The sequence below is a fragment of the Rana temporaria genome, chromosome 10, assembly GCF_905171775.1.
Source record: "Rana temporaria chromosome 10, aRanTem1.1, whole genome shotgun sequence".
NCBI classification, from domain to species: domain Eukaryota; kingdom Metazoa; phylum Chordata; class Amphibia; order Anura; family Ranidae; genus Rana; species Rana temporaria.
The window spans coordinates 153,024,990-153,097,078 of record NC_053498.1 but is presented as its reverse complement, the minus strand read 5'-3'; the positions used below and the strand labels follow the sequence as shown (position 1 = coordinate 153,097,078).

The window sequence follows — 72,089 nt, the reverse complement described above, 5'->3', positions numbered from 1 at the left end:
TCTTCTGGAACAGTACAGCCCTCAACATTCTCAGAAACAAAAAGTACGTCTGTAATTTCACAAACATCTCCTCATTCTAAAACACCAGACATTTCCCCAATGACAGAATCCTCGTCACCATCTGAGATTTCATTGTCAACTTCAGAAGTTTCTGCATCAACAAAATCTGTAACTTCTTCCACTACATTACTTCCAGTTCCAATTAGCTCCTTCCCTACAACAGAGTCTTCCACTGTGATGGAGACTTCACAACCAGTTCACTCATCAATGGCTCCAACAAGTTCTTTGACTACAGCAGAAGTTGAGGTTCCAACTCCGTCTTACACAACCGAGGCACCAACCTCACATGAGTCTTCTACTTCTCCTGGAACAGAACAACCATCAAGATTCTCAGAAATATCAAGGACTTCTTTCATCTCACAAACCTCCCCTCATTCTGTAACATTGCATACTTCCTCCGCAACAGAAACCTCACCTTCATCTGAAACTTCCCAGTCACCTGTATCACCAGAGACTGCTACATCACCTGAATCAGTATCCTTCCCTAGCACATCACACCCAATTTCTTCTACAACACTGTCCACTACTTATCTACCAACAGAAGCCTCCAGTACATTGGAAACATCACAATCATCTCTACCAACAGAGATTTCAACTATGAAAGAAACCGCTTCTTCTTCTACCACAGAGAGAACAGCCTCCAATCCTCATACAATGGAGGCATCAACCTCATTGGGATTATCTGCTTCTACTACATCAGTGCCGCCATCAACCTTCTTGGAAACAACAAGTGTAAGTCTTACTTCTGAAACATCTGCCCATGTCCAAACACTGCACACTTCCCCGGCAACAGAAACCTCATCACCATCTGAGATATCATCGTCCACTTCAACATCAGAAGCTTCTACATCGAGAGTAACATCTTCACAAACTTTTTCTCCAATTTCTGTGACCTCTTTTTCTACATCAGAGTCTTCCTCTGTGATGGAGACTTCACAACCAGTTCACTCGCCAATGTCCACATCAATGTTTCAGACAAGTTCTTTAGGCCCATCAGAAAGTGAAGTGTCAACCTTGTCTCACACAACTGGGGCACAAACTTCATTTCAATCATCAACTTCTACTACAACAATAGAACCATCAACATTCTCCAAGATACCAAGTGTACCGACATCTTATAGAACATCACCTCACACCCAAACACTTCACACTTCTCAGGAAATGGAAACTCCATCTGAGACATTTCCACCAACTTTCCAATCAGAAGCTCCAACATCTGCAGAGTCATCAGCCTCTCCTATCACATCCTCTCCAATCTCTGTGAGTTTATCATCCACTGCTTCCCAGACAGAGACGTCTTCCACTGTGTTGGACACGTCACAACCAGTTCCATCCAGAGAGACCACACCAATGGAAGTCACAGGTTCTTCCAGTACAACAAACAGCGAGGCACCAACTTTACCCCGCACAAGCGAGGGATTGACATCAGAATCTTCTGCTTCTTCTGGAACAGTACAGCCCTCAACATTCTCAGAAACAAAAAGTACATCTGTAATTTCACAAACATCTCCTCATTCTAAAACACCAGACATTTCCCCAATGACAGAATCCTCATCACCATCTGAGATTTCATTGTCAACTTCAGAAGTTTCTGCATCAACAAAATCTGTAATTTCTTCCAGTACATTACTTCCAGTTCCAATTAGCTCCTTCCCTACAACAGAGTCTTCCACTGTGATGGAGACTTCACAACCAGTTCACTCATCAATGGCTCAAACAAGTTCTTTGACTACAGCAGAAGTTGAGGTTCCAACTCCGTCTTACACAACCGAGGCACCAACCTCACATGAGTCTTCTACTTCTCCTGGAACAGAACAACCATCAAGATTCTCAGAAATATCAAGGACTTCTTTCATCTCACAAACCTCCCCTCATTCTGTAACATTGCATACTTCCTCCGCAACAGAAACCTCACCTTCATCTGAAACTTCCCAGTCACCTGTATCACCAGAGACTGCTACATCACCTGAATCAGTATCCTTCCCTAGCACATCACACCCAATTTCTTCTACAACACTGTCCACTACTTATCTACCAACAGAAGCCTCCAGTACATTGGAAACATCACAATCATCTCTACCAACAGAGATTTCAACTATGAAAGAAACCGCTTCTTCTTCTACCACAGAGAGAACAGCCTCCAATCCTCATACAATGGAGGCATCAACCTCATTGGGATTATCTGCTTCTACTACATCAGTGCCGCCATCAACCTTCTTGGAAACAACAAGTGTAAGTCTTACTTCTGAAACATCTGCCCATGTCCAAACACTGCACACTTCCCCGGCAACAGAAACCTCATCACCATCTGAGATATCATCGTCCACTTCAACATCAGAAGCTTCTACATCGAGAGTAACATCTTCACAAACTTTTTCTCCAATTTCTGTGACCTCTTTTTCTACATCAGAGTCTTCCTCTGTGATGGAGACTTCACAACCAGTTCACTCGCCAATGTCCACATCAATGTTTCAGACAAGTTCTTTAGGCCCATCAGAAAGTGAAGTGTCAACCTTGTCTCACACAACTGGGGCACAAACTTCATTTCAATCATCAACTTCTACTACAACAATAGAACCATCAACATTCTCCAAGATACCAAGTGTACCGACATCTTATAGAACATCACCTCACACCCAAACACTTCACACTTCTCAGGAAATGGAAACTCCATCTGAGACATTTCCACCAACTGGCCAATCAGAAGCTCCAACATCTGCAGAGTCATCAGCCTCTCCTATCACATCCTCTCCAATCTCTGTGAGTTTATCATCCACTGCTTCCCAGACAGAGACGTCTTCCACTGTGTTGGACACGTCACAACCAGTTCCATCCAGAGAGACCACACCAATGGAAGTCACAGGTTCTTCCAGTACAACAAACAGCGAGGCACCAACTTTACCCCGCACAAGCGAGGGATTGACATCAGAATCTTCTGCTTCTTCTGGAACAGTACAGCCCTCAACATTCTCAGAAACAAAAAGTACGTCTGTAATTTCACAAACATCTCCTCATTCTAAAACACCAGACATTTCCCCAATGACAGAATCCTCGTCACCATCTGAGATTTCATTGTCAACTTCAGAAGTTTCTGCATCAACAAAATCTGTAACTTCTTCCACTACATTACTTCCAGTTCCAATTAGCTCCTTCCCTACAACAGAGTCTTCCACTGTGATGGAGACTTCACAACCAGTTCACTCATCAATGGCTCCAACAAGTTCTTTGACTACAGCAGAAGTTGAGGTTCCAACTCCGTCTTACACAACCGAGGCACCAACCTCACATGAGTCTTCTACTTCTCCTGGAACAGAACAACCATCAAGATTCTCAGAAATATCAAGGACTTCTTTCATCTCACAAACCTCCCCTCATTCTGTAACATTGCATACTTCCTCCGCAACAGAAACCTCACCTTCATCTGAAACTTCCCAGTCACCTGTATCACCAGAGACTGCTACATCACCTGAATCAGTATCCTTCCCTAGCACATCACACCCAATTTCTTCTACAACACTGTCCACTACTTATCTACCAACAGAAGCCTCCAGTACATTGGAAACATCACAATCATCTCTACCAACAGAGATTTCAACTATGAAAGAAACCGCTTCTTCTTCTACCACAGAGAGAACAGCCTCCAATCCTCATACAATGGAGGCATCAACCTCATTGGGATTATCTGCTTCTACTACATCAGTGCCGCCATCAACCTTCTTGGAAACAACAAGTGTAAGTCTTACTTCTGAAACATCTGCCCATGTCCAAACACTGCACACTTCCCCGGCAACAGAAACCTCATCACCATCTGAGATATCATCGTCCACTTCAACATCAGAAGCTTCTACATCGAGAGTAACTTCTTCACAAACTTTTTCTCCAATTTCTGTGACCTCTTTTTCTACATCAGAGTCTTCCTCTGTGATGGAGACTTCACAACCAGTTCACTCGCCAATGTCCACATCAATGTTTCAGACAAGTTCTTTAGGCCCATCAGAAAGTGAAGTGTCAACCTTGTCTCACACAACTGGGGCACAAACTTCATTTCAATCATCAACTTCTACTACAACAATAGAACCATCAACATTCTCCAAAATACCAAGTGTACCGACATCTTATAGAACATCACCTCACACCCAAACACTTCACACTTCTCAGGAAATGGAAACTCCATCTGAGACATTTCCACCAACTGGCCAATCAGAAGCTCCAACATCTGCAGAGTCATCAGCCTCTCCTATCACATCCTCTCCAATCTCTGTGAGTTTATCATCCACTGCTTCCCAGACAGAGACGTCTTCCACTGTGTTGGACACGTCACAACCAGTTCCATCCAGAGAGACCACACCAATGGAAGTCACAGGTTCTTCCAGTACAACAAACAGCGAGGCACCAACTTTACCCCGCACAAGCGAGGGATTGACATCAGAATCTTCTGCTTCTTCTGGAACAGTACAGCCCTCAACATTCTCAGAAACAAAAAGTACGTCTGTAATTTCACAAACATCTCCTCATTCTAAAACACCAGACATTTCCCCAATGACAGAATCCTCATCACCATCTGAGATTTCATTGTCAACTTCAGAAGTTTCTGCATCAACAAAATCTGTAATTTCTTCCAGTACATTACTTCCAGTTCCAATTAGCTCCTTCCCTACAACAGAGTCTTCCACTGTGATGGAGACTTCACAACCAGTTCACTCATCAATGGCTCAAACAAGTTCTTTGACTACAGCAGAAGTTGAGGTTCCAACTCCGTCTTACACAACCGAGGCACCAACCTCACATGAGTCTTCTACTTCTCCTGGAACAGAACAACCATCAAGATTCTCAGAAATATCAAGGACTTCTTTCATCTCACAAACCTCCCCTCATTCTGTAACATTGCATACTTCCTCCGCAACAGAAACCTCACCTTCATCTGAAACTTCCCAGTCACCTGTATCACCAGAGACTGCTACATCACCTGAATCAGTATCCTTCCCTAGCACATCACACCCAATTTCTTCTACAACACTGTCCACTACTTATCTACCAACAGAAGCCTCCAGTACATTGGAAACATCACAATCATCTCTACCAACAGAGATTTCAACTATGAAAGAAACCGCTTCTTCTTCTACCACAGAGAGAACAGCCTCCAATCCTCATACAATGGAGGCATCAACCTCATTGGGATTATCTGCTTCTACTACATCAGTGCCGCCATCAACCTTCTTGGAAACAACAAGTGTAAGTCTTACTTCTGAAACATCTGCCCATGTCCAAACACTGCACACTTCCCCGGCAACAGAAACCTCATCACCATCTGAGATATCATCGTCCACTTCAACATCAGAAGCTTCTACATCGAGAGTAACATCTTCACAAACTTTTTCTCCAATTTCTGTGACCTCTTTTTCTACATCAGAGTCTTCCTCTGTGATGGAGACTTCACAACCAGTTCACTCGCCAATGTCCACATCAATGTTTCAGACAAGTTCTTTAGGCCCATCAGAAAGTGAAGTGTCAACCTTGTCTCACACAACTGGGGCACAAACTTCATTTCAATCATCAACTTCTACTACAACAATAGAACCATCAACATTCTCCAAGATACCAAGTGTACCGACATCTTATAGAACATCACCTCACACCCAAACACTTCACACTTCTCAGGAAATGGAAACTCCATCTGAGACATTTCCACCAACTGGCCAATCAGAAGCTCCAACATCTGCAGAGTCATCAGCCTCTCCTATCACATCCTCTCCAATCTCTGTGAGTTTATCATCCACTGCTTCCCAGACAGAGACGTCTTCCACTGTGTTGGACACGTCACAACCAGTTCCATCCAGAGAGACCACACCAATGGAAGTCACAGGTTCTTCCAGTACAACAAACAGCGAGGCACCAACTTTACCCCGCACAAGCGAGGGATTGACATCAGAATCTTCTGCTTCTTCTGGAACAGTACAGCCCTCAACATTCTCAGAAACAAAAAGTACGTCTGTAATTTCACAAACATCTCCTCATTCTAAAACACCAGACATTTCCCCAATGACAGAATCCTCATCACCATCTGAGATTTCATTGTCAACTTCAGAAGTTTCTGCATCAACAAAATCTGTAATTTCTTCCAGTACATTACTTCCAGTTCCAATTAGCTCCTTCCCTACAACAGAGTCTTCCACTGTGATGGAGACTTCACAACCAGTTCACTCATCAATGGCTCAAACAAGTTCTTTGACTACAGCAGAAGTTGAGGTTCCAACTCCGTCTTACACAACCGAGGCACCAACCTCACATGAGTCTTCTACTTCTCCTGGAACAGAACAACCATCAACATTCTCAGAAATATCAAGGACTTCTTTCATCTCACAAACCTCCCCTCATTCTGTAACATTGCCTACTTCCTCCGCAACAGAAACCTCACCTTCATCTGAAACTTCCCAGTCACCTGTATCACCAGAGACTGCTACATCACCTGAATCAGTATCCTTCCCTAGCACATCACACCCAATTTCTTCTACACTACCGTCCACTACTTATCTACCAACAGAAGCCTCCAGTACATTGGAAACATCACAAACATCTCTACCAACAGAGATTTCAACTATGAAAGAAACCGCTTCTTCTTCTACCACAGAGAGAACAGCCTCCAATCCTCATACAACGGAGGCATCAACCTCATTGGGATTATCTGCTTCTACTCCATCAGTGCCGCCATCAACCTTCTTGGAAACAACAAGTGTAAGTCTTACTTCTGAAACATCTGCCCATGTCCAAACACTGCACACTTCCCTGGCAACAGAAACCTCATCACCATCTGAGATATCATCGTCCACTTCAACATCAGAAGCTTCTACATCGAGAGTAACTTCTTCACAAACTTTTCCTCCAATTTCTGTGACCTCTTTATCTACAACAGAGTCTTCCACTGTGATGGAGACTTCACAATCAGTTCACTCACCAATGTCCACAACAATGTTTCAGACAAGTTCTTTAGGCCCATCAGAAAGTGAAGTGTCAACCTTGTCTCACACAACTGGGGCACAAACTTCATTTCAATCATCAACTTCTACTACAACAATAGAACCATCAACATTCTCCGAGATACCAAGTATACCGACTTCTTATAGAACATCACCTCACACCCAAACACTTCACACTTCTCAGGAAACTTCAACTCCATCTGAGACATTTCCACCAACTGGCCAATCAGAAGCCCCAACATCTGCAGAGTCATCAGCCTCTCCTATCACATCCTCTCCAATCTCTGTGGGTTTATCATCTACTGCTTCCCAGACAGAGACGTCTTCCACTGTGTTGGACACGTCACAATCAGTTCCCTCCAGAGAGACCACACCAATGGAAGTCACAGGTTCTTCCAGTACAACAAACAGCGAGGCACCAACTTTACCCCGCACAAGCGAGGGATTGACATCAGAATCTTCTGCTTCTTCGGGAACAGTACAGCCCTTAACATTCTCAGAAACATTAGGCACATCTGTAATTTCACAAACTTCACCTCATGCTGTAACACTTCAGACTTCTTTTGCAACAGAGCGATCGCCTGTATATGAAACATCCCAATCACCTTTATCATCAGAGACTACTGCAGAACCATCATCCTTCCCTAGCACTTTACACCCAGTCTCTCTGACTACACCGTCCACTACTTATCTACCCACAGAAGCCTCCAGTACATTGGAAACATCACAAACATCTCTACCAGCAGAGATTTCAACTATGAAAGAAACCACTTCTTCTTCTACCACAGAGAGAACAGCCTCCAATCCTCATACAACGGAGGCATCAACCTCAATGGGATTATCTGCTTCTACTACATCAGTGCCGCCATCAACCTTTTTGGAAACAACAAGTATAAGTCTTACTTCTGAAACATCTGCCGATGTCCAAACACTGCACACTTCCCCGGCAACAGAAACCTCATCACCATCTGAGATATCATCGTCCACTTCAACATCCGAAGCTTCTACATCGAGTGTAACTTCTTCACAAACTTTTCCACCAATTTCTGTGACCTCTTTATCTACAACAGAGTCTTCCACTGTGATGGAGACTTCACAATCAGTTCACTCCCCAATGTCCACATCAATGTTTCAGACAAGTTCTTTAGGCCCATCAGAAAGTGAAGTGTCAACCTTGTCTCACACAACTGGGGCACAAACTTCATTTCATTCATCAACTTCTACTACAAAAATAGAATCATCAACATTCTCCAAGATACCAAGTGTACCGACATCTTATAGAACATCACCTCACACCCAAACACTTCACACTTCTCAGGAAACGGAAACTCCATCTGAGACATTTCCACCAACTGGCCAATCAGAAGCTCCAACATCTGCAGAGTCATCAGCCTCTCCTATCACATCCTCTCCAATCTCTGTGAGTTTATCATCTACTGCTTCCCAGACAGAGACGTCTTCCACTGTGTTGGACACGTCACAATCAGTTCCCTCCAGAGAGACCACACCAATGGAAGTCACAGGTTCTTCCAGTACAACAAACAGCGAGGCACCAACTTTACCCCGCACAAGCGAAGGATTGACATCACAATCTTCTGCTTCTTCTGGAACAGAACAGCCCTCAACATTCTCAGAAACAACAAGTACATCTGTAATTTCACAAACATCTCCTCATTCTAAAACACCAGACATTTCCCCAATGACAGAATCCTCATCACCATCTGAGATTTCATTGTCAACTTCAGAAGTTTCTGCATCAACAAAATCTGTAATTTCTTCCAGTACATTACTTCCAGTTCCAATTAGCTCCTTCCCTACAACAGAGTCTTCCACTGTGATGGAGACTTCACAACCAGTTCACTCATCAATGGCTCAAACAAGTTCTTTGACTACAGCAGAAGTTGAGGTTCCAACTCCATCTTACACAACCGAGGCACCAACCTCACATGAGTCTTCTACTTCTCCTGGAACAGAACAACCATCAACATTCTCAGAAATATCAAGGACTTCTTTCATCTCACAAACCTCACCTCATTCTGTAACATTGCATACTTCCTCTGCAACAGAAACCTCACCTTCATCTGAAACTTCCCAGTCACCTGTATCACCAGAGACTGCTACATCACCTGAATCAGTATCCTTCCCTAGCACATCGCACCCAATTTCTTCTACAACACCGTCCACTATTTATCTACCCACAGAAGCCTCCAGTACATTGGAAACATCACAAACATCTCTACCAACAGAGATTTCAACTATGAAAGAAACAGCTTCTTCTTCTACCACAGCGAGAACAGCCTCAAATCCTCATACAACGGAGGCATCAACCTCATTGGGATTATCTGATTCTACTACATCAGTGCCGCCATCAACCTTCTTGGAAACAACAAGTATAAGTCTTACTTCTGAAACATCTGCCCATGTCCAAACACTGCACACTTCCCCAGCAACAGAAACCTCATCACCATCTGAGATATCATCGTCCACTTCAACATCAGAAGCTTTTACATCGAGAGTAACTTCTTCACAAACTTTTCCTCCAATTTCTGTGACCTCTTTATCTACAACAGAGTCTTCCACTGTGATGGAGACTTCACAATCAGTTCACTCGCCAATGTCCACATCAATGTTTCAGACAAGTTCTTTAGGCCCATCAGAAAGTGAAGTGTCAACCTTGTCTCACACAACTGGGGCACAAGCTTCATTTCAATCATCAACTTCTACTGCAACAATAGAACCATCAACATTCTCCGAGATACCAAGTACACCAACTTCTTATAGAACATCACCTCACACCCAAACACTTCACACTTCTCAGGAAACTTCAACTCCATCTGAGACATTTCTACCAACTGGCCAATCAGAAGCTCCAACATCTGCAGAGTCATCAGCCTCTCCTATCACATCCTCTCCGATCTCTGTGACAGCTTCAAATCCTCATACAATGGAGGCCTCAACCTCATTGGAGTCACTGACTTCTACTACATCAGGACAGCCATCAACATCCTCTCCAGTCTCTGTGAGTTTATCATCTACTGCTTCCCAGACAGAGACTTCTTCCACTGTGTTGGACACGTCACAATCAGTTCCCTCCAGAGAGACCACACCAATGGAAGTCATAGGTTCTTCTAATGAGCCATCAACTCTTTCAGAAGCTTCACCATCAAGAACATTCTCATCATCATCAACAACAAAATCCTCAGCTGTGTTTGAAACATCTCCATCTGTTCTTTTAACAACGAAGGAAACTCATGTTTCTGGTTCAGTTACAAGTATAACTTCTCTTCCATCCAAACCATTATCTACATCCATGTCATCAACTTTTACTGCAACCGTACAACCATCAACATTCTCAGAAAAATCACCGACCTCTTTGAATTTGCAAACGTCTCCACTTTACACTTCCACAGTAAAAGAAACAACATTATCTCAAACATCAATCACAGTTCCAGCATCAGAAACTTCCAGAGCAACAGAATCTGGAACATCTTCCCAAGTTGTAGATACGTCTCCTCTTCAGATTACAACACATGGGAAGACGAGTACATTCCGATCATCGTCAAAAACTACGCCTTCGACTTCTTCAATAACCAAGACCACCGTAATGCAGTGTTCTGAGTTTGTGTTCGGAGATAACTGTGAAGATGGAATGAACCACGTCGATGTCACAATAGGTACAACGTTGTTTCATTTTTACATATACAGTAGATAGATAGATAGATAGATAGATAGATAGATAGATAGATAGATAGATAGAGATAGATAGATAGATAGATAGATAGATAGATAGATAGATAGATAGATAGATAGATAGATAGATAGATAGTGTAACGGTCACCACCATTTACGATATCCCATTCCACCGCCCAACGACAGATTATCCGACACTCCAACCATCCAACAGACACAATCCATTCCCCCAGAATTAAGATGAGACACACAGCTCTGTTCTTTCTGGTTCCAAAATGTATGAATACTTTTAATGGTAAAACTCGGTCTTTTTATGCAGTTACAAGCATGTGACAGTTAATCACAGGGACAAAGACACACTCCATCCACACATCACACAATGGGGGGCTAATGAGTCTACAATACACATCCCTCAGACTTTTATATAATGACATTCAGGTGAGTTAATTACTACTCATTACCCAGACGGTCTGGCTTCGCATTTAGAGGGGTTAAATACTAGAGCTTGACAAGTCACATTCCACATCTTAACAGTGTCATTAGCATACACAATGAACAGGTCTTAGGAGCAGACCTAATTAGCACAATGGACACAAAACAGTATTAGCATCACACAATGGAATGTCTAGGAACAGACTCAATTAACACCTCAAAAGCATGTGTCCCCACATTGAATGAAAACACTCCATTGACCTGTGGGAGTCAGACTTTAACAACTTGTAATATTCCAAGATATCTTGCAAAACATGAATTATCAGTTATCAGTCACCCTATGCCCAAAAAGGGACCCTAGACCCAAGAGTCATTAGTGACGCTGGCACAGGAGTACCCCCATCCTTCAAAAGTCTCTGGGTGTCACGGGTCATTCCGTTACAGATAGATAGATAGATAGATAGATAGATAGATAGATAGATAGATAGATAGATAGATAGATATTAAAGTGATTATAGTATATATTTACTGTATATGATTATTTAAATGTTATTTTAAATGATAATTTTATATGACTGGAGAAGAAATATAAGAAATAATTAGGATGGCTTTTAGAATAACAAGCAAGAGAAGCTGGTGGTCAGCAAGTGAATAATATAGGAAAAAGAAATAGCGCTCTAATATACAATTAAATTAAAATAAAATAAAATAAAAATAAATAATAATAATAAGCTGCAGCTTAAAAATGTGAGATATGCACATAAATAAATTTGGAAAAATGAAAAACGCTGCACTAAAACAATGACCAACAAATCAATTGTGACTGATATATAAATCAATTGTGACTGATATTGATTAAATAAGTCCCAATAATGCAAACAAAGGCGTGAGAATTCTTGACGAAAAAACACCAACAAAGGATGTGCACCTCCACCACATGAATTGTGCGCTTACCAGAGGCGAGCTTAAAAATGCCTGCAATTAATGCATCCAACGGGGTCTTTATCCAGAGGCAGTGAGAACGATGGCTCTCCAAGTTGGAATGAATGAGCAGGCAACCAGCAGACCTCGATCGTCAGGCAACCAGAATGTAGAACCAGCGTTTACCCAAAATGAGAAAAGCTCACCGTAGTGTAAATCGTAGAAAGGTTTATAAAGAAAGCATAAAAAGTTACACTTACGAGAAAGCAGGAGTTAAAAGCATCACCCGTCCACTAGGGAAACAAATGCGATGACATCAGCAAGTCAACCTCCCGACGTACGTTTCGTCTATCTGACGTCGTCTTGGGGAACGGGCGACGCGTGTCATAGCCTTAAAAGGGGTTATAAAGGTCCATTTTTTATTTTCTAAATAAGTTCCTTTAAGCTTATGCATTGTTGGTTCACTTACTTTTTCCTTCCATTTCCCTTCTAAATGTTTTTTTTTCCTTTGTTTTCTTTGTCTGAATTTCTCACTTCCTGTTCCTCCTCAGTAAGCTGTTCTGGCTGACTAACCCCCCAGCCAGAATGGCTCGGATGATGGTGGAAAGCTTACTGAGGAGAAACAGGAAGTGAGAAATTCAGACAAAGAAAAAAAACATTTAGAAGGGAAATGGAAGGAAAAGGTAAGTGAACCCACAATGCACGAGATTAAAGGAACCGATTTATAAAATAAAAAACTAACCTTTACTACCCCTTTGAATATTGTGAACACGGAACCACGCCTCGGTATGAATCCTAGGCGGAACCAGGACATGGAACCACGTCTCGGTATGAATCCTAGGCGGAACCAGGACATGGAACCACGCCTTGGTATGAATCCTAGGCGGAACCAGGACATGGATTTGATAATACTAAAGTAAAAAAATGTTTCATATAATTAGAATAAAAAAAAACATTTAAAGTGGAGTTCCACCCATAAATATAACATTACATCAGTAGTTTTAAAAATATGTAAAAAATAACTACAGCGCTAAATTAAATACTCAAAAATTATAACATTAATAAATCACCAAATAATAAAAAGCTGCAAAAATATTTGGTAGTGGGTCAAACAAAGTAAAGATGTGTATAATATAAAATATTGCGCTAATTATTAACTTAATTAATGATGCCAACCGTGCTAAAACAGTGATTCAAAAAAACAATATAGAAACAAATCCACAAAATGTGTCCAATTGTGTATAGGATGTGCACCAGTGTTTCAATTAAAACAACAACACCCAGTTCAGTGCAGTGATAGGATTAATCGATGTAATCACAAACACACTCCTGCTTCACAGATGGGGGGATCTCCTCCACACAGACACCGCTCATGAAAAGGAAAGGAGACAGCTCATTGCACAGATGGTATGGCACCAAAAAGAAACAAAAGATATTCCTCTAGAATGGCACACTCACGCTACCGCCGTTAAAACAAAGCATAGATATCCAATGCACCAATCCTCCATAGGGCCGCTCAGCTGATGTTGCATCTACTCATTCGGATCCACTGTCCGTCCCGCTCGTAGCTCCTCCCCCACGCGTTACGTCAATGGTCACTTGACTTACTCATGGGTCACATGAGTAAGTCAAGTGACCATTGACGTAACGCGTGGGGGAGGAGCTACGAGCGGGACGGACAGTGGATCCGAATGAGTAGATGCAACATCAGCTGAGCGGCCCTATGGAGGATTGGTGCATTGGATATCTATGCTTTGTTTTAACGGCGGTAGCGTGAGTGTGCCATTCTAGAGGAATATCTTTTGTTTCTTTTTGGTGCCATACCATCTGTGCAATGAGCTGTCTCCTTTCCTTTTCATGAGCGGTGTCTGTGTGGAGGAGATCCCCCCATCTGTGAAGCAGGAGTGTGTTTGTGATTACATCGATTAATCCTATCACTGCACTGAACTGGGTGTTGTTGTTTTAATTGAAACACTGGTGCACATCCTATACACAATTGGACACATTTTGTGGATTTGTTTCTATATTGTTTTTTTGAATCACTGTTTTAGCACGGTTGGCATCATTAATTAAGTTAATAATTAGCGCAATATTTTATATTATACACAGTAGTTTTAAAAAAATGTCATTCGTCCTTTACGAATTTTTTTTTTTTTTTTTTTAGATGCCTTTAAAGTGTTGTTGCTAGGCAGAATAGTTAATCTTCCCACTTCCTGCACCTAGGTGCTTAATGCTTCCTAACCTACACCGCACAGACTCCTGGGAATGTAGTGGGTGTAACTTTCCAGGAGTCTGTGCACTCCCCAGTCTCAAAGAATCATGTGACTTGGACAGCACAGGTGCTGAAACCTGATCTGACACTGCTTGTGCAGCACTGAGCATGTGCGAGATGTGAAAGGCTGAAATCCAGGAATTCATACAGTCTGACTTCATGATGCCCACACTTAAGATGGCCCCAGTCAATTTCTATTTTATAAAGTGTCTAAATGCTGTAACAACCTAACAAAACGGACCTTAGTTTACAGACTAACTTTACTAGAATACATTAAGCTTGTGTATTACAGGGGTATTTATATTTAAAAAGTGAAATTGTGGGTGGAACTCCGCTTTAATGTAATCAAAAAGGACAGCTAACATGTAGGAGGATAGCAATAATAAGAAATATTAATATACAGATGGGAGAAAACCCATAGCTATCAGAATGGTTAAAGCAAGTGGGTCTGTAGCACTGCCCCCGAAGGAGCTGTTGGTTTGTTTGGGTGGCACGTTACCTCGGTATCTCCACCGTCTAGGGTGCCTGATGAGAGTTGTAGTAAAGGGAATGTCTTTTCTGTGCTTTTTTTACCCAGCCGGGGGAAAACGATTAAACAGTGGAAAGGTGAAGGGATAGCAAATAGAAGACGTCAGACCAGGTGTGACTGCATACGGGGAAACAATCCTGCTTCCAACAATACTTTACTTCACCACTCCAGCCGGAATGACTCCTCTCACCGCTCCAAAGAGATTTTTTTCTCTCCCGCCAGGGCATCGCCTCAGTGTGAAAGCCCTCCGGCCCTCTGGCCCTCCGGCTTTCACATTGAGGTTGCTGGACAGGAGTATTTTAGGCGGTATAGCAGCGCTATTTTTAGCGCTGTACAGCCTGAAAAACTCCTCAGTGTGAAAGGGGTCTTAGTATTTTTTTTGTCTTCCTCTGGATCACCTCTGGGTCCAGGACGGTGTATATGGAGGTTTTCTATTGGTTGAACTAGATGGACTTGTTTCATGTTCCAACCTGACTGTAACTCAGACATGGTTCTCCTGGTGGATGTCGGCTCTGATGGCCGCTCACAATGGCCGGGTGCCGGCAAATATAAGTACGAGGAATATGAAGGGTTCACCACACAACTGCACCAGGGAAATGTTTAATTAAAGGCACAGGACGCGGGTATTTGGTGGTACTTGTATTCCAGATAAAAGGTTGCCGTGCCCTTTACCTGCATTCTATGATCGGAGGAGGAATGGGAGGTCTTCTCTTTGACTTATCTGTATATTTTATCCCTCCAGACAAAAACAGGGCGCCATCAAAGAGTATAAATGTGCTGGTATCATTGGATAGAACGTTTACTCCGCAACTGGAAGATAAGACGTCCCCGGAGTACTCCAGTCTGTCCGCGGCAGTTACTCAGGTAAGACTCCACCCACATTTCTAGTAGTGCAGTACGGATGTGAGGAGAGCGGGTTGAGGGCGTCCAATTGGGACCAATGACGTTCATACAATTGTCCATACATTACATGGTCAGCGGGGGGGACACAGGGATTGTACGGGTTTTCATTTACAATGTACAGACCGATAGACCAATAAAAAAAAGATGTTCGACTTTCTACCGCTTGGTGTGGAGGGGCCCCGGGTTCCTAAATACTGGAATCAAATTGCAGTCAGACTGTCCGAGGTAATAACAAAATATCCTATTGTACCAAGGCTTGGCTGTTTATCACAATCTCCCCATTCAAAGACATGCAAAATGACAGATTTTTTATGCCGGAGTTGTGTCGAGAAATGACCCCCGTCGGATAATGCCCGCCCTGTACTGCGCAGGGGCAGCACTATGGAGGCCCCGAAAGTCTCGGAACATGATTAGCTGTACAGGGCACCTGCGCCGAACATGAACAGCTGTACAGGGCACCTGCGCCGAACATGATCAGCTGGACACAGCGCCTACGCACAGCAGACAACTTTGTGCCGCGCACTCCCGCTGCTCGTGCAACTCTGCAAGCGGCGGATATTTTATTGGACAAGGGTTGTAGCCGCGCTGGCCTAACCTGTGGAAAAATAATGACATGAACCACATGTAAAAACATACTAAAGTGATCCTAAATTTGGGGCCCCTTACACAGCTTTAGGCAGGGCCCCCCTGGAGCAGAGAACCAGGGGGCCCCCCTCTCTCCTGCCACAAGATGATAAGCGGGACATGGTTGGTGCTGACGAACAAAACAAAGTCAAGTCAAGTCTTCTTTTTGTTTCTCCTGCCGCTAGTTGCTAAAGTCAGACTTTGCCGCGAGTTTCTAAAGGTGGGGGGGTAAACAAAATAATTAAATAAAAAAACGGGGGAGGGTGTGGGCGAACGGGCCCCTGGGGACTTTTATGCCCCTTACAGATGTAATGCCTGTAACCCCTGATGGCGGCCCTGGTGGTTACCGAGAAAGAAAAAGGCTCACCATAGCGTAAATCCAATTAGAAAGGTAGTTTAATAAAGGTTAAAAACACTTACATCACTGTAGTGAATAAAACAGAGAATTAGCAGCAAATAGCCGGCCGGCTGGCGAACGCCTGTCCGCTCGGACTGGAAAACGCGATGACGTCAGCACGTCAACTCCTCCCGACGTGCGTTTCGTCATAAAGTGACGTCATATATATTATTGATTGAAGCGTGTGAGGGGCGGATGCCTACAGAAGAGGCCGTATTTTATAATGATGGGCAGAGCTGATAAGATGGGGGTGGATTTCTCAAACTACACGTGTTTGCGGGGTCGTGTTTACACAAATGAAGGGGGCGGGTTTCTCAATGTTGATGGGCGGGTTTGCACGACCTATATACCTACCTAACACAGGCAATTTCAATACGGCCTCTTCTGTAGGCATCCGGCTCTCACACGCTTCAATCAACAATATATCAATAATATATCCGCCCCTTGCAGATTTGCACGGGCATCGGGAGCGTGTGGCAGAATGACGTCTTCTTTGCGCAGGCGCAATGTACAGCTGATCATGTTCGGAGGCTTTCGGCGATTCCGTAGCGCGCAAGCGCTGCGCCTTGTACATTATTCGACGGGGTCATTTCTCGGCAGAACACCGGAAGAGAAATTCTTCCAAATGGAAAGTCCTCACCACCATCCTATAATTACTGCCCCCCCCACCCCTCCCCCTCTTTCCCCCCCTCTTCTATTTCTCCAGGGTTTAACATTTTTTAGATAGTTGATGAGGCTCGATTGTTTTGGGCCTACAAGATGTCTAGAACTGGGAGGTCTGTACAGATTTAGGACTTCTCTCCGTACTATTTTCTATACGTTGGCTATAATTTGTGCTTCTGTTTGTCTCTGTTTTTTTGTTTCATTGTAACTTTAAAACTGTTAATAGCTCTAAATAAAAGGTGCTTTTGCTTTATAACTGTAAAAAAAGAAACGTTGATGGTTGGGGTTCACATACTTTAACTCTTCATCTCTGGTTTGTTTTAGGCTTTCAGTGGAAAATACAGGAAGGTGGCTCCAAAATACTACGCGAGGATGGTAGTCCATGGATTCAGGTACTTCCCAGATTTGTACCACACTTACATGCAGTCTCTGATTTCCGGGTCTGGAAGTCAGGAAAACGCTGAGAACAAAGTGTGACCCAGCATGAGACTCCAATATCAATACAGTGCAACCTCGGATTACGAGGATAACCTGTTCCAGGAGAACGCTTGTAATCCAAAGCACTCGCATATCAAAGCCAGTTTCCCCATTGCAGTCCATGGAAACGAAAATAATTTGTTCCGCATTGACTTCAATGGCATGCAATACCGCATGTGGGCAGAGGTGGGGGGGGTGCCGGAGAGCCTCGGAAACGGTCGGAAAGGTCTGAGGACAGCTTGGCTGACCTTGGCAAACCTCGGAAAGGCCTGGGAACGGAGTATTTCTGTGTCCTTCCGAGTCTTTCCGAACGGCGCCAATCGGTTGCGATTGGCTCCGGCGCCCCCCCACCTCAGGCCAAGTGCAGTACTGCACACCGCTTTGGCCTGAATCCTCCTCGTTTTGCGAGACTACGATCGCAAACCAGGTTAGGATTTTTTTTAAATACAGTGCGCTCGTATTGCGAAACACTCGTTAACCGCGTTACTCGCAATCCGAGGGTCCACTGTAGATCAATGGGCCCTATGGAAAAATTGTATGGGATGCGAATCATCTGGGGTGTCATTACTTTTATTTTGCTCCAGAAACCTAATAAATCCCTCTTTATTCCGTAATTACTTATCACTCAGCGCTGCCATCTCTTCCCTCCTAGGGTTACATTGTAATAAGCGGACACCAGGATGTGTTCGATGTCTTTTAGCCCAACTCCAGGGGGTGGTCCAGCAGGGGTGGTTTTCTTTTTTTTATTGCTATCTGTGTCCATGTTGGGGTGATTTATCCATCTCTTCCTGTAAAGAAAGGAAGTGATTGGACATTTTTCCAGTGGGGGGGATCCATGACTCCACATGAGTAAAGTAGGGAAGAGTACAAAACCGCACTCCATGAAAGTCATCCTGTAGGCAGGTGCAGTCTACTTTCTCCACTGAAGATGGCGCTCAACCACAGCAGCCTAGCAGGGGGAGAGGAATTCAAGAGGAACACAGTTCTTCTAAGGTTCTCAGCGTCATTGCCACCCCATGCCGGGTCAGTTCCCGGCTCCTTGGTCTGGCGCGCATTTTGCGTTTGTGTAGCGTAGGGACAGGTCACCCGTCTGAAAGGGACAGTGATTAGCAGCAGGGAGAGGTTCCAGACGAGTCGGGAAAGGATAGGGATGCCCCATCCTTCTGGAGATCTCCCCATTTGAGCTTGGACCAGTCATCCTGCATTCCGCCCCATAAGACAGAGTCTGTCGGCACATCTGAGACCTGCTCTGCTACACGTTGCCGATTTTGCCATGAGTGGTCCCAGTTGGGTGCCTTCCGGCCGGTTTGTTTAGAAATACCGGATTCCGTTCCGTTCTCTGTGATTACTGCCGCTGCACCACGCTGCACCTCCCTACAATCCCATTAGATTTAATTAAAGTATCCAACTTCAACACAGTTCCTGCCGTAAGCCATGTCCCTTTTACGCGTTTCACCCCAATCGGGCTTATTCATAAAGGCCCAGTGGGGGTAAAATGCATCAACAGGGCGTGGCTTAGGGCAGGGACTAAGTTGGTTACATTAATTGAATCTCATGGGGTGACTTTCATGGAGAACGGGTTTGTATTTTATCCTTGCTGAGCTGGGTGAGCTCCTTCTTAAAGCGGGGGTTCACCCTAAAAAAAAATTCTAACATTACATCCAGCATACTAACGACATTTACAGTATGCAGGTCTTTTTTTTTTTTCACCGTACATACCGTTATATTGTGATTTTCTCCCCGGCTTCCGGGTTCTGATTCCCGCGGGACTGGGCGTTCCTATCCCTGGGTTAGATGATTGACGTGTTGTGAAAAAGTTCCCATGTCGCACAAGGCGCGTCACCAGTTTTCCGTAAATAGCCGAGCTGCGAGTCGGCGCTATACGGCGCCTGCGCAGTCAGCTCTACACGGCGGGCGCAGGCGCCGTATAGCGCCGACTCGCTGCTCGGCTATTTACAGAAAACTGGTGACGCGCCTTGTGGGACATGGGAACTTTTTCACAACACGTCAATTATCTAACCCAGGGATAGGAACGCCCAGTCCCACGGGAATCAGGACCCGGAAGCCGGGGAGAAAATCACAATATAAAGGTATGTACGGCGAAAAAAGAAAAAAAACCCTGCATACTGTAAATGTCGTTAGTATGCTGGATGTAATGTTAGAATTTTTTTTTTAGGGTGAACCCCCGCTTTAACCGGAACCCAGCGCCGTAGAGGAACCGAGTAGCGGGTTTAGTACTTGGAGCGATGGGCAGGAAGTGAGAAAAATCTCCCCAATGGGATCATTGAAAAAAATAAAATAAAAACCGCTACAGAAATTTGAATCCAAAAAATAAAACAACTGTCCATTGTCGCGTATTACTATAACAATAAATCTATTATCAGACGTTCTTCTTTTCTTTCCCGTAACATTTCCGAATTCTTATCACTCTTCAGTAAAGGGAGCACCGTAGTGAACACCTCCGGGATCTACAGTTACCCCAATAATCAGACGGGGATCAATTATATCAACTACAATCTGACCGATGATGTTTTAAAAGAATTTTCTAATATCGACCAGACAGACCTGAACGCCACGGCGACCGTCCTGAATGCGACTTCCGAGTCTTCTCCTGTATTGGGTGAGCTTTATTATTCCTCATTGCTCAATGGAAAGTGTATATAATGTATTTGGATATGGATATGTGTATATAATGTATTTTATTCATGTTATTTCCTGTAAAATCCCCCCTCTATTCCCCTTTACTCCTCCCCTGGCAGCTACATAAAAGGTTTTGTAGGGAGGTACGGAGGGGCTGGACCAGCACAGACAGTAATTAGACCAGTGGCGACTGGTGCTAAACGTTTTGGGGGGGGCCGGCAAACAAACCCCCCCCCAGGTCCACACTCACCCCTCCACAGTCCCTAAACTCACCGTCCTTGCACTCACCACTCCCCGGTCCCCGTGCTCACCCCTCCACGACCCAAGCGCTTGATGTTGCTAAACACGGTAGACACTTTTACCAACATCAAGCGTTTTTCTGCTGCCAGGAGTAAGACATCTAGGGAGTGTGCAGAGTGGATGAACCCTTAATGTCCCCATCGTAATACTCTGTCCCATCTCCTCCATGCCACGGTGGCAGCCAAGCAGCTACTTCCTCTTGAACACATTGGCTGACAGAGCACCGTGGCGGGGGTCACATGGGTTCTTTCTCCAATTACTATACAAAAATTCCAATGACTGAAAAGTGTGGTGGAGAAGCTCCAGAGCATGGGACCTTCATTACCGTACTCATTCCCGAGGTATGTAGAAGAGACAATGATGGTGACTACCAATTTCATGCAACCACCTGGAAGCCACCTGAGATAACCTCACACACATCTTATGGGAATATCTTTGGCATCATACTGGAATACTGGAAAAACAGCTCGGTCTCTGATCTCTTGGTCTCTGGTCTCTTGGTCTCTGATCTCTTGGTCTCTTGGTCTTTTGGTCTCTTGGTCTCTGATCTCTTGGTCTCTTGGTCTCTGGTCTCTTGGTCTCTTGGTCTCTGGTCTCTTGGTCTCTGGTCTCTTGGTCTCTGATCTCTTGGTCTCTGATCTCTTGGTCTCTTGGTCTTTTGGTCTCTTGGTCTCTGATCTCTTGGTCTCTGGTCTCTTGGTCTCTTGGTCTCTGGTCTCTTGGTCTCTGGTCTCTTGGTCTCTTGGTCTCTGGGTCTCTTGGTATCTTGGTCTCTTGGTCTCTGGGTCTCTTGGTATCTTGGTCTCTTGGTCTCTTGGTCTCTGGTCTCTTGGTCTCTTGGTCTCTGGTCTCTTGGTCTCTTGGTCTCTGGTCTCTCGGTCTCTTGGTCTCTCGGTCTCTTGGTCTCTGGTCTCTTGGTCTCTTGGTATCTTGGTCTCTTGGTATCTTGGTCTCTTGGTCTCTTGGTCTCTGGTCTCTTGGTGTCTTGGTCTCTGGTCTCTTGGTCTCTGGGTCTCTTGGTCTCTGGACTCTTGGTGTCTTGGTCTCTGGTCTCTTGGTCTCTGGTCTCTTGGTCTCTGGTCCCTGGGCTCTGGTCTCTTGGTCTCTGGTCTCTTGGTCTCTTGGTCCCTGGTCTCTTGGTCCCTGGTCTCTTGGTCTCTTGGTCTCTGGGTCTCTGCTCTCTTGGTCTCTGCACTCTTGGTCTCTGGTATCTTGGTCTCTGGTCTCTTGGTCTCTTGGTCTCTTGGTGTCTCGGTCTCTCGGTCTCTCTGTCTCTTGGTCTCTGGTCTCTGGTCTCTTGGTTTCTTGATCTCTTGGTCTCTCGGTCTCTGGTCTCTTGGTCTCTTGGTGTCTGATCTCTGGTCTCTTGGTCTCTTGGTCTCTTGGTCTCTGGTCTCTTGGTCTCTTGGTCTCTTGGTCTCTGGTCTCTTGGTCTCTGGTCTCTTGGTCTTTTGGTCTCTGGTCCCTTCCCAATGCCATATATAGAGCCACTAGTAGAAGAACGTGATTGAGACCAAACTTGGTTAACATTTTCTATGCAGAAAGTACCAATATGCTGAATTATAAAATGTTATGGTTATTAATATGTCCATACATGTCATTCTCCCATTTCAGGTGTAGCACAGCTTAAAGAATACATGACCTGCAATCTGAATTTTTCGGATTACAATGTTAGCTGTGGAAATGAATCTTGCGAGTGTGTCGGACCATGTGCACAGAATCCTGAGTACTGCTATAATAACGGCACCTGCCATAACCGAGAGCAAGGAGCTGTGTGCATGTAAGTATTTGGACCTCTGTTTTCAATTGGGCAAATGTAATTAGTCAACATATATATTGTTTACTTCTAAGAGGAAATTGTAAAAAACACAAAGTGTTATTATTCCATCTGAGAACCCAGCGCAGAGATCTCATCAAGAGAGTCCCCTAGAGACATAAACAGTGTCTGCCAAATGTTAATTATCAGTTACGGGTGGAATGGCAATACTTTAGATTCGGTTGCCAGCAGGGTGGATATAAATCAATTCTTTTTTTAACCACTTCAGCCCTGGAAGATTTGGCTGTTGAATGGCCAGGCCATTTGTTGCAATTGAACACGGCTTCCCTTTAACTGACAATTGCGCAGTCGTGCGACGTTGTACCCAAACAAAATTGTCCCTTTTTTCCAACAAATAGAGCTTTCTTTTGGTGGTATTTGATCACCTCTGCGGTTTTTATTTCTTTGCGCTATAAACAAAAATAGAGCGACAATTTTGGAAAAACATAATATTTTGTACTTTTTGCATTAATAAATATCCCCCATATTTTGTTTTAAAAAGTTTTTTTTTTCCTTAGTTTAGACCGATACGTATTTTTCTACATATTTTTGGTTAAAAAAAATCTCAATAAGCGTTTATTGATTGGTTTGCGCAAAAGTTATAGCGTCTACAAAATACGGGATAGTTTAATGGTATTTTTATTATCTTTTTTTACTACTAATGGTGGAGATCAGCGATCGGACACTTTTGACACATTTTTGGAACCATTCACATTTATACAGCGATCAGAGCTATAAAAATGCTCTGATTACTGTCACCCATATCCTCCAGGCCCGAGGCCCACCTCCAGACATTCAGTCCTTTACCGGTTTTACTGTAGCAGAAGAAAAATTAACATGTTTTGAAAAACACAGCCTTCACCTCCACCTGTTCTGTCCCAACATCAATAATTCTATAAATTCAAGTCAAACATTACCATAGGATGTCCACTCCGTCTTCACTGTAGGTCTTCATTGGTGGGATCTCCAACAGAGCTTGTCCCAGGCCTATCCCAAAGGGTTAACTTCTTAAGGCCAAAAGCTTACATGGCAATATATTAGACATAGCCTTTCTCCATCACCCTCTGCCCCAAGCTCCACCGGCTCCAAAATGTATTCTAGCCCCACTCTCAATACCCTCTTAGTAGAAGGGTACTAACCCCTGCTTACATGGTTTTGCACACTTGTATAATGCTTTAATGGCCACTTAAATGTGATACACATGCTTTTGACTTTGATACACACAAAACTATCCATTAACATTTTATTTTACAGATGCAACCAATCATATACAGGAGAGAGATGTGAGTCTCCTGCAACAACCCCCTCAACTGTAACACAACATGAAACCAAAGGTACAACTGAGCCAACCACAACCACCGTACAGAGCCCATCTGAGCATGAGACCAGCACTGCTAGAGTGACAAACCTTTCTACATCAGCACAACATTCCGCTTCTACAGAACCAACATCTGAGAGAGCTTCCCCTCCTGTGGTTTCGTCACTAATGACGTCTCCTGAAATAACTGGAGAGACCAGCAGAGTATCCAGAATGACAACCTCAGAAACATCTGCAAAAGTTATAAAATCTACACCAAACCCATCTACAGAACTACACACATCCACCATGCAGAATATCTCAACCTCAACACAACCAACATCTGAAGGTGTCTCCACTCCAACGATGGCCACATCTTCACTGACTTCCTTTTTTCCTAGTCTGTCAAAAACCACCTTGGCAACTTCAGAACCCTCATCATCTACAAGAGAGACCACAAATACTATCCCTACTGCATTAGAGACAGAAAGTACCACTGAGCCAGCATCAGTCACAACACAAAGTGTATCTCTACATGAGAACAGCACTGCTGGGACGACAATCGTATCACCATCAACGGAGGGATCGGCTTCTACACAATCAGTGACTGAAAAGGTTTCCCCCTCTGTATTTTCCACACAGACATTTTCATCCTCCAAATCTGCAGAAACCAGCACTATTCCTTCAACACCATCTCCATTCACCTCCTTCTCTCCTAGTCCTCCAGAATCAACAGTGACCACTTCAGAAGTATTATCTACAAGAGTGACCACCACTAATACTGCAATAAGTACAAATGAAACCGAAGGTACAACTGAGCCAACCACAAGCACCGTACAGAGCCCATCTGAGCATGAGACCAGCACTGCTAGAGTGACAAACCTTTCTACATCAGCACAACAATCCACTTCTACAGAACCAACATCTGAGAGAACTTCCACTCCTGTGGTTTCGTCACTAATGACGTCTCCTAAAATGACTGGAGAGACCAGCAGAGTATCCAGAATGACAACCTCAGAAACATCTGCAAAAGATACAATAACTACACCAAACCCATCTGAACCACATAGTAGTACAGAACGACAAACATCCACCATGCAGAGTATCTCCACTTCCACACAGCCAACATCTGAAGGTGTCTCCATCCCAACGGTGGCCACATCTTCACTGACTTCCTTCTCTCCTAGTCTGTCAGAATCAACCTTGGCAACTTCAGAACCCTCATCATCTACAAGAGAGACCACAAATACTATACCTACTGTATTAGAGACAGAAAGTACCACTGAGCCAGCATCAATCACAACACAAAGTGTATCTCTACATGAGACCAGCACTGCTAGGACGACAATCGTATCACCATCAACGGAGGGATCGGCTTCTACACAATCCGTAACTGAAAGGGTTTCCCCCTCTGTATTTTCCACACAGACATTTTCAACCTCCAAAACTGAAGAAACCAGCACTATTCCTTCAACACCATCTCCATTCACCTCCTTCTCTCCTAGTCTTCCAGAATCAACGGTGACCACCTCAGAAGTATTATCTACAAGAGTGACTACCACTAATACTGCAATAAGTACAAATGAAACCGAAGGTACAACTGAGCCAACCACAACCACCGTACAGAGCCCATCTGAGCATGAGACCAGCACTGCTAGAGTGACAAACCTTTCTACATCAGCACAACATTCCGCTTCTACAGAACAAACATCTCAGAGAGATTCCACTCCTGTGGTTTCGTCACTAATGACGTCTCCTGAAATAACTGGAGAGACCAGCAGAGTATCCAGAATGACAACCTCAGAAACATCTGCAAAAGTTTCAATAACTACACCAAACCCATCTGAACCACAGAGTACTACAGAACTACAAACAAACACCATGCAGAGTATCTCAACCTCAACACAACCAACATCTGAAGGTGTCTCCGTCCCAACGGTGACCACATCTTCACTGACTTCCTTTTTTCCTAGTCTGTCAGAATCAACATTGGCCACTTCAGAAACATCATTATCTACAAGAGAGACCACAAATACTATACCTACTGCATTAGAGACAGAAAGTACCACTGAGCCAGCATCAGTCACAACACAAAGTGTGTCTCTACATGAGACCAGCACTGCTGGGACGACAATCGTATCTCCATCAACGGAGGGATCGGCTTCTACACAATCCATAACTGAAAGGGTTTCCCCCTCTGTATTTTCCACACAGACATTTTCAACCTCCACAACTGAAGAAACCAGCACTATTCCTTCATCAACACCATCTCCATTCACCTCCTTCTCTCCTAGTCCTCCAGAATCAACAGTGACCACTTCAGAAGTATTATCTACAAGAGTGACCACCACTAATACTGCAATAAGTACAAATGAAACCGAAGGTACAACTGAGCCAACCACAACCACCGTACAGAGCCCATCTGAGCCTGAGACCAGCACTGCTAGAGTGACAAACCTTTCTACATCAGCACAACAATCCACTTCGACAGAACCAACATCTGAGAGAGCTTCCACTCCTGTGGTTTCGTCACTAATGACGTCTCCTGAAATAACTGGAGAGACCAGCAGAGTATCCAGAATGACAACCTCAGAAACATCTGCAAAAGTTTCAATAACTACACCAAACCCATCTGAACCACAGAGTACTACAGAACTACAAACATCCACCATGCAGAGTATCTCAACCTCAACACAACCAACATCTGAAGGTGTCTCCATCCCAACAGTGGCCACAACTTCACTGACTTCCTTCTCTCCTAGTCTGTCAGAGTCAACCTTGGCAACTTCAGAACCCTCATCATCTACAAGAGAGACCACAAATACTATACCTACTGCATTAGAGACAGAAAGTACCACTGAGCCAGCATCAGTCACAACACAAAGTGTATCTCTACATGAGACCAGCACTGCTGGGACGACAATCGTATCTCCATCAACGGAGGGATCGGCTTCTACACAATCCGTAACTGAAAAGGTTTCCCCCTCTGTATTTTCCACACAGACATTTTTAACCTCCAAAACTGAAGAAATCAGCACTATTCCTTCAAAACCATCTCCATTCACCTCCTTCTCTCCTAGTCCTCCAGAATCAACAGTGACCACTTCAGAAGTATTATCTACAAGAGTGACCACCACTAATACTGCAATAAGTACAAATGAAACCGAAGGTACAACTGAGCCAACCACAAGCACCGTACAGAGCCCATCTGAGCATGAGACCAGCACTGCTAGAGTGACAAACCTTTCTACATCAGCACAACAATCCACTTCTACAGAACCAACATCTGAGAGAACTTCCACTCCTGTGGTTTCGTCACTAATGACGTCTCCTAAAATGACTGGAGAGACCAGCAGAGTATCCAGAATGACAACCTCAGAAACATCTGCAAAAGATACAATAACTACACCAAACCCATCTGAACCACATAGTAGTACAGAACGACAAACATCCACCATGCAGAGTATCTCCACTTCCACACAGCCAACATCTGAAGGTGTCTCCATCCCAACGGTGGCCACATCTTCACTGACTTCCTTCTCTCCTAGTCTGTCAGAATCAACCTTGGCAACTTCAGAACCCTCATCATCTACAAGAGAGACCACAAATACTATACCTACTGTATTAGAGACAGAAAGTACCACTGAGCCAGCATCAATCACAACACAAAGTGTATCTCTACATGAGACCAGCACTGCTAGGACGACAATCGTATCACCATCAACGGAGGGATCGGCTTCTACACAATCCGTAACTGAAAGGGTTTCCCCCTCTGTATTTTCCACACAGACATTTTCAACCTCCAAAACTGAAGAAACCAGCACTATTCCTTCAACACCATCTCCATTCACCTCCTTCTCTCCTAGTCTTCCAGAATCAACGGTGACCACCTCAGAAGTATTATCTACAAGAGTGACTACCACTAATACTGCAATAAGTACAAATGAAACCGAAGGTACAACTGAGCCAACCACAACCACCGTACAGAGCCCATCTGAGCATGAGACCAGCACTGCTAGAGTGACAAACCTTTCTACATCAGCACAACATTCCGCTTCTACAGAACAAACATCTCAGAGAGATTCCACTCCTGTGGTTTCGTCACTAATGACGTCTCCTGAAATAACTGGAGAGACCAGCAGAGTATCCAGAATGACAACCTCAGAAACATCTGCAAAAGTTTCAATAACTACACCAAACCCATCTGAACCACAGAGTACTACAGAACTACAAACAAACACCATGCAGAGTATCTCAACCTCAACACAACCAACATCTGAAGGTGTCTCCGTCCCAACGGTGACCACATCTTCACTGACTTCCTTTTTTCCTAGTCTGTCAGAATCAACATTGGCCACTTCAGAAACATCATTATCTACAAGAGAGACCACAAATACTATACCTACTGCATTAGAGACAGAAAGTACCACTGAGCCAGCATCAGTCACAACACAAAGTGTGTCTCTACATGAGACCAGCACTGCTGGGACGACAATCGTATCTCCATCAACGGAGGGATCGGCTTCTACACAATCCATAACTGAAAGGGTTTCCCCCTCTGTATTTTCCACACAGACATTTTCAACCTCCACAACTGAAGAAACCAGCACTATTCCTTCATCAACACCATCTCCATTCACCTCCTTCTCTCCTAGTCCTCCAGAATCAACAGTGACCACTTCAGAAGTATTATCTACAAGAGTGACCACCACTAATACTGCAATAAGTACAAATGAAACCGAAGGTACAACTGAGCCAACCACAACCACCGTACAGAGCCCATCTGAGCCTGAGACCAGCACTGCTAGAGTGACAAACCTTTCTACATCAGCACAACAATCCACTTCGACAGAACCAACATCTGAGAGAGCTTCCACTCCTGTGGTTTCGTCACTAATGACGTCTCCTGAAATAACTGGAGAGACCAGCAGAGTATCCAGAATGACAACCTCAGAAACATCTGCAAAAGTTTCAATAACTACACCAAACCCATCTGAACCACAGAGTACTACAGAACTACAAACATCCACCATGCAGAGTATCTCAACCTCAACACAACCAACATCTGAAGGTGTCTCCATCCCAACAGTGGCCACAACTTCACTGACTTCCTTCTCTCCTAGTCTGTCAGAGTCAACCTTGGCAACTTCAGAACCCTCATCATCTACAAGAGAGACCACAAATACTATACCTACTGCATTAGAGACAGAAAGTACCACTGAGCCAGCATCAGTCACAACACAAAGTGTATCTCTACATGAGACCAGCACTGCTGGGACGACAATCGTATCTCCATCAACGGAGGGATCGGCTTCTACACAATCCGTAACTGAAAAGGTTTCCCCCTCTGTATTTTCCACACAGACATTTTTAACCTCCAAAACTGAAGAAATCAGCACTATTCCTTCAAAACCATCTCCATTCACCTCCTTCTCTCCTAGTCCTCCAGAATCAACAGTGACCACTTCAGAAGTATTATCTACAAGAGTGACCACCACTAATACTGCAATAAGTACAAATGAAACCAAAGGTACAACTGAGCCAACCACAACCACTGTACAGAGCCCATCTGAGCATGAGACCAGCCCTGCTAGAGTGACAAACCTTTCTACATCAGCACAACAATCCACTTCTACAGAACCAACATCTGAGAGAACTTCCACTCCTGTGGTTTCGTCACTAATGACGTCTCCTAAAATGACTGGAGAGACCAGCAGAGTATCCAGAATGACAACCTCAGAAACATCTGCAAAAGATACAATAACTACACCAAACCCATCTGAACCACATAGTAGTACAGAACGACAAACATCCACCATGCAGAGTATCTCCACTTCCACACAGCCAACATCTGAAGGTGTCTCCATCCCAACGGTGGCCACATCTTCACTGACTTCCTTCTCTCCTAGTCTGTCAGAATCAACCTTGGCAACTTCAGAACCCTCATCATCTACAAGAGAGACCACAAATACTATACCTACTGTATTAGAGACAGAAAGTACCACTGAGCCAGCATCAATCACAACACAAAGTGTATCTCTACATGAGACCAGCACTGCTAGGACGACAATCGTATCACCATCAACGGAGGGATCGGCTTCTACACAATCCGTAACTGAAAGGGTTTCCCCCTCTGTATTTTCCACACAGACATTTTCAACCTCCAAAACTGAAGAAACCAGCACTATTCCTTCAACACCATCTCCATTCACCTCCTTCTCTCCTAGTCTTCCAGAATCAACGGTGACCACCTCAGAAGTATTATCTACAAGAGTGACTACCACTAATACTGCAATAAGTACAAATGAAACCGAAGGTACAACTGAGCCAACCACAACCACCGTACAGAGCCCATCTGAGCATGAGACCAGCACTGCTAGAGTGACAAACCTTTCTACATCAGCACAACATTCCGCTTCTACAGAACAAACATCTCAGAGAGATTCCACTCCTGTGGTTTCGTCACTAATGACGTCTCCTGAAATAACTGGAGAGACCAGCAGAGTATCCAGAATGACAACCTCAGAAACATCTGCAAAAGTTTCAATAACTACACCAAACCCATCTGAACCACAGAGTACTACAGAACTACAAACAAACACCATGCAGAGTATCTCAACCTCAACACAACCAACATCTGAAGGTGTCTCCGTCCCAACGGTGACCACATCTTCACTGACTTCCTTTTTTCCTAGTCTGTCAGAATCAACATTGGCCACTTCAGAAACATCATTATCTACAAGAGAGACCACAAATACTATACCTACTGCATTAGAGACAGAAAGTACCACTGAGCCAGCATCAGTCACAACACAAAGTGTGTCTCTACATGAGACCAGCACTGCTGGGACGACAATCGTATCTCCATCAACGGAGGGATCGGCTTCTACACAATCCATAACTGAAAGGGTTTCCCCCTCTGTATTTTCCACACAGACATTTTCAACCTCCACAACTGAAGAAACCAGCACTATTCCTTCATCAACACCATCTCCATTCACCTCCTTCTCTCCTAGTCCTCCAGAATCAACAGTGACCACTTCAGAAGTATTATCTACAAGAGTGACCACCACTAATACTGCAATAAGTACAAATGAAACCGAAGGTACAACTGAGCCAACCACAACCACCGTACAGAGCCCATCTGAGCCTGAGACCAGCACTGATAGAGTGACAAACCTTTCTACATCAGCACAACAATCCACTTCGACAGAACCAACATCTGAGAGAGCTTCCACTCCTGTGGTTTCGTCACTAATGACGTCTCCTGAAATAACTGGAGAGACCAGCAGAGTATCCAGAATGACAACCTCAGAAACATCTGCAAAAGTTTCAATAACTACACCAAACCCATCTGAACCACAGAGTACTACAGAACTACAAACATCCACCATGCAGAGTATCTCAACCTCAACACAACCAACATCTGAAGGTGTCTCCATCCCAACAGTGGCCACAACTTCACTGACTTCCTTCTCTCCTAGTCTGTCAGAGTCAACCTTGGCAACTTCAGAACCCTCATCATCTACAAGAGAGACCACAAATACTATACCTACTGCATTAGAGACAGAAAGTACCACTGAGCCAGCATCAGTCACAACACAAAGTGTATCTCTACATGAGACCAGCACTGCTGGGACGACAATCGTATCTCCATCAACGGAGGGATCGGCTTCTACACAATCCGTAACTGAAAAGGTTTCCCCCTCTGTATTTTCCACACAGACATTTTTAACCTCCAAAACTGAAGAAATCAGCACTATTCCTTCAAAACCATCTCCATTCACCTCCTTCTCTCCTAGTCCTCCAGAATCAACAGTGACCACTTCAGAAGTATTATCTACAAGAGTGACCACCACTAATACTGCAATAAGTACAAATGAAACCGAAGGAACAACTGAGCCAGCCACAACCACCGTACAGAGCCCATCTGAGCATGAGACCAGCACTGCTAGAGTGACAAACCTTTCTACATCAGCACAACATTCCACTTCTACAGAACCAACATCTGAGAGAGCTTCCACTCCTGTGGTTTCGTCACTAATGACGTCTCCTGAAATAACTGGAGAGACCAGCAGAGTATCCAGAATGACAACCTCAGAAACATCTGCAAAAGTTTCAATAACTACACCAAACCCATCTGAACCACAGAGTACTACAGAACTACAAACATCCACCATGCAGAGTATCTCAACCTCAACACAACCAACATCTGAAGGTGTCTCCATCCCAACAGTGGCCACAACTTCACTGACTTCCTTCTCTCCTAGTCTGTCAGAGTCAACCTTGGCAACTTCAGAACCCTCATCATCTACAAGAGAGACCACAAATACTATACCTACTGCATTAGAGACAGAAAGTACCACTGAGCCAGCATCAGTCACAACACAAAGTGTATCTCTACATGAGACCAGCACTGCTGGGACGACAATCGTATCTCCATCAACGGAGGGATCGGCTTCTACACAATCCGTAACTGAAAAGGTTTCCCCCTCTGTATTTTCCACACAGACATTTTTAACCTCCAAAACTGAAGAAATCAGCACTATTCCTTCAAAACCATCTCCATTCACCTCCTTCTCTCCTAGTCCTCCAGAATCAACAGTGACCACTTCAGAAGTATTATCTACAAGAGTGACCACCACTAATACTGCAATAAGTACAAATGAAACCGAAGGAACAACTGAGCCAGCCACAACCACCGTACAGAGCCCATCTGAGCATGAGACCAGCACTGCTAGAGTGACAAACCTTTCTACATCAGCACAACATTCCACTTCTACAGAACCAACATCTGAGAGAGCTTCCACTCCTGTGGTTTCGTCACTAATGACGTCTCCTGAAATAATTGGAGAGACCAGCAGAGTATCCAGAATGACAACTTCAGAAACATCTGCAAAAGTTACAATAACTACACCAAACCCATCTGAACCACAGAGTAGTACAGAACTACAAACATCCACCATGCAGAGTATCTCCACTTCCACACAGCCAACATCTGAAGGTGTCTCCATCCCAACGGTGGCCACATCTTCACTGACTTCCTTCTCTCCTAGTCTGTCAGAATCAACCTTGGCAACTTCAAAAACATCATCATCTACAAGAGAGACCACAAATACCATACCTACTGCATTAGAGACAGAAAGTACCACTGAGCCAGCATCAGTCACAACACAAAGTGTGTCTCTACGTGAGACCAGCACTGCTGGGACGACAATCGTATCTCCATCAACGGAGGGATCTGCTTCTACACAATCCATAACTGAAAGGGTTTCCTCCTCTGTATTTTCCACACAGACATTTTCAACCTTCAAAACTGAAGAAATCAGCACTATTCCTTCATCAACACCATCTCCATTCACCTCCTTCTCTCCTAGTCTTCCAGAATCAACGGTGACCACCTCAGAAGTATTATCTACAAGTGTGACCATCACTAATACTGCAATAAGTACAAATGAAACCGAAGGAACAACTGAGCCAACCACAACCACCGTACAGAGCCCATCTGAGCATGAGACCAGCACTGCTAGAGTGACAAACCTTTCTACATCAGCACAACATTCCGCTTCTACAGAACCAACATCTGAGAGAACTTCCACTCCTGTGGTTTCGTCACTAATGACATCTCCTGAAATGACTGGAGAGACCAGCAGAGTATCCAGAATGACAACCTCAGAAACATCTTCAAAAGTTACAATAACTACACCAAACCCATCTGAACCACGGAGTAGTACAGAACTACAAACATCCACCATGCAGAGTATCTCCACTTCCACACAACCAACATCTGAAGGTGTCTCCATCCCAACGGTGGCCACATCTTCACTGACTTCCTTCTCTCCTAGTCTGTCAGAGTCAACCTTGGCAACTTCAAAAACATCATCATCTACAAGAGAGACCACAAATACCATACCTACTGCATTAGAGACAGAAAGTACCACTGAGCCAGCATCAGTCACAACACAAAGTGTATCTCTACATGAGACCAGCACTGCTGGGACAACAATCGTATCTCCATCAACGGAGGGATCGGCTTCTACACAATCAGTAACTGAAAGGGTTTCCTCCTCTTTATTTTCCACACAGACATTTTCAACCTTCAAATCTGCAGAAACCAGCACTATTCCTTCATCAACACCATCTCCATTCACCTCCTTCTCTCCTAGTCCTCCAGAATCAACAGTGACCACTTCAGAAGTATTATCTACAAGAGTGACCACCACTAATACTGCAATAAGTACAAATGAAACCGAAGGTACAACTGAGCCATCCACAACCACTGTACAGAGCCCATCTGAGCATGAGACCAGCACTGCTAGAGTGACAAACCTTTCTACATCAGCGCAACATTCCACTTCTACAGAACCAACATCTCAGAGAGCTTCCACTCCTGTGGTTTCGTCACTAATGACGTCTCCTGAAATAACTGGAGAGACCAGCAGAGTATCCAGAATGACAACCTCAGAAACATCTGCAACAGTTTCAATAACTACACCAAATCCATCTACAGAACTACACACATCCACGATGCAGAGTATCTCGACCTCAACACAACCAACATCTGAAGGTGTCTCCATCCCAACAGTGGCCACAACTTCACTGACTTCCTTCTCTCCTAGTCTGTCAGAGTCAACCTTGGCAACTTCAGAACCCTCATCATCTACAAGAGAGACCACAAATATTATCCCTACTGCATTAGAGACAGAAAGTACCACTGAGCCAGCATCAGTCACAACACAAAGTGTATCTCTACATGAGACCAGCACTGCTGGGACAACAATCGTATCACCATCAACGGAGGGATCGGCTTCTACACAATCCGTAACTGAAAAGGTTTCCCCCTCTGTATTTTCCACACAGACATTTTTAACCTCCAAAACTGAAGAAATCAGCACTATTCCTTCAAAACCATCTCCATTCACCTCCTTCTCTCCTAGTCCTCCAGAATCAACAGTGACCACTTCAGAAGTATTATCTACAAGAGTGACCACCACTAATACTGCAACAAGTACAAATGAAACCGAAGGTACAACTGAGCCAACCACAACCACTGTACAGAGCCCATCTGAGCATGAGACCAGCCCTGCTAGAGTGACAAACCTTTCTACATCAGCACAACATTCCACTTCTACAGAACCAACATCTGAGAGAGATTCCACTCCTGTGGTTTCGTCACTAATGACGTCTCCTGAAATAACTGGAGAGACCAGCAGATTATCCAGAATGACAACCTTAGAAACATCTGCAAAAGTTACAATAACTACACCAAACCCATCTGAACCACAGAGTACTACAGAACTACAAACAACCACCATGCAGAGTATCTCAACCTCAACACAACCAACATCTGAAGGTGTCTCCACTCCAACGGTGGCCACATCTTCACTGACGTCCTTCTCTCCTAGTCTATCAGAGTCAACCTTGGCAACTTCAGAACCCTCATCATCTACAAGAGAGACCACAAATACTATACCTACTGCATTAGAGACAGAAAGTACCACTGAGCCAGCATCAGTCACAACACAAAGTGTATCTCTACATGAGACCAGCACTGCTGGGACGACAATCGTATCTCCATCAACGGAGGGATCGGCTTCTACACAATCAGTAACTGAAAGGGTTTCCCCCTCTGTATTTTCCACACAGACATTTTCAACCTCCAAATCTGCAGAAACCAGCACTATTCCTTCATCAACACCTTCTCCATTCACCTCCTTCTCTCCTAGTCTTCCAGAATCAACAGTGACCACTTCAGAAGTATTATCTACAAGAGTGACCACCACTAATACTGCAATAAGTACAAATGAAACCGAAGGAACAACTGAGCCAGCCACAACCACCGTACAGAGCCCATCTGAGCATGAGACCAGCACTGCTAGAGTGACAAACCTTTCTACATCAGCACAACATTCCACTTCTACAGAACCAACATCTGAGAGAGCTTCCACTCCTGTGGTTTCGTCACTAATGACGTCTCCTGAAATAACTGGAGAGACCAGCAGAGTATCCAGAATGACAACTTCAGAAACATCTGCAAAAGTTACAATAACTACACCAAACCCATCTGAACCACAGAGTAGTACAGAACTACAAACATCCACCATGCAGAGTATCTCCACTTCCACACAGCCAACATCTGAAGGTGTCTCCATCCCAACGGTGGCCACATCTTCACTGACTTCCTTCTCTCCTAGTCTGTCAGAATCAACCTTGGCAACTGCAAAAACATCATCATCTACAAGAGAGACCACAAATACTATACCTACTGCATTAGAGACAGAAAGTACCACTGAGCCAGCATCAGTCACAACACAAAGTGTATCTCTACATGAGACCAGCACTGCTGGGACGACAATCGTATCTCCATCAACGGAGGGATCTGCTTCTACACAATCCGTAACTGAAAGGGTTTCCCCCTCTGTATTTTCCACACAGACATTTTCAACCTTCAAAACTTCAGAAACCAGCACTATTCCTTCATCAACACCATCTCCATTCACCTCCTTCTCTCCTAGTCTTCCAGAATCAACGGTGACCACCTCAGAAGTATTATCTACAAGAGTGACCACCACTAATACTGCAATAAGTACAAATGAAACTGAAGGTATAACTGAGCCAACCACAACCACCGTACAGAGCCCATCTGAGCATGAGACCAGCACTGCTAAAGTGACAAACCTTTCTACATCAGCACAACATTCCATTTCTACAGAACCAACATCTGAGAGAACTTCCACTCCTGTGGTTTCGTCACTAATGACGTCTCCTGAAATAACTGGAGAGACCAGCAGATTATCCAGAATGACAACCTTAGAAACATCTTCAAACGTTACAATAACTACACCAAACCCATCTGAACCACAGAGTACTACAGAAATACAAACATCCACCATGCAGAGTATCTCAACCTCAACACAACCAACATCTGAAGGTGTCTCCATTCCAACGGTGGCCACATCTTCACTGACTTCCTTCTCTCCTAGTCTGTCAGAATCAACCATGGCAACTTCAGAACCCTCATCATCTACAAGAGAGACCACAAATACCATACCTACTGCATTAGAGACAGAAAGTACCACTGAGCCAGCATCAGTCACAACACAAAGTGTGTCTCTACATGAGACCAGCACTGCTGGGACGACAATCGTATCTCCATCAACGGAGGGATCTGCTTCTACACAATCCGTAACTGAAAGGGTTTCCCCCTCTGTATTTTCCTCACAGACATTTTCAACCTCCAAAACTGAAGAAACCAGCACTATTCCTTCATCAACACCATCTCCATTCACCTCCTTCTCTCCTAGTCTTCCAGAATCAACGATGACCACTTCAGAAGTATTATCTACAAGAGTGACCACCACTAATACTGAAATAAGTACAAATGAAACCGAAGGTACAACTGAGCCAACCACAACCACCGTACAGAGCCCATCTGAGCATGAGACCAGCACTGCTAGAGCGACAAACCTTTCTACATCAGCACAACATTCCGCTTCTACAGAACCAATATCTGAGAGAACTTCCACTCCTGTGGTTTCGTCACTAATGACGTCTCCTGAAATAACTGGAGAGACCAGCAGATTATCCAGAATGACAACCTTAGAAACATCTTCAAAAGTTACAATAACTACACCAAACCCATCTGAACCACAGAGTACTACAGAAATACAAACAACCACCATGCAGAGTATCTCAACCTCAACACAACCAACATCTGAAGGTGTCTCCATCCCAACAGTGGCCACAACTTCACTGACTTCCTTCTCTCCTAGTCTGTCAGAGTCAACCTTGGCAACTTCAGAACCCTCATCATCTACAAGAGAGACGACAAATATTATCCCTACTGCATTAGAGACAGAAAGTACCACTGAGCCAGCATCAGTCACAACACAAAGTGTATCTCTACATGAGACCAGCACTGCTGGGACAACAATCGTATCACCATCAACGGAGGGATCGGCTTCTACACAATCCGTAACTGAAAAGGTTTCCCCCTCTGTATTTTCCACACAGACATTTTTAACCTCCAAAACTGAAGAAATCAGCACTATTCCTTCAAAACCATCTCCATTCACCTCCTTCTCTCCTAGTCCTCCAGAATCAACAGTGACCACTTCAGAAGTATTATCTACAAGAGTGACCACCACTAATACTGCAATAAGTACAAATGAAACCAAAGGTACAACTGAGCCAACCACAACCACTGTACAGAGCCCATCTGAGCATGAGACCAGCCCTGCTAGAGTGACAAACCTTTCTACATCAGCACAACATTCCACTTCTACAGAACCAACATCTGAGAGAGATTCCACTCCTGTGGTTTCGTCACTAATGACGTCTCCTGAAATAACTGGAGAGACCAGCAGATTATCCAGAATGACAACCTTAGAAACATCTGCAAAAGTTACAATAACTACACCAAACCCATCTGAACCACAGAGTACTACAGAACTACAAACAACCACCATGCAGAGTATCTCAACCTCAACACAACCAACATCTGAAGGTGTCTCCACTCCAACGGTGGCCACATCTTCACTGACGTCCTTCTCTCCTAGTCTATCAGAGTCAACCTTGGCAACTTCAGAACCCTCATCATCTACAAGAGAGACCACAAATACTATACCTACTGTATTAGAGACAGAAAGTACCACTGAGCCAGCATCAGTCACAACACAAAGTGTATCTCTACATGAGACCAGCACTGCTGGGACGACAATCGTATCTCCATCAACGGAGGGATCGGCTTCTACACAATCAGTAACTGAAAGGGTTTCCCCCTCTGTATTTTCCACACAGACATTTTCAACCTCCAAATCTGCAGAAACCAGCACTATTCCTTCATCAACACCTTCTCCATTCACCTCCTTCTCTCCTAGTCTTCCAGAATCAACAGTGACCACTTCAGAAGTATTATCTACAAGAGTGACCACCACTAATACTGCAATAAGTACAAATGAAACCGAAGGAACAACTGAGCCAGCCACAACCACCGTACAGAGCCCATCTGAGCATGAGACCAGCACTGCTAAAGTGACAAACCTTTCTACATCAGCACAACATTCCATTTCTACAGAACCAACATCTGAGAGAACTTCCACTCCTGTGGTTTCGTCACTAATGACGTCTCCTGAAATAACTGGAGAGACCAGCAGATTATCCAGAATGACAACCTTAGAAACATCTTCAAAAGTTACAATAACTACACCAAACCCATCTGAACCACAGAGTACTACAGAAATACAAACAACCACCATGCAGAGTATCTCAACCTCAACACAACCAACATCTGAAGGTCTTTCCACTCCAACGGTGGCCACATCTTCACTGACTTCCTTTTTTCCTAGTCTGTCAGAATCAACATTGGCAACTTCAGAACCCTCATCGTCTACAAGAGAGACCACAAATACTATACCTACTGCATTAGAGACAGAAAGTACCACTGAGCCAGCATCAGTCACAACACAAAGTGTATCTCTACATGAGACCAGCACTGCTGGGACAACAATCGTATCACCATCAACGGAGGGATCGGCTTCTACACAATCCGTAACTGAAAGGGTTTCCCCCTCTGTATTTTCCACACAGACATTTCCAACCTCCAAATCTGCAGAAACCAGCACTATTCCTTCATCAACACCATCTCCATTCACCTCCTTCTCTCCTAGTCTTCCAGAATCAACAGTGACCACTTCAGAAGTATTATCTACAAGAGTGACCACCACTAATACTGCAATAAGTACAAATGAAACCAAAGGTACAACTGAGCCAACCACAAGCACCGTACAGAGCCCATCTGAGCATGAGACCAGCACTGCTGGAGTGACAAACCTTTCTACATCAGCACAACATTCCGCTTCTACAGAACCAACATCTGAGAGAACTTCCACTCCTGTGGTTTCGTCACTAATGACATCTCCTGAAATGACTGGAGAGACCAGCAGAGTATCCAGAATGACAACCTCAGAAACATCTGCAAAAGTTACAATAACTACACCAAACCCATCTGAACCACAGAGTAGTACAGAACTACAAACAACCACCATGCAGAGTATCTCAACCTCAACACAACCAACATCTGAAGGTGTCTCCACTCCAACGGTGGCCACATCTTCACTGACGTCCTTCTCTCCTAGTCTATCAGAGTCAACCTTGGCAACTTCAGAACCCTCATCATCTACAAGAGAGACCACAAATACTATACCTACTGTATTAGAGACAGAAAGTACCACTGAGCCAGCATCAGTCACAACACAAAGTGTATCTCTACATGAGACCAGCACTGCTGGGACGACAATCGTATCTCCAACGGAGGGATCGGCTTCTACACAATCAGTAACTGAAAGGGTTTCCCCCTCTGTATTTTCCACACAGACATTTTCAACCTCCAAATCTGCAGAAACCAGCACTATTCCTTCATCAACACCTTCTCCATTCACCTCCTTCTCTCCTAGTCTTCCAGAATCAACAGTGACCACTTCAGAAGTATTATCTACAAGAGTGACCACCACTAATACTGCAATAAGTACAAATGAAACCGAAGGAACAACTGAGCCAGCCACAACCACCGTACAGAGCCCATCTGAGCATGAGACCAGCACTGCTAGAGTGACAAACCTTTCTACATCAGCACAACATTCCACTTCTACAGAACCAACATCTGAGAGAGCTTCCACTCCTGTGGTTTCGTCACTAATGACGTCTCCTGAAATAACTGGAGAGACCAGCAGAGTATCCAGAATGACAACTTCAGAAACATCTGCAAAAGTTACAATAACTACACCAAACCCATCTGAACCACAGAGTAGTACAGAACTACAAACATCCACCATGCAGAGTATCTCCACTTCCACACAGCCAACATCTGAAGGTGTCTCCATCCCAACGGTGGCCACATCTTCACTGACTTCCTTCTCTCCTCGTCTGTCAGAATCAACCTTGGCCACTTCAGAAACCTCATCATCTACAAGAGAGACCACAAATACCATACCTACTGCATTAGAGACAGAAAGTACCACTGAGCCAGCATCAGTCACAACACAAAGTGTATCTCTACATGAGACCAGCACTGCTGGGACGGCAATCGTATCTCCATCAACGGAGGGATCGGCTTCTACACAATCAGTAACTGAAAGAGTTTCCCCCTCTGTATTTTCCACACAGACATTTTCAACCTCCAAAACTGAAGAAACCAGCACTATTCCTTCATCAACACCATCTCCATTCACCTCCTTCTCTCCTAGTCCTCCAGAATCAACAGTGACCACTTCAGAAGTATTATCTACAAGAGTGACCACCACTAATACTGCAATAAGTACAAATGAAACTGAAGGAACAACTGAGCCAACCACAACCACCATACAGAGCCCATCTGAGCATGAGACCAGCACTGCTAGAGTGACAAACCTTTCTACATCAGCACAACAATCCGCTTCTACAGAACCAACATCTGAGAGAACTTCCACTCCTGTGGTTTCGTCACTAATGACGTCTCCTGAAATAACTGGAGAGACTAGCAAAGTATCCAGAATGACAAACTCAGAAACATCTTCAAAAGTTACAATAACTACACCAAACCCATCAGAACCACAGAGTACTACAGAACTACACACATCCACCATGCAGAGTATCTCCACTTCCACACAGCCAACATCTGAAGGTGTCTCCACTCCAACGGTGACAACACAGCAATTGGCTACTATGACTCTTATCTCAGGAAGTGTTCCAAGTTCTGTATCTTCTACACACATGACATCTTCTAGCATGACTGAAGGCATCAGCACAATTTCTCCATCAGGGGTTTCAACACATTCTTCCTTTTCTCCTAGTCTGTCAGAATCAACAATAACAACTCTGAAATCCTCATCATCAAGAGAGACGACAAATACTCAAAGCAATCCATCTGAGGCACAAGCGAGTACAGAGCCACCAACAGTCACAATGCAAAGTGCAGCTACTCATGAGGTTAGTACTGTTGAGACAACATCACATTTTCAGTCATTATCCACACAACTACCATTGGAAAGTGCTTCTGCCCCGGCTTCATCTACCAATATGGTCTCAACCATGCAGAAGGAAACCAGCCCTTTGTCTGCAACAATCTCAGAACCACTTTCCACTTCCATGTCCTCCACTCCATTACAAACAACAAGCCCAATTTCAGGAATATCACCTACCAGTGTGACCACAAATACTGAAACAGAAGGTTCTAAAGAGCCATCAACAGTCACCATAAAAACGACTCCTTTTTATGAAACCAGCTCTGTTGGAACAACAAACATTTTAACATCAGTTCCTCAGTCTGTCTCTACACAAAAAACATCAGAAAGTTCTCCTACCCTCGTTTCTTCATCCCATGTTGTATCATCACCAACCAGCGGCGTGTCTACAACAGAATCAACATCTCCACTGACTTCCTTTTATCCTAGTCTTCCAAAACCAAATACTGATATATTATCTACAATTGTTACTACTACAATGATTTCAGCTGAGACACAGACAACTACTACAGAACAAGTAACAATTAGTCTTGATACAAGTACCACCAGAATAATGGACCTTTCCACATCCTCCCAACAGTCAGCTTCCTCAATACCATCATCTGTGAGTGTTTCCGTCACTGAGTTACCTTCCTCTTTACGAACAACATCGACACCTTCGTTCTCCTCCTTCCCTCCTAGACTCTCACAATCAACTACGACTACAACAGTAACATTTCCTACAATGCTGACCCTAAATACTACAAGTAATACTTTTGAGTCACAAAGCATAACAAGACTATCGACAAGTGCTACAGGAACAAGACCTTCTCTGGGGACTAGTACCATCCAAACATCATTCCTGTCCTCTGTTACACAGTCCACCTCTTCACCCCCGGCATCTGAAAGTGTCTCTCACACAGGAGCATCATCTACAAGTATAGAAACCAGCAGTACTCCCCCTTCTTCTACAACATCCTCACCTCCGATGACGGCTGTCCCCAGCAGTACTCCCCCTTCTTCTACAACATCCTCACCTCCGATGACGGCTGTCCCCAGCAGTACTCCCCCTTCTTCTACAACATCCTCACCTCCGATGACGGCTGTCCCCAGCAGTACTCCCCCTTCTTCTACAACATCCTCACCTCCGATGACGGCTGTCCCCAGCAGTACTCCCCCTTCTTCTACAACATCCTCACCTCCGATGACGGCTGTCCCCAGCAGTACTCCCCCTTCTTCTACAACATCCTCACCTCCGATGACGGCTGTCCCCAGCAGTACTCCCCCTTCTTCTACAACATCCTCACCACCGATGAAGTCTGCCCCCAGCAGTACTCCCCCTTCTTCTACAACATCCTCACCTCCGATGACGGCTGTCCCCAGCAGTACTCCTCCTTCTTCTACAACATCCTCACCTCCGATGACGACTGTCCCCAGCAGTTCATCAGTTTCACTAATACCAAACCCAGAATCTTTCTCTACAAGAAGGACTACCAATATTCCAACTGAGACTTCCGAGAGACACACAACAGAGATATCCCCATCTCACAAGATCAGTACTGCTGAAACTACAACTCCCCCAGTCACACAGACATCTTCTTCTCACCCAGCATCTGAAAGTCTTTCCACCACTCTGTCACAGTCAATGTCAAGTTCCCAACCAATAACTACAAGAGTTACCGTGTATACACCAACCAACATATCTGTGACACATGGAACTAGCCAGCCAGAGACAGTCCCTATTATAAGTACTTCTACTCAGGGAGTCAGCACTGAAGAAATTGTAAACTCTTCACCTACTCATAGGATATATACTACTATGAAGGAAGAAGCCAGCATGAAATCTACATCGGCACCAATTACTTCCCCATCACACATTTCTCCTAGTCTGGCAGAATCCACTTCTACAAGTCGGACTAGCAGTACGGAATCTGATACCCAAAGTACCACACAACTAACGATGAGCACAAGAGGTGTCACACCTTCTGAACAGTCCAGTATGGCTCCAGTAACAGTCCCACCATCATTCTCTCCACAAGCATCATCCTCTACATATACAGAATCCAAAGTCCCCACTTCTGAGTTTTCTACTCTTACATTTTCAACAACCAAGACTATAGGAACTAGTTCTGTCCTTTCGACTTCTCTACTAACTCCTATCTTTTCCAGTCCATCAGTATCAATCATTCCAACCTTAGGAACATTTTCTACACAGACTTCTACTATTAAACCAACTTATTCTTCTGCAGCACAAAAAATCACAGAGATATCAAAAGTCACGTCACTGTCTTTGGAAACCAGGACTGTAGAAACAATAACTCCAACAGTTCCTTCACCTCCGGCATCTGAAAGTGTCTCTCCTTCTGAGTTTCCCACAGGAGCATCATCTACAAGTATAGAAACCAGCAGTACTCCCCCTTCTTCTACAACATCCTCACCTCCGATGACGGCTGTCCCCAGCAGTACTTCCCCTTCTTCTACAAAATCCTCACCTCCGATGACGACTGTCCCCAGTAGTTCATCAGTTTCACTAATACCAAACCCAGAATCTTTCTCTACAAGAAGGACTACCAATATTCCAACTGAGACTTCCGAGAGACACACAACAGAGATATCCCCATCTCACAAGATCAGTACTGCTGAAACTACAACTCCCTCAGTCACACAGACATCTTCTTCTCACCCAGCATCTGAAAGTCTTTTCACCACTCTGTCACAGTCAATGTCAAGTTCCCAACCAATAACTACAAGAGTTACCGTGTATACACCAACCAACATATCTGTGACACATGGAACTAGCCAGCCAGAGACAGTCCCTATTATAAGTACTTCTACTCAGGGAGTCAGCACTGAAGAAATTGTAAACTCGTCACCTACTCATAGGATATATACTACTATGAAGGAAGAAGCCAGCATGAAATCTACATCGGCACCAATTACTTCCCCATCACACATTTCTCCTAGTCTGGCAGAATCCACTTCTACAAGTCGGACTAGCAGTACGGAATCTGATACCCAAAGTACCACACAACTAACGATGAGCACAAGAGGTGTCACACCTTCTGAACAGTCCAGTATGGCTCCAGTAACAGTCCCACCATCATTCTCTCCACAAGCATCATCCCCTACATATACAGAATCCAAAGTCCCCACTTCTGAGTTTTCTACTCTTACATTTTCAACAACCAAGACTATAGGAACTAGTTCTGTCCTTTCTACTTCTCTACTAACCCCTATCTCTTCCAGTCCATCAGTATCAATCATTCCAACCTTAGAAACATTTTCTACACAGACTTCTACTATTAAACCAACTTATTCTTCTGAAGCACAAAAAATCACAGAGATATCAAAAGTCACTTCACCGTCTCTTGAAACTTCAGAAAAAGTAACTCCAACTGTTCCTTTACCTCCGGCATCCGAAAGTGTTTCTGAATCTGTGTTTTCCACACACATATCCTCCACCAGGAATGTCTATTCTACAACCACATCAACATCTCATTCGAGTTCCTCATTTCCACATGTATCTCAATCAATATTGCCAACCACTGAAGCTTTAACATTTACAACTCAAAGCTCTACAAAATTCCCAACAACCACAACAAGAACATCTTCTCTGGAGACAATTGCTACTCAGGTGACAACTCTTTCACCCATTACACAGCCATCAGCTTCATCTACATCTCCGATTTCCTTCTCATCCGGTACCTCCATGGGGCCGATCTCAGAAGCACTTTCACCAGGAGTGACAACATCAGAGATACAAAGAACTACAGAGATTTCAACTGTCACAAAGGAAACATCTTCCCATCAGACTAATCCCTCAAGCCAGTCATCACAAACACAATATTTATCTTCTACGAAACCACAATCTGAAAGTGTACCTACCTCTCCGATTCTTACACCTAGGACCTCTCCCACTGGAATTGAGGGGACAAATACAATTTCTAAAACAGCAACATCAACAAATATACTGACGGGTTCCTCCGAACCAATCAGACCAACTTCAGGAATATTATCTACAAAGGGTACTACAGAGCTACCAAGTACTAGAACAACAAACCTAGTAACACAAACGCATGAACAGTCTTCCACCCACCCCACCTCCACTCCTGTGTCTTCTACAAAGATGACATTGTCTACTATATACCCAGATACTAGCATTGTGTCCACAAGAAGCACACCTCCGCTCACATCTTTTCCTCCTAGTCTATCAGAATCACAAACAACAGCTTCAGCTACAAGGGAGATCACAAATACTGAGACCAGAGGCTCTACAACATTTATTACTACTGAGCCGACAACAGGGCCAAGAACACCAGCTGAGACCAGCGGGTCTACAACATTTATTACTACTGAGCCGACAACAGTGCCAAGAACACCAGCTGAGACCAGCGGGTCTACAACATTTATTACTACTGAGCCAACAACAAGGCCAAGAATACCAGCTGAGACCGGTGAGTCTACAACATTTATTACTACTGAGTCGACAACAGTGCCAAGAATACCAGCTGAGACCGGTGAGTCTACAACATTTATTACTACTGAGCCGACAACAGGGCCAAGAACACCAGCTGAGACCAGCGGGTCTACAACATTTATTACTACTGAGCCGACAACAGTGCCAAGAACACCAGCTGAGACCAGCGGGTCTACAACATTTATTACTACTGAGCCAACAACAAGGCCAAGAATACCAGCTGAGACCGGTGAGTCTACAACATTTATTACTACTGAGTCGACAACAGTGCCAAGAATACCAGCTGAGACCGGTGAGTCTACAACATTTATTACTACTGAGCCGACAACAGGGCCAAGAACACCAGCTGAGACCAGCGGGTCTACAACATTTATTACTACTGAGCCAACAACAGGGCCAAGAACACCAGCTGAGACCAGCGGCTCTACAACATTTATTACTACTGAGCCAGCAACAGTGCCAACAACACCAGCTGAGACCAGTTCCATAATAACTACACAACAACCAAAATCGACATCAATGTCTGAACATGTTTCAACCCCTGAGTTCACTACCGGAGGTCCAACATCTACACTGACTTCCTTCCCTACTAGAGTGTCAGAATCTAGAATGACGTCTTCTGAATCGGTATCTGCTAGAGTTACCGTCACTACACCAAATCCATCTGAGCCACAGAGTACAGCGCAGCCACAAACAGGATCCACACAGCCAACTTCAGAGGTAGAAACTACAAAGCAGCTCATCAGTTCTTCAGCCAACACATATGAGACACCGGGAACTACCGGGACAGCAAAAGTCACAATGCAGAGCACACTGGGTCAAACAACGTTGTCTGCCCATGGTGTTACTACAAGCCTATCAAATGCAGCTCAGCAATCTACTACCACCCAGCCATTGTCTACCACCCAGCCAGTGTCTACCACCCAGCCATTGTCTACCACCCAGCCATTGTCTACCACCCAGCCATTGTCTACCACCCAGCCATTGTCTACACACATTTCACCTAACATAACTAAAGAAACCGGCATCATTTCTACAACTGAATTACATTTCTCACTTACAAGTGTATCTTCTACAAGACTGGCCACAAATACTGCAAATACTCCTGAGACAGAAAGAACGTCGGCATTGTCCACAGTCTCAGAGATGACAACACCCTTCCAGGAAGTCACATCGACACCATTAAGAAACTTCTCAACAACTACAAAGCAACCAACATCTTTGCTTCCAGGTTCTCAAAGTCCTTCTACCTCAGGAGTTTCTACCCATGCAACATCATTGATCACAAATGAGGAAACCGTATTGTCTTCAAGACCATCTACATCTGGGGTGACCTCCCCCTCCTCCAATGCACCACTGTCAACAAAACTAACTTCAGGGACAGTTTCCACCATGAAGACTACTAATACAAGTCTTCCTACTTCTCAAGCACAAGGCACTACCAAAGGGTCAATTGCCACGTTACAAACTTCTGCGCTTTTCCAAACAAATACCATTCCAAGGACAAGCTCAGGCGTCACAAGGCAATCTTCTGGGACCCCTCAGTTGGAAATGTCCAGTCCTACAACATCAGCAACAAGCCAGACTTCGTTATCAAGGCCTACATCAACATCGGGTACTAATTCCACCTCAACGCAGACTTCCAGAACCCCAAATCCACAGAATCCCCCTACATCTCCAGCAACTAGCCCAACGACTACAACCACCACCCCTTCAACCACAAGGACTACACCATCTACATCCACAATGACTACAATCACAACAAATACAACCACTCTGAAGACGTCTGCACATGTTATGGGTTCTACAGCTGCACCGTGTATAAGTAATGAAAGTCAGCAATGTTCTTATGTCAATGGCGTATGTTCCTGCACTTGTAACAAAGATTACATAGGCAACAAATGTGAATACGGAAAGAATCAGACTGCCGCCAATATCGGTAAGTTGTGAAAATCAATTCTTTTTTTACCAAAAATATTCACACGATGCATTTTGCTTAAAACCTTAATGTGACGGACCCCCGTACTCAAGTTGAGTCTGTCCTCCGTATCGCTCCTCTGTCCGGTACCGCACAATCCAAGACCCCTTAGCTTTCCTAGTCACTAGTCATAGCTCAGTGTAGAGTAAAACATCAGACTGTTTATTAGAACCAGAATATAGAAGTCTTATATACAGTAAAAGAGGAAGGGGTTCCTACATCCTGCTCATATTACTCTAACAATACACAGAAACATATATTAACATGAGCTAATTAACTAATTCCTTAGAGCAGCCGATGTGACTCCCTAACTACAATACACATTATCATACATATCAACACAGAACTCCTTCATACAATTGCAGGGTCAATTAGCAAACCAACAATGGATGAAAGACTCTTAGAAGTTATCCTAGACTCATTTACATTATAACAGACAACAGACAGACAGGTGGCTGGAGGTGATGACATCAGCTTCTCCTTACAGTATGTGTCCCAACATTATGAATCAGTCACTCTTTCTAATATGGCATATACAGGATTCCCAGAGTCTGTGTGTCTTGGGGGGACATGGACCTGAATCCAAAGTAACACCACCTCAGGGGTCCCCAGGCATACAGCTCACAAAGAGTACTGTACCCCCAAATACCAGGGCCCATGATTGGTAGGCAAGAGGCTAGCATTCAGTCCCCTCCACAAGCCTCTGTCCCGGGTGAGTCTGTCACAACCTATAACTACGTTCACATTAAATGCTACATGTAATGTAGAGCTGTATGGGCTCATTATCAGCCAGTACTTGGATTAGTGCAAATTTAGATGCAAATGTGTAGGTGTTAGTGGGTGCAACCCGATACAGGTACAGTGTGATCTTACCGGGCACCACAGACCGACCAAAGCTACGCTTCCCATGTCTGGGGGATTCTATGCTCCTGTAGGAAGCATATTAGGGTACAGTTGCCATCCATAGCGTGCTTGCACATTATCCTCCTAGCAGAAGCAGATTGTTGGATAGGCCTTAGAGGAAGGAAACGCCAGCTGATGCGTTATCCAATCTTCTACTTAACCACTTCAATACCGGCCACTTTCACCCCCTTCCTGCCCAGGTTCATTTTCAGCTTTCAGCGCTGTAACATTTTGAATGACAATTGCGCGGTCATCAACACTGTACCAAATGATGTACCCCATCACACCCCATCACTCCCCATCACACCCCATCACACCCCATCACACCCCATCACTCCCCATAACACCCCATCACTCCCCATCACACCCCATCACACCCCATCACACCCCATCACTCCCCATCACACCCCATCACACCCCATCACTCCCCATCACACCCCATCACTCCCCATCACTCCCCATCCCTCCCCATCACACCCCATCACTCCCCATCGCACCCCATCACTCCCCATCACACCCCATCACTCCCCATCACACCCCATCACTCCCCATCACTCCACATCACACCCCATCACTCCCCATCACACCCCATCACACCCCATCACACCCCATCACTCCCCATCACACCCCATCACACCCCATCACTCCCCATCACACCCCATCACTCCCCATCACACCCCATCACACCCCATCACACCCCATCACTCCCCATCACACCCCATCACACCCCATCACACCCCATCACTCCCCATCACACCCCATCACTCCCCATCACACCCCATCACACCCCATCACACCCCATCACACCCCATCACTCCCCATCACACCCCATCACTCCCCATCACACCCCATCACTCCCCATCACACCTCATCACACCCCATCACACCCCATCACACCCCATCACTCCCCATCACACCCCATCACTCCCCATCACACCCCATCACTCCCCATCACTCCCCATCACTCCCCATCACTCCCCATCACACCCCATCACTCCCCATCACTCCCCATCACACCTCATCACACCCCATCACTCCCCATCACACCTCATCACACCCCATCACTCCCCATCACACCCCATCACACCCCATCACTCCCCATCACACCCCATCACTCCCCATCACACCCCATCACACCACATCACTCCCCATCACACCCCATCACACCCCATCACTCCCCATCACACCTCATCAGACCCCATCACTCCCCATCACACCCCATCACTTCCCATCACCCCCCATCACAACCCATCACATCCCATCACTCCCCATCACACCTCATCACACCCCATCACTCCCCATCACACCCCATCCCTCCCCATCACTCCCCATCACGCCAATCACAACACTTTAGCGCTTTGGGGTGCCATTCAAATTGTTGCATTACTTTGTATCTCTGTATAATAATAAAATACGATCCTTATCTCTCTCTTCTATATATTCTCCAGATAAACAACGTGCACCATCCAGAGACGTCTATGTAGTGATCTCCTTACAAACACCATTCCAAAAAGAATTATCAGACCCGTCGTCCCAAGATTACATGAACCTTGAACAGAAATTGCTGAGTGTTGTAAGTACGGCGTTATTATTTCTAGAACGGGGTGTGCTGTAAAGAGTATTTTTCTCGTATTTTTTTTCTAGTTTTGAACAAACTGCAGATGAATTCAGTTTTTGTTTTGTTTAAAGACATTTACCTTCACTTCCTGTTCTTCTGACAACATTTTACTAGACAGGAAGTGAGGGGAAATCCCTGAGAGCAGCCCAGACAGAAATGATAAAAATGCTTTTCTTTAGTAGAGTGGGGGAAATGCAGAACCCTTGTTAGTTCTGTGTGTGTCCCTTGTACAAAGAGTCCGGAGAGTCCGGAGAGTCCGGAGAGTCCAGGGAGTCTGGAGAGTCTGGAGAGTCTGGAGAGTCCGGAGAGTCTGGAGAGTCCCGAGAGTCCCGAGAGTCCAGAGAGTCTGGAGAGTCCAGAGATTCTGGAGAGTCTGGAGAGTCCGGAGAGTCTGGAGAGTCTGGAGAGTCCGGAGACTCTGGAGAGTCCGGAGAGTCCAGAGAGTCTGGAGAGTCTTCTCACACATTCTATTGTCTCTTTTCACAGCTCACCGGGATTTTCCGGAGAGTCGCTCCCAATTTTTTTGTGAAGGCGATCATCTTCGGTTTCAGGTAAAAATCATGAGCTAAGAACGGCTTTCCAAAACTTTTTCTTGAATTTCAATGTTTACTTTAACATTTTCAAAGTTAAAAATTTACTTTCACTAGATCAGATTTTCTCAGCCTTTTCACTCCGGATGAACCCTAAAAAAAACTCAGGTCTCAGAGAACCCCGTCCTACAAATTCATGGGGAGGGGGGCAGGGGAGGGCTGGCAGCCTTAGGCCTGGGGGGCAATTCCAGTCAAGTGGCCCCCTGCACCACTGGACCCCTTTACATCACATAGCCCCCTGCACCTCTGGACCCCTTTACATCACATAGCCCCCTGCACCACTTTACATTACACAGCACCCTGCACCTCTGGACCTCTTTACATTACACAGCCCCCTGCATCACTGGACCCCTGTAAAATTACACAGTACCCTGCATCACTGCACCCCTTTTACATTACACAGCACCCTGCACCTCTGGACCCCTTTACATTACACAGCCCCCTGCATCACTGGACCCCTGTAAAATTACACAGTACCCTGCATCACTGCACCCCTTTTACATTACACAGCACCCTGCACCTCTGGACCCCTTTACATTACACAGCGCCCTGCATCACTGGACCCCTTTACATTATACAGCCCCCTGCACCACTAGAGCCCTTTACATCACATAGCCCCCTGCACCTCTGGCCCCTTTTACACTACACAGCCCTCTGCACCTCTTTACATTACACAGCACCCTGCACCTCTGGACCGCTTTACATTACACAGCACCCTGCATCACTAGACCCCTTTACATTACACAGCCCCCTGCATCACTGGACCCCTTTACATCACATACCCCCCTGCACCTCTGGACCCCTTTACATTACACAGCACCCTGCACCTCTGGACCTCTTTACATTACACAGCCCCCTGCATCACTGGACCCCTTTACATCTCAAAGCCCCCTGCACCTCTGGACCCTTTTACATTACACAGCACCATGCATCACTGCACCCCTTTTACATTACACAGCCCCCTGCACCTCTGGACCCCTTTACATTACACAGCCCCCACAGCACTGGACCCCCTGCATGTTACACAGACCCCCTTCAGTTCACACCCCCTTCAGTACAGACACCCCCCTTTAGTGAAACCCCCCCCCTCAGTGCAACCCCCCCTTAGTGAAAACACCCCCAGTGCAAACCCCCCTTAGTACAACCCCCCCAGTGCAAACCCCCCTTAGTGAAAACACCCCCAGTGCAAACCCCCCCTAGTGAAAACACTCCCAGTGCAAACCCCCCCCCTTAGTGAAAACACCCCCAGTGCAAACCCCCCCTTAGTGAAAACACCCCCAGTGCAAACCCCCCCTTAGTGAAAACACCCCCAGTGCAAACCCCCCCTTAGTATAAGGTGACCAGATTTTTAAAATGAAAACCGGGGACATATTTATATATTTTTTTTTTATTTATCGGCAAATGGTATACTATTTTATAAGCATATATTTCTCAATTGATATATGCAGTGTATGTGCTATGTGTTTATGGAATGATTTATGATTTTATATATATATATATATATATATATATATATATATATATATATATATATATACATACACACACATACACGTTATTTCTCACATTTCATCCATGAGATAAATAAAAGGTAACCACTGGCCCAGCATATTGGTGGTCAGTGTGCCTCCTGTATGCTGGTGCTACATGCAGGAGGATGCTACGTACAGAGTGCAGGGCTCAGGAGGATGCTACGTACAGAGTGCAGAACTCAGGAGGATGCTACGTACAGAGTGCAGAACTCAGGAGGATGCTACGTACAGAGTGCAGAACTCAGGAGGATGCTACGTACAGAGTGCAGAACTCAGGAGGATGCTACGTACAGAGTGCAGAACTCAGGAGGATGCTACGTACAGAGTGCAGAACTCAGGAGGATGCTACGTACAGAGTGCAGAACTCAGGAGGATGCTACGTACAGAGTGCAGAACTCAGGAGGATGCTACATACAGAGTGCAGAACTCAGGAGGATGCTACATACAGAGTGCAGGGCTCAGGAGGATGCTACGTACAGAGTGCAGGGCTCAGGAGGATGCTACATACACAGTGCAGGGCTCAGGAGGATGCTACATACACAGTGCAGGGCTCAGGAGGATGCTACATACAGAGTGCAAGGTTCAGGAAGGCACCCTCGCCCCTATCCTGAAACGATCCCCCTGTGTGCTGAGAGAAGAGAAGCTGCTGGGTGCACAGGGGGATTAGGTCTGCTGGAGGGGGGTGGGAGAGTTGAATCCTGGACAAGGAGAAGGATCATGGCTGATCCCATAGAGAGATTGGTTTTGGAGATTGCGAGCCCCCCCCCAAACACACACACAGATTAATGCTTAAAAAAAAAATCAATGGATATTTAATAACAATTATGAAAAACAATTGAAATGTAGTTAAATGGGCTCACAGTGGTGTGATGTGGGATACCCTGCGAATCCTGTGCGGGTTCCCGCATCACACCTGAATCACAGATGGTTCACACTGACATCTGCGAACCACTGCGGGTGTCAATAGAAAACGAAGGACACCCCCTGATTGGTTCACAGGTTGCAGTGTGAACTATAAAATGGTACAGGAATCGGATCGCATGGGTGTCAACACCCAATGCGATCCTATTCCAGTGTGGACACAAAAAAATAGTCCTGCACCATTCTGGTGTAAATGTGATGGGATTTCAGCCATACAGTTGCACAGACATCGCATGTAATGTGCATGGCAATGCGGTGCGGATCACATGCGATGTCTGTGATTGCACAAGTGTGAATGTGAAATTATGGATGCAATTGGACTAGTGCTCAGACTCCATTAAGAATCCTATAATGACAGATCTAAGCTATAGGTGATAGAAAATGACACATTAACCAGATCAGTCAGTAAAGGGTTAATTAGTGGTGTCTGGGCAGTGTGATAGAGATTTGTAGAGGGGGATGGAGTGTGTAAGGGGTGATGATAGTGTAGAGGGGGATGGGGTGTGTAAGGGGGTGATACAGAGATTTGTAGAGGGGGATGGAGTGTGTAAGGGGTGATGATAGTGTAGGGGGGATGGAGTGTGTAAGGGGTGATGATAGTGTAGAGGGGGATGGAGTGTGTAAGGGGGTGATGATAGTGTAGGGGGGATGGAGTGTGTAAGGGGGTGATGATAGTGTAGGGGGGATGGGGTGTGTAAGGGGTGATGATAGTGTAGAGGGGGATGGAGTGTGTAAGGGGGTGATACAGAGATTTGTAGAGGGGGATGGAGTGTGTAAGGGGTGATGATAGTGTAGAGGGGGATGGAGTGTGTAAGGGGGTGATACAGAGATTTGTAGAGGGGGATGGGGTGTGTAAGGGGTGATGATAGTGTAGAGGGGGGTGGAGTGTGTAAGGGGTGATACAGAGATTTGTAGAGGGGGATGGAGTGTGTAAGGGGTGATGATAGTGTAGAAGGGGATGGGGTGTGTAAGGGGGTGATGATAGTGTAGAAGGGGATGGGGTGTGTAAGGGGGTGATGATGGTGTAGAGGGGATGGGGTGTGTAAGGGGTGATGATAGTGTAGAGGGGGATGGGGTGTGTAAGGGGGTGATACAGAGATTTGTAGAGGGGGATGGAGTGTGTAAGGGGTGATGATAGTGTAGAAGGGGATGGGGTGTGTAAGGGGGTGATGATGGTGTAGAGGGGGATGGGGTGTGTAAGGGGTGATGATAGTGTAGAGGGGGATGGGGTGTGTAAGGGGGTGATACAGAGATTTGTAGAGGGGGATGGAGTGTGTAAGGGGTGATGATAGTGTAGAAGGGGATGGGGTGTGTAAGGGGGTGATGATAGTGTAGAAGGGGATGGGGTGTGTAAGGGGGTGATGATAGTGTAGAAGGGGATGGGGTGTGTAAGGGGGTGATGATAGTGTAGAGGGGGATGGAGTGTGTAAGGGGTGATGATAGTGTAGAAGGGGATGGGGTGTGTAAGGGGGTGATGATGGTGTAGAGGGGGATGGGGTGTGTAAGGGGTGATGATAGTGTAGAGGGGGATGGGGTGTGTAAGGGGGTGATACAGAGATTTGTAGAGGGGGATGGAGTGTGTAAGGGGTGATGATAGTGTAGAAGGGGATGGGGTGTGTAAGGGGGTGATGATAGTGTAGAAGGGGATGGGGTGTGTAAGGGGGGTGATGATAGTGTAGAAGGGGATGGGGTGTGTAAGGGGGTGATGATAGTGTAGAGGGGGATGGAGTGTGTAAGGGGTGATGATAGTGTAGAAGGGGATGGGGTGTGTAAGGGGGTGATGATGGTGTAGAGGGGGATGGGGTGTGTAAGGGGTGATGATAGTGTAGAGGGGGATGGGGTGTGTAAGGGGGTGATACAGAGATTTGTAGAGGGGGATGGAGTGTGTAAGGGGTGATGATAGTGTAGAAGGGGATGGGGTGTGTAAGGGGGTGATGATAGTGTAGAAGGGGATGGGGTGTGTAAGGGGGTGATGATAGTGTAGAAGGGGATGGGGTGTGTAAGGGGGTGATGATAGTGTAGAGGGGGATGGAGTGTGTAAGGGGTGATGATAGTGTAGAAGGGGATGGGGTGTGTAAGGGGGTGATGATAGTGTAGAAGGGGATGGGGTGTGTAAGGGGGGTGATGATAGTGTAGAAGGGGATGGAGTGTGTAAGGGGGTGATGATAGTGTAGAAGGGGATGGGGTGTGTAAGGGGGTGATGATAGTGTAGAAGGGGATGGGGTGTGTAAGGGGGTGATGATAGTGTAGAGGGGGATGGAGTGTGTAAGGGGGTGATGATAGTGTAGAAGGGGATGGGGTGTGTAAGGGGGTGATGATAGTGTAGAAGGGGATGGGGTGTGTAAGGGGGTGATGATAGTGTAGAGGGGGATGGAGTGTGTAAGGGGTGATGATAGTGTAGAAGGGGATGGGGTGTGTAAGGGGGTGATGATAGTGTAGAAGGGGATGGGGTGTGTAAGGGGGTGATGATGGTGTAGAGGGGGGAGTAGAAGTTACATTGGATAGGGGGATGGGAGATTGATAGCAGAATTGAGGGGGAAAGGAGACTAGAAGGGAGAGTGAGAAGTTGCACTCGATAAGATAGAAGACCTGAATGTAGGTGACAGAATGGGAGAGGGGGGGGGGGGGATACACAGCCTGGGGGCAGTGAGTTGGAGGAACAATCCACTATGGGGCAGAGAAGGAGAGTACAGGGGTGACTGCATTGAGACTGTCCTGGGAACAAGTGAGGGAGAATATGTGAGCAAGACGACAAGTATCTAGAAGGAGGAGGGGTCACAAACTTATGGAGGTTGATGGAAGATCATGCAGGGAGGAGAGCTGATATCACAGCACTGCTAAAGACTGGCATGTCATCATTACATTCACAGTCAGACTCAGACATCACACGGCACCTTACTTTACTTTTGGTTCAGCTGTGTGCAGTCTCTCTGACTCGGTCTCTTCTCTGCAGCCAGCCCACGATGTACAGCGCTCGCCCTGACCCTCCCCTGACGTGCCACATGACCTGGCTTCCTACAACTCCCACAATGCAGCGCGGCAGCAGCCAGCCAGCCAATCGGCGGCACCGCCTCTGCCGAGTTTTGAAAGAAAAAAAAAAAAACAGCACTGCGGACCGCGGCCCTTTTAAATATAATGTGAGCGGCCTGGGGGGCAATGTCCTCTTTTCCACCTGGGCCAGTCCGCCCCTGGAGGGGGGGAATCAGTGGGAAGAATGTCCCTTACATTGGTGATCAGTGAGAAGAATGTTCCTCCCATGAACTTCCTATTTAAGCCACGCCTTGGCACTTCCTGTTTGCCAGATTACTGTGCTTGTCTCCAGCCAGTATCTCGCTCTTGTAACTTTTGTAGCTGTCCATATCGCCGCTGGCATTTTATGCTGACCCTTGGCTTGTTCCTAGACTGCCCTTCTGCTTGATCCCAATCTGCCCCCCCACTTGTTTCCCACCTTTGGCTTTTTTACTGACTTAGCTAAAAATGACCCAACCGTTTTTATTTTCCCCGAAGTTTGGCTTATATTATATTTTTATATTATATTATATTATATTATTATTTTGGGTTTTGTTGTGAATGACTCTGGACTTTCTGTTTGTTCCCCAGTGAAGGAAGTGTGGTTGTGAATAGCAGTGCAGTGTATTTGTACCCCAATAACCAGACCGGAATTAACTTCATCAACAACGGCCTGGAGGGAGCTCTGAACTCCTCGCTGGTCAGCTCATTGGCAGACATCAGCCAATCGGTGAACGCCAGCGCATCTTTGCGCAATGTGGCCGCTACTACAACAACTATAACACGTAAGTGTCCTCGTTACTGGGAATAATAAATGATGACTGTAACGGTCACCACCGTTTACGATCTTCCATTCTACCAACCACGACAGCTTATCCGACACTCCACAATCCAGCAGACAGGACCCATTGGATTTTCCCCAGAAATAACGAGACATACAGCTCCGTTACTGGTTCCATAATGAATGAATACTTTTAATGGTACCTTAGCTTTCTTATATACAGTTACAAAGCATGCTACATTAGTTACAGGAACAAAGACACACTCCACCCACCACATCACACAATGGGCTTCATACACATTCTTTTAGATAATGACATTCAGATGAGTTAATTATCCCACAGACGTCTTGACTCCGACAATAAGCCATTCACCTGCATAATACACATTCCTATGTCAGACGTTCTGTCTCCGATAATAAGCTATTCACACCTGATACACAATACACAGACGTCCAACCTTTAGAGGGTGCTCAGTTACATTCCACATCTATCATCAATAGACTTTTCACACAAAACAGTGTCATTAGCATCACACGATGGAAGACCTTAGAGCAGACTTAATTAGCATCTCAACAGGCTATGTTAAGCATTGAAGGAGGCATTCTATTGACCTGTTGTGGACAGAATTAACCAAACTGTAATATTCCAAGATTGCCTGCAAAACATGAATTATCATTAGTTCTCAGTCATCCTATGCCCAAAAGGGACTCCCGTTACAGTGACTTTTGTGGTTATTATGGTAAAGCCGGAGCTTCGGGTCACATGTTGCTTTCTCAGGTATAGATTGTGAGTCCTCCGGGAGGAAGGTCTCCAAGCCTGAGGGATTCGGCGCTGTCTGCAGCCATTGGGTTGGGGGTCTCACACAATTCTGGAGTTGAGTTTTTATTATATTACATTCTAAAAAGTGCAGCCAGAGGAGTTTGGGAGGATGGGGGGGGGGGGAGGGGAGTGCTGGAACTCTGGGAAGATTTCACCACTGCAGTACCTGGGGGGGGGGATAATAAAGATATAAAATAATTTAATTCTCGAGCTTCCATGATTTGTTGGTTCTGCTTTTTCTTGGAGGTGGCTCCTCTAACCTTAAAAAAAAAAAACGATTTCCATACTAACAGTTCCCCTCACACTAGGGTGACCAGACATCCCCGGTTCCCGCGGACAGTCCCTGGACTGAGGACTCTGTCCCCGGAGCCAGTCTGTCCCCGGATTGCAGTGGCATGGAGGGGGGCATCTGGTACTCTCGCCCCAGGTGCAACATTTTTGGGGGGGGGCGCAAAATCATTACTGTGCCCCCCCAAGTGTGCTGTGTCCCCCCCCCATGGACCGGTGCAAAGCATACCGCGGCTATTGGAGGAGCTGTTGGCAGGAGATACTGAGGAGCGGCTGGGGAGAGCCCCGCTCCAAAGGCTTATCATGGAGGCCAATCAACCGATCTACACTGTTCGTGTGGGGGGGGGGGTTAGTAGTGTAGGAATCAGGTAGGTCTGTGTAGGGGTCAGTGTAGAAATCAGGTAGGTCAGTATAGTGGTCAGTGTAGGAATCAGGTAGGTCAGTATAGGAATCAGGTAGGTCAGTGTAGTGGTCAGTATAGGAATCAGGTAGGTTAGTGTAGGAATCAGGTAGGTTAGTAAAGTGGTCAGTGTAGGAATCAGGTAGGTTAGTGTAGTGGTCAGTGAAGGAATCAGGTAGGTCAGTGTAGTGGTCAGTGAAGGAATCAGGTAGGTCAGTGTAGTGGTCAGTATAGGAATCAGGTAGGTCAGTGTAATGGTCTGTATTGGAATCAGGTAGGTTAGTGTAGTGGTCAGTGTAGGAATCAGGTAGGTCAGTGTAGTGGTCTGTATTGGAATCAGGTAGGTCAGTGTAGTGGTCAGTGTAGGAATCAGGTAGGTCAGTGTAGTGGTCTGTATTGGAATCAGGTAGGTCAGTGTAGTGGTGAGTGTAGGAATCAGGTAGGTCAGTGTAGTGGTCAGTACAGGAATCAGGTAGGTGTCATAGTGACCTATATACAATATATATGTGATGTCATAGTGACCTATATACAATATATATGTGATGTCATAGTGACCTACATACAATATATATGTGATGTCATAGTGACCTATATACAATATATATGTGATGTCATAGTGACCTACATACAATATATATGTGATGTCATAGTGACCTATATACAATATATATGTGATGTCATAGTGACCTACATACAATATATATGTGATGTCATAGTGACCTATATACACTCAGTACATATGTTTGGCCCGATATACTGAAGTGCGATGTTTGGACGTTTCAGAGGTGGACCAGCTGAAGGAATATGTGAATTGTAGTTTGGACTACTCCGGGTACACAGTCACATGTGACAACCAGACCTGCTTCTGTACCGGGCCGTGCTTCAATGACCCCGCCTACTGCAATCACCACGGCGAATGTTTCAATGCGCTCAATGGCTCCATATGTCAGTAAGTACAATCCGGATAACGTGTCAGTAACACATTGGTCCTCTACTGGTACAATCTTTCCTCTTACATTGAAAGGATAGACTCTGTGTGGATCCTGTGTGGGCTCTGTGTGGGCTCTGAGTGGATCCTGTGTGGGCTCTGAGTGGATCCTGTGTGGGCTCTGAGTGGATTCTGTGTGGGCTCTGAGTGGATCCTGTGTGGGCTCTGAGTGGATCCTGTGTGGGCTCTGAGAGTATCCTGTGTGGGCTCTGAGTGGATCCTGTGTGGGCTCTGAGTGGATCCTGTGTGGGCTCTGAGAGTATCCTGTGTGGGCTCTGAGTGGATCCTGTTTGGATCCTGTGTGGGCTCTGTGTGGATCCTGTGTGGGCTCTGAGTGGATCCTGTGTGGGCTCTGAGTGGATCCTGTGTGGGCTCTGAGTGGATCCTGTGTGGGCTCTGAGTGGATCCTGTGTGGGCTCTGAGTGGATCCTGTGTGGGCTCTGTGTGGATCCTGTGTGGGCTCTGTGTGGATCCTGTGTGGGCTCTGAGTGGATCCTGTGTGGGCTCTGAGTGGATCCTGTGTGGGCTCTGAGTGGATCCTGTGTGGGCTCTGAGTGGATCCTGTGTGGGCTCTGTATGGATCCTGTGTGGACTCTGAGTGGATCCTGTGTGGGCTCTGAGTGGAGAAGTGCTGATTGGATGTTCTCTAATGACGGATTTCTCTCTCTTCTTCAGGTGCTACAATGATAAGTTCTATCAGTACAGCGGCCCGCAGTGCGAATTCTACGATCGCAGCGCCGGATTCTATGGACTGATCTTCGGCATTATCGGTGGAGTGATCCTTCTTCTCATCGTTCTGATCTTCACAGTCATTTTCCTCAGGAGGAGGAGGATGTTTGTGTACGTATGGTGGGGGGAGGGGAGCGATCTTTATTGTACGTATGTCGCAATGACACAGCGGTGGGGGGAGGGGAGTGATCTTTATTGTACATATGCTGTGCAATTTGTTACATGATTCACATTCATATGGCAGAAATGAAGCATTGCATCTCACTGATGTTCTATTCTGGATCCTCCAACAAGGAAAAATCCTACATAGTTCACTTTGTCTATAAGGGGGCGGGGCAGCTGTGTGTGTAGGGGCGGGGCTACTTGTATTGTATGCTAATGAGAAAAGATTTGGGACAGGCTCACTCTAACAGTGTTCAGAAAACCTGTCAGTCAGCCATGACACGTCCTCCAGAGAAAAAGCTAATAGTTAAGAAATATTTAAAATGATATGTTTTTTTAAGGCATGGTGTGAATGGGAACACATAACAATTCTATAGTGCGGTTTTCTCAAATTTGACTGTAAAAGTGGAAATACACTTTAAAACTAAAAATTGCCAGCAGGTTAGGTCAGGTCTACAGGTCGGGTCTTCAGGTTGGATCGGGCCGTCTTCAGGTCAGGTCAGGTCAGGTCTTCAGGTCGGGTCTTCAGGTCAGGTCTTCAGGTCAGGTCATCAGGGCGGGTCTTCAGGTCGGGTCTTCATGCCGTGTTGGGTCTTCAGGTCGGGTCTTCATGCCGGGTTGGGTCTTCAGGTCAGGTCGAGTCTTCAGGTCAGGTCGAGTCTTCAGGTCAAGTCGTCCGGTCAGGTCTTCAGGTCGGGTCAGGTCTTCAGGCTGGGTCTTTAGGTCGTAGAGGGTCTTCATGCCGGGTCGGGTCTTCAGGTGGGGTCTTCAGGTCAGGTCTTCAGGTCGGGTCTTCGGTTGGGGTCTTCAGGTCAGGTCTTCAGGGTGGGTCTTCAGGTCAGGTCTCCAGGGTGGGTCTTCAGGTCGGGTCAGGTCTTCAGGTCAGGTGTTCAGGTCAGGTCTTCAGGTCAGGTCAGGTCTTTAGGTCGGGTCAGGTCTTCAGGTTGGGTCTTCAGGCCAGGTCTTTAGGCCAGGTCTTCAGGTCAGGTCGAGTCTTCAGGCCGGGTCTTCAGGTCAAGTCTTCAGGTCAGGTCTTCGGGTCAGATAGGGTCTTCATGCCGGTTCGGGTCTTCAGGTGGGGTCTTCAGGTCAGGTATTCAGGTCAGGTCTTCAGGTCAGGTCTTCAGGTCGGGTCAGGTCTTCAGGCTGGGTCTTTAGGTCGTATAGGGTCTTCATGCCGGGTCGGGTCTTCAGGTGGGGTCTTCAGGTCAGGTCTTCAGGTCGGGTCTTCGGTTGGGGTCTTCAGGTCAGGTCTTCAGGGTGGGTCTTCAGGTCAGGTCTCCAGGGTGGGTCTTCAGGTCGGGTCAGGTCTTCAGGTCAGGTGTTCAGGTCAGGTCTTCAGGTCAGGTCTTTAGGTCGGGTCAGGTCTTCAGGTTGGGTCTTCAGGCCAGGTCTTTAGGCCAGGTCTTCAGGTCAGGTCGAGTCTTCAGGCCGGGTCTTCAGGTCAAGTCTTCAGGGTGGGTCTTCAGGTCAGGTCTTCGGGTCAGATAGGGTCTTCATGCCGGTTCGGGTCTTCAGGTGGGGTCTTCAGGTCAGGTATTCAGGTCAGGTCTTCAGGTGGGGTCTTCAGGTCAGGTCGAGTCTTCAGGCCGGGTCTTCAGGTCAGGTATTCAGGGTGGGTCTTCAGGTCAGGTCTCCAGGGTGGGTCTTCAGGCCGGGTCTTCAGGTCGGGTCAGGTCTTCAGGTCAGGTGTTCAGGTCAGGTCTTCAGGTCGGGTCAGGTCTTCAGGTCAGGTCTTTAGGTCGGGTCAGGTCGGGTCTACAGGCCAGGTCTTCAGGTCGGGTCTTCATGCCGAGTCGGGTCTTCAGGTCGAGTCTACAGGTCAGGTTGGGCCAGGTCGGGTCTTCAGGCCTTCAGTCTTTATGAGCCTCTTCTGCCAAAAAACTCTTTTACTTTCCTGCTAGAACTTTTTTTTTGCAATCTGCACACTGAATGCAGCACATGAGCAGTCTGGTGTGCAGGGGTCGGGTACAAAGATAATATCACTCTGGTGAGCACGTGCAGGAGTAACACCCCACTTTTTCTGGTATGGTCCAGGAGGGGGGGGGGGACGTTCGTCCCAGGCACTATTCGATAGGGGGGCACTTCTCGACAGAACACCGGCATCTGCAGTAGATGGGTGCTGGGATGATGTCGCTCTAGTGTGCATGTGGCGGGAGTGACATCATCAGTGTCTGCCCAATATGTGAAGCAGGAAGACAGCGGACCCGGTAGAGGAGGAGAAGGATGCAGGGATTGAGTGGGTGAGGTGAGTTCAGATGTCCAGAGGAGGAGGGCACAGCCGGAGGTAAGAATGGTTTTATTGTACATATTTGGACATTATGGCCAATTCTGGCCACGCCCCCACAGGAATTCTTCTCCTTTAATGTTGATTTCATTTCGGCATCCACCCAACATTACAAGATTTCTGTAGATTGGAGGAACGATCGGCTGATTGTTTTTTTGTAAATTGTTCTTCAGTTGGAAGACGGAGAGATGTGACTCCAAGACGTGGTTCACGTATGATGAAGAACGAACCAACTTCCAGCACACCGGTAAGACAAGTCATGTGACCCGCTCCTTATCTGTTTATAAGGGAAATAAAGGGCGCTCGCAGGGGGCGTGGCTCCGGGAAGATGTCCATGGACGCCCTCCCAGAACAACATGGCCGCACCGTAGCCATCTTTGGCTATAGCGTAGTAAGGAAGGGGTTAATCTATCTATCCCCCCCCCAACATCAAATTAATAATGAAATGTTCAAATACATCCTTTGTGAGTGAGTGACTTGTATAGCGCAACAAATGCGAACTTAATCGCCTCAAGGCGCTTTGTGTTTTCATTATATACCTTATATAAAGACCCAGTTACATCATCACCAGATTCTCTGTGCTTCTCAGTCCTGAAGCAGTGGGAGGAGTTATGCAAATATCACAATGCCTTGATGGGTGGGTGGGTGTTTGTCAGTCTGGAGGGGCGGGTGTTCCTAGGCAGCCTGTATTTGCATAAGTAACACCCACATGTGATGCTGAGCCTCCATGATTGAAAGAGCTGAAATCCAATGAAGGAAAGGGGTGGGGCTAGGGAGGGAAGAGCTAGATGATGCTGGACATCCCCCAGCCAGGAAATGAGGCGGGGCTCTGACTTGGTGAAGCTTCTAATGCAGATGGTGAGAAGCTCACAGTGTGCAGTGACATCAGAGGGAGCCATTTCAGTCCAGGAGAGGAGCCGCTACACCCGTGCAAGACTGTAGAGGGGCGGAGGAAGGATTTAAAAATGACCCTTCCCGTTCCTCATGTTATCCCATCTGACAGTAAATGTGCTCACTGGTGATTAAGCAATTCCTGGATAGCAGCTGTGAAAACTCTGCACAAAAATCCCCTTTCCCTTGAGAAGTCTGATTTCCAGTCTGCCCGGATACAATGACATCACCCCTCTGATTGGCTGAGAGTTATCATTTTATTGCTGATCTCTGAGGTTAGTCGTCCTGCTTACACATCTATACGTTAGACCGACTACACTGAGTAATGTTGAAGGTAAAGATGTCAAAACCGCCTTCTACTGACCCATCAATGGGCGGCCCAACCGAGATCCCCATCGTCTAAGAAGCTGACCCCACCACTGTCCTCCATCCCCCGCCATAGAACGATTACTAACGATCGGCTTTTGTTGGATTATTTCAGATATGGACGCCTTGGCTAGAGCCAGCATGGCGGCGTTTTCACCCAAAACCGGAAAATATTCCTTGGAGGAGAACCCCTATGTGACCATGCCTTCAGGAACGTATCTGCCCAAACTTGATCAAGTGGACACCACCCTACCGGTAAATATGATCGACTATCAACCTGTATCAGTTGTGTTCTGTCACTTGCTGGTTAGGAATTGTCACCGGCGGGTGGAATATGAACCCCATCCCAAACATGGGCATCCGCTCCATAGGGCAAGGGAGGGCGCTTGCCCCCCCCCCTAGAAACCAGCTGACAGAGAGGGGGAGGGGGCAATCAGGGGAGATATACAGTACAGCCAGCCCGCGGCTCTCCTGGGGGTTGTTATGTCCTTGGGGGGCCTCCATTTTTTATGATATTGTTATTCAAAATTGCTAGTTGTTTGATAGTTGCATCAGGTTTCTCAAACCTTTGCATGCCTGCGCTTTAGTGATAATGACTAAGCCCCTCCCCTTCATGACATTGTCAAAAAAAGACCGAGCATGGGTGACCTTAAAATGATGCCCCCCTCTGAAAAAAGTTCAGCATGATCCCAAACACTCTTCATAATTTGGTTGCATTTTGGTGGGTCCACTATTGGATCACATGGTCCGGGCACAGTCAGATCCCATGGTCTGGGCGCAGTCAGATCACATGGTCCGGGCACAGTCAGATCACATGGTCCGGGCACAGTCAGATCACATGGTCCCGGCACAGTCAGATCACATGGTCCGGGCACAGTCAGATCACATGGTCCGGGCACAGTCAGATCACATGGTCCTGGCAGAGTCAGATCACATGGTCCGGGCACAGTCAGATCACATGGTCCGAGCACAGTCAGATCACATGGTCCGGGCACAGTCAGATCACATGATCCCGGCACAGTCAGATCACATGGTCCCGGCACAGTCAGATCACATGGTCCGGGCACAGTCAGATCACATGGTCCCGGCACAGTCAGATCACATGGTCCGAGCACAGTCAGATCACATGGTCCGGGCACAGTCAGATCACATGGTCCCGGCACAGTCAGATCACATGGTCCGGGCACAGTCAGATCACATGGTCCCGGCACAGTCAGATCACATGGTCCCGGCACAGTCAGATCACATGGTCCGGGTGCAGTCAGATCACATGGTCCCAGCACAGTCAGATCACATGGTCCCGGCACAGTCAGATCACATGGTCCGGGCACAGTCAGATCACATGGTCCCGGCACAGTCAGATCACATGGTCTGGGCGCAGTCAGATCACATGGTCTGGGCGCAGTCAGATCACATGGTCCGGGCGCAGTCAGATCACATGTTTCGGGGGCAGTCAGATCACATGGTCCGGGTGCAGTCAGATAACATGGTCCCGGCACTGTCAGATCACATGGTCCGGGCACAGTCAGATCACATGGTCCGGGCGCAGTCAGATCACATGGTCCGAGCACAGTCAGATCACATGGTCCGGGCACAGTCAGATCACATGGTCCCGGCACAGTCAGATCACATGGTCCGGGCACAGTCAGATCACATGGTCCCGGCACAGTCAGATCACATGGTCCCGGCACAGTCAGATCACATGGTCCGGGCACAGTCAGATCACATGGTCCCAGCACAGTCAGATCACATGGTCCCGGCACAGTCAGATCACATGGTCCGGGCACAGTCAGATCACATGGTCCCGGCACAGTCAGATCACATGGTCTGGGCGCAGTCAGATCACATGGTCTGGGCGCAGTCAGATCACATGGTCCGGGCGCAGTCAGATCACATGTTTCGGGGGCAGTCAGATCACATGGTCCGGGCACTGTCAGATCACATGGTCCGGGCACAGTCAGATCACATGGTCCGGGCACAGTCTAATCACATGGTCCAGGGGCAGTCAGATCACATGTTTCGGGGGCAGTCAGATCACATGGTCCGGGTGCAGTCAGATAACATGGTCCCGGCACTGTCAGATCACATGGTCCGGGCACAGTCAGATCACATGGTCCGGGCGCAGTCAGATCACATGGTCTGGGTGCAGTCAGATCACATGTTTCGGGGTCAGTCAGATCACATGGTCCGGGTGCAGTCAGATCACATGGTCCGGGGGCAGTCAGATCACATGGTCCGGGCGCAGTCAGATCACATGGTCCGGGCGCAGTCAGATCACATGATCTGGGCGCAGTCAGATCACATGGTCTGGGCGCAGTCAGATCACATGGTCCAGGCACAATCCAATCACATGGTCCAGGCGCAGTCAGATAACATGGTCTGGGTACGCTTGGAACACAATGCCAAATTGTGCCCCCCCCTCCATTAATTATGTGTGAGCTTATGAGGAGGAGGGGGAGAGAGAGCAAAGTCTGCACCTCCTCCCGACTCTCTCCTCCTTTCCTTGCCACTTCCAGCGCTGGGCTGACAGAAGTAGTGAAGCCGCTGTCACTATGCCTGTCAGCCGTATAGTAGAAGAAACTTGTGGCGCCTCCATCCCTACAATACACTCTGCACCCAGGGCAGCCTGCCCTTCTGCCCACCCCTTGTCCCGGCCCCGGCCTTACAGCTCCAATAAACAAGTAGGTACGCCATAAACTGAAGTATCTAACAGCTTGTTCTTTTCCTTCACAGTTCAAGATTAAAAGGCCGGAGGTGATGATGCCCCCCACAGGAGAGAGGTGATCGGAATTCGTCCTACGAATGTCACCGCGCCACGTGGGTCTCCGCAGCAAAGTCACATTGTACCTCACTTCTACGAATGTCACCTTAAAGGGGAAGGGGTTCTCCTTCGAGTCTCAGGACCGTCTCTGAACTGGAGATATTCTGCTCTACACTGCGCACTTCCTGTTTAGAGTATCACTGCCCTCAGCCAATCCCAACGCCTCCTGACCTCCCCCTGTCCGGGTGTAAAACGCACTTATCAGAACCATGGATATCTGCCGGGGTCGCCATATTTCCTTATCCCGGTATACACGCCGGACTCCAAGCTTCATACAGTGATTGCACTTTACTGCTCCTCTCCATCCATAGCATGGGGGGCGGCGGGGCCTATTCTGTAGGTGGTTCACTTCCAGAAATCATTCAGAAACATACAGGCAGCCTCTAAAGGAAGAAACTACAAGTCAGAAAAAGGAAATACAAAGAAAAGAAAACTCCCTCATTAATCTCCAGCACTTTCTATATCGGGAGTTTTATTGAAGCCATAAAAATAAACGAAGCACTTCCCCCGACGAATGTCTTCATTATATATTTACATTTAAAGCACTAATTTGCACTTTTTTTACTCCTAATTGTTTTATTGAAATGTATTTTTCATAGGAATAGATGATACTTTTATATGTGATACATTGTTATAAATTGTGATACATTGTGATAATGAACAAAGCGCGTTCACCATGCACTCTGTTCTGCGATCGAAGGTGAACATTCGCACTTCTATATATTTAATATTGTGTAACAAACATGAGGCGTGGTTCCCGGGAGAACTGCGCGGAGTTTGTGTCGTAGGATTGCGCTATATATATTCTATATACTGTATATTGGTATAATGTGGATCGAGGTTTACACTGGATAAGAATGCTTGAATGAAAATTATTTATATGACTGAAATAAATACAAATACCTCATACCAGAAGAGTGCCGAGTCATTACTTATAGCAACGCCGCACAATTCCAGCTCGTTGGCGGCACAGCGACTCTTCCTTATTTGGAGGCACCGCCCATGAGGGACCTTCCAGTCTCATGCAGCCACTGTGCCCTCCCCTCCTCCTGCCCAATCAGAGCGCTTAATACATTGTATTATGTGAACCTATTTACAAAATACAAAGCCTTCTGTGAATGGACAGGGGAGGGGAGGGCAGAGATGCTGTGTATGAAAACGGAGTGTAGTGATAGCTGTACTCCTGGAGCTCCATAATAACCTATAGCATTGGTAATGAGATGAAATCTCAGCTCATTGACGGCACAGCGACTCTTCCTCATTTGGAGGCACCGCTCATGAGGGACCTTCCAGGCTCAGCTCCATACGTCAAAGTCACATGCAGCCACTGTGCCGCCCCTCCATCTGCCCAATCACAGAGCACTTTGTATTATGTGAACCTATTTACAAAATACAAAGCCTTCTGTGAATAGACAGGGGAGGGGAGGGCAGAGATGCTGTGTATGAGAAGGCTGTACTCCTGGAGCTCCATAATAACCTATAGTGTTGGTAATGAGATGAAATTCCAGCTCATTGGTGGCACAGCGACTCTTCCTCATTTGGAGGCACCGCCCATGAGGGACCTTCCAGGCTCAGCTCCATACGGCAGAGTCACATGCAGCCACTGTGCCGCCCCTCCTCCTACCCATTTACAAAATACAAAGCCTTCTGTGAATGGACATTGATGGGGTGAGGAGGGCAGAGATGCTGTGTATGAGAAGGGAGTGTAGGGATAGCTGTACTCCTGGATCTCCATAATAACCTATAGCATTGGTGATAAGATGAAATTCCAGCTCATGGTGGCACAGCGACTCTTCCCCTTTTGGAGGAACAATCCATCTTTGGGAACCACTGTCCCTCCTCCCCCCTCAGTTGTCTCTTTTTTTGGTCTCTATAAAATGTCTCATTTAAAGCTGAACTCCAGGAACTCAACTACCTTGGAAAATGTTCTGGGTTCCCAACAAGATGCATGTCACCTCCTGGACTTACATTTTTAATGAGCGCTGGGATTGTAGCTATCGCTATTCTCACGGCACTCTTATGCTGAACCCTTTAGTTTTCCCCCCACCCCTCCTCCTCCCAATCACAGAGTGCTTTGTATGGCCTAGTCAGAAAATACAAAGCCTTCTGTGAATGGACAGTGGAGGGGAAAGGCAGGCAGAAGTGCTGTGTGTGAGAAGGCCGAGTCTCCTCTGCTAGAGAGCCTGGAGTGTAATGACAGCTGTACTTCTAGAGATCTGTAAAACTGAGGGAAGTCCAGGAGGGGGCATGAACCTTGTTGGACTTCACTCATAGTAACCAGCAAATTTTACAAAGTGACTGAAATGATTTGCCATAGATAATTATTGGTGATAAAAGCAGGCGAGGTTTAGCCCCCGTGGTCTCCTGAGTGTGGCCCCTGGCTTGCTTTTATCTGGAATCATCTCTTTAAACCTGAACTTCCATACAAATAGAATGTCCATTTCCTACCGATCACCCCGTCCTGGATTCTGACACTTCTTGGAGGGGATGGAGCTGCTATACACACACATATAGACACACAAATATACACACACACACAAACATACACACAAACATACACACACACATATAGACACACAAACATACACACACACATACATACACACACAGATATATAGACACGCATACAGACACACACACACACACACATATAGACACTCATACATACACAGACATACACACACACACACACATACATACACAGACATACACACACACACACACACACATATAGACACCCATACACACACACAAACATACAGACATACACACATACACACACATATAGACACGCATACATACACAGACATACACACATACATACACGCATACAATGTATGCGTGTATGTATGTGTGTGTGTGTGTGTGTATGTCTGTGTATGTCTGCGTGTCTATATGTGTGTATGTATGTGTGTGTGTGTATGTATGCGTGTCTATATGTGTGTGTGTGTATGCCATACATACACAGACATACACACACATATATAGACAAGCATACATACACAGACATATACACACACACACACACACACACACAGATATACACACATACATACACACACACATATAGACACCCATACACACAGACATACACACACACCCATACACACTTACAAACATACACAGACATACACACATACACAGACATACATACACACAAACATACACACACACACATTCATACATACACAGACATACATAGACACACACACACACACATTCATACATACACAGACATACACACACACACACACACACACACAGACATACACACAGACATTCACACATACACAGACATACACACACATTCATACATACACAGACACACAGACACACACACACACACACACACACACAGAGACATACACACATACATACACAGACATACACACACATATTCATACATACACACACACACACACACAGACATACACACACACACACACAGAGACATACACACATACATACACAGACATACACACACATATTCATACATACACACACATACATACACAGACATACACACACACACATTCATACATACACACGCATATACACATATATACAGACGCATTCACACAGACATACAAAAAACATACACATACACAACACAAATACACACTTCTGTCCAGAAGAAGATAATATATACACAGGAGGCCTCGGTGTTATATGAAGTACTTCTGATTTTTATTTTATGTGAACAATTATATCCCAGTATTTATATATATAAGACATGTGGTCGATCGCACAGAACACACGGATCGGATTGTCACACACATGACACAGACAAGGCACCGGATTATCAGGTAATATTTGCATTAAAGAAGAACTCCACACCATTTAGTTTTGGTTGAATAAAGAAGAGATCCGCGGCGTTCCACCTGATTGGTTGGCGGGGGATGGGTTCAGATATCTTTCTTGGCAGTTAAAAAATGTAAAAAAAAAACTCACAACCCAAAACACGATAAAAAGCTCCATAAGATACTTTTCTGTGTTTGTGGTGTGAAGAGCAGCGCGCTGTAATCAAAGCTCCGCCCCATGGGTGTGTTGTGCAAAAAACGCACGTTTGAAATACGCCCGGTGTGACCGCGGCCGCCCACCCAAATAATGAATGACAGTTATTTTCAGTGAGATGAGATATGAAAATAACTGGAAACAAAGATCCTCATCCTTGTGTAAAGCTTTGTGAATTCAGCCTCACGTCTCCACCACCATTGTACTGAATTTGGATCCAGACAAGTGAAAGGAAATGTATTCTTCTTACCCCTTTGCCCCGACTTAAATGACCCTCCCATCCCCCACCACCAACCCCCCACATAGATGAATACATACTGAGATCTGACGGCCACAGTCTCTGTTATTGGCCTCCAGTAATAAAGTCTCCCTCTACTGGCCATGTCTGTGCAGTACAGCCTCATGGACTTCTATGGGGCCATCTACTGACCTGGAGACAGAGGTAGGTGAGCCTGATAGAAGTCTATGGGCTGCACGTCACAGGCGGGGAGATATTTATTAAATACATTTTTCTCTAATGCTTTCTACGGGGCCAACCACA

General features: G+C 45.9%; 2 protein-coding genes across 2 annotated transcripts; both read left to right on the top strand.

Moving 5' to 3' along the window:
- Positions 1-7,026: 7,026 nt before the first annotated feature.
- LOC120915903 (mucin-17-like) lies at positions 7,027-20,606 on the top strand. Its single transcript, XM_040326717.1, has 4 exons — positions 7,027-10,708; positions 15,621-15,742; positions 17,790-17,857; positions 20,378-20,606. The coding sequence occupies exons 1-4, from the start codon at positions 7,027-7,029 to the stop codon at positions 20,604-20,606; spliced, it is 4,101 nt and encodes a 1,366-aa protein (XP_040182651.1).
- A 21,152-nt stretch (positions 20,607-41,758) lies between these two features.
- Positions 41,759-68,443, top strand: LOC120915902 (mucin-2-like). Its single transcript, XM_040326716.1, has 9 exons — positions 41,759-48,389; positions 50,780-50,904; positions 51,436-51,500; positions 57,593-57,786; positions 60,074-60,239; positions 60,954-61,118; positions 63,630-63,703; positions 64,829-64,968; positions 67,447-68,443. Exons 1-9 carry the CDS (start codon positions 41,759-41,761, stop codon positions 67,495-67,497), a joined length of 7,611 nt encoding a protein of 2,536 aa, XP_040182650.1. The 3' UTR covers positions 67,498-68,443.
- Positions 68,444-72,089: the final 3,646 nt, after the last annotated feature.

What these genes read in the sequence shown, in the direction of transcription:
- LOC120915902 (XM_040326716.1), top strand. Translation starts at nt 41,759, where the DNA reads ATGACTGAAGGCATCAGCACAATTTCTCCATCAGGGGTTTCAACACAT. An exon ending in AACCAACTTCCAGCACACCG is followed by an intron (nt 63,704 to 64,828) that starts GTAAGACAAGTC and finishes GGATTATTTCAG; the next exon opens with ATATGGACGCCTTGGCTAGA. An exon ending in AAGTGGACACCACCCTACCG is followed by an intron (nt 64,969 to 67,446) that starts GTAAATATGATC and finishes TTTCCTTCACAG; the next exon opens with TTCAAGATTAAAAGGCCGGA.
- LOC120915903 (XM_040326717.1), top strand. Translation starts at nt 7,027, where the DNA reads ATGTTTCAGACAAGTTCTTTAGGCCCATCAGAAAGTGAAGTGTCAACC. An exon ending in CCACGTCGATGTCACAATAG is followed by an intron (nt 10,709 to 15,620) that starts GTACAACGTTGT and finishes TTATCCCTCCAG; the next exon opens with ACAAAAACAGGGCGCCATCA. An exon ending in ATGGTAGTCCATGGATTCAG is followed by an intron (nt 17,858 to 20,377) that starts GTACTTCCCAGA and finishes ATCACTCTTCAG; the next exon opens with TAAAGGGAGCACCGTAGTGA.